At 34.3% G+C, this 72,089-nt stretch overlaps 3 protein-coding genes and 1 non-coding gene across 5 annotated transcripts; 3 read left to right on the top strand and 1 right to left on the bottom strand.

Moving 5' to 3' along the window:
- Positions 1 to 24,117: 24,117 nt before the first annotated feature.
- LOC145058363 (uncharacterized) lies at positions 24,118 to 26,462 on the bottom strand. Of its 2 annotated transcripts, XM_079006282.1 has the most exons (7): positions 25,566 to 26,461; positions 25,336 to 25,483; positions 25,199 to 25,252; positions 25,020 to 25,111; positions 24,708 to 24,943; positions 24,459 to 24,623; positions 24,118 to 24,368 (listed from the first exon to the last, which is right to left on the bottom strand). In XM_079006282.1, exons 1-7 carry the CDS (start codon positions 26,330 to 26,332, stop codon positions 24,271 to 24,273), a joined length of 1,560 nt encoding a protein of 519 aa, XP_078862408.1. In that variant the 5' UTR covers positions 26,333 to 26,461; the 3' UTR covers positions 24,118 to 24,270. The 2 variants fall into 2 exon arrangements, with proteins under 2 accessions (XP_078862408.1, XP_078862409.1); XM_079006283.1 differs by lacking the exon at positions 25,199 to 25,252 and having other exon boundaries at positions 25,566 to 26,462.
- Positions 26,463 to 26,771: 309 nt separating this feature from the next.
- Positions 26,772 to 26,844, top strand: TRNAR-UCU (transfer RNA arginine (anticodon UCU)). The gene has a single exon. It is a non-coding gene; the product is annotated as a tRNA-Arg (tRNA).
- An 11,168-nt stretch (positions 26,845 to 38,012) lies between these two features.
- LOC145059665 (uncharacterized) lies at positions 38,013 to 38,462 on the top strand. Its single transcript, XM_079007479.1, has one exon. The coding sequence runs from the start codon at positions 38,013 to 38,015 to the stop codon at positions 38,460 to 38,462; it is 450 nt and encodes a 149-aa protein (XP_078863605.1).
- Positions 38,463 to 40,410: 1,948 nt separating this feature from the next.
- Positions 40,411 to 41,900, top strand: LOC145058003 (F-box protein PP2-A15-like). The gene is made up of 3 exons (XM_079005923.1): positions 40,411 to 40,879; positions 41,020 to 41,138; positions 41,242 to 41,900. Exons 1-3 carry the CDS (start codon positions 40,568 to 40,570, stop codon positions 41,711 to 41,713), a joined length of 903 nt encoding a protein of 300 aa, XP_078862049.1. The 5' UTR covers positions 40,411 to 40,567; the 3' UTR covers positions 41,714 to 41,900.
- The last annotated feature ends 30,189 nt before the right edge of the window (positions 41,901 to 72,089 follow it).

Below are 72,089 nucleotides of genomic sequence, written 5' to 3'. Positions count from 1 at the left end.
ATATGTAGTTTTTATGTTTTTAAGTGTTTTTTATGCGTTCTTACGATCATGATCTTTTAAAGCTGAAAACGATCTTATACAATGTTTCAATCTTAACAACCTTACTATGAACATAAAAAAAAAAAAAGAATAAATAAAAGTACAAAACAAATGATGTTGACTTATCTTAGAAATGCTAAGACTTTACCTTGGTCAATTTTACAAATGGATAGATTATTTATATAGGAATATTCATTTATATTTTGTATACAAACTTAATTAATTATGCAATCTAGTTATTTTTGCATGCATGACATGATATTACCTTTTTTATAGTATTATAGATGATGGATTAAGAGATTAAAGAACATAAAATATCCAATAACACAAAAACACATTGAACTCTTAATTTACTCTCAATATATCGATTTTGACAAAATTTCTATCACATTGATCAACACACAAACTATAATATCTATCACATCAACACACCAACCTAAACAATATCCTTAATTCCTATGATCATATTACTAATTATCATACCATATCACGAGATTCCTATCTATCTCGAAAGAGAGATAGGTGTTATTAACCGCATATATGACTTGTTCTTCATTTCGGTTTGGTTTATCTCAGTTAGTTCTACCCTATTTCAGCATGTCGTTCTCAAAGTCTTTTCCAAGACGCCAATTCATGGATTTTCACCGCGTTCTTTATACCCAAAGCATGATCCTCAAGTAGACTACTCTTTCCCTTCTCAATCGCAATACCCATTAATCTACAATTAGAGTTTTCAATGAAAAACTTCATTACTTCATAAAATTGAACACATCAACTTAGTTCAAGCTTGGCCAAGCACTTAGTGTGTCATCACTAAATCATCGAGGGGCCCACAGATATCGCTTTTATCCCACATTGCATAAAAGGAACGGATAAACTTTGACTCATATGCTTGCTCAATTTACTCAACAAATCCCACACAACAATACGTTTTATAACACCAAGTAACTGGTGCGTTTACGTATCATCAATGCGCAACCGACTTGTAAACTACAACTCATATGTCTATGTTTCAAGAATATATGAAGTGATTAAATCAATGAAGTGATTTAGATGAGCGTGAGTTTAATCCAATACTCAAATCCTATTTCAAGAGTACTCATGAACACTGCAGCAAACTTGTGTTATGTCTAAAAACTTAGACAATCTACAGTCGGATTCATGACAGTCTTACCTCATTACTTACTTCCAAAGTATGATTGACTGTGGAAGTTTGAATAACCTAGTTATTCGGGAAGTGAAACATGCGAAATGAAACACAAGAATAATCTAATCAGCTATGGTTTCAAAACTCAATCGGATAACTGCCTAGCATATCTGGGTGTTGGCCTTCCCTTCGGTCTATTTCAATCGGATAACGGGGACTATTTCACCCCTATCACTACCACATAAGTACTAGTATATAAACATATACATATACTACCTAGCATATATGTGTGATGGTCTACCCCTTTGGCCCTATCGACCAGATGTGGGACTATTCCCTACTGTCACTATCACATAACATCATACCATGATAGCACATAAAACATAACATAACATGCCAGACAACTATCACAAAGACAATCATCCAATCAATCAACTCCTACTAGTGGGCCAACATTGTGGCCTTAGACCCACTTCTACTGGAAGGAGTTTAGGCTGGCATGACATTGAGCAATGTTAATGTCCTAGTTCTACTATTGAGCTAAATCAAATGAGTCATGTCCCATATGCTTCTGCTATGGGATCGATCATATATGCCATGACATGTACCAGATCTAATGACTCGTATGCCTTGAGCATGACAAGTTAGATTAGATCAATTTGGCAAGAATCAATGAATCAAGATCAAGAACATTCTTATGTGTCCTTGGAGGACATAATAGATGATATTGATAGTATGGAAGAGATCATTGTAAGAGTTACATTGATGCTAAGTTCCATACTAATAAAGGAAATTCTATTCGCAGTCGGAATTCGTGCTTTTTACTGAATGGTGATATATTAGCTTGAAAGAGGACCAAGTAATACACCATAGTGGATTTAACATACTTAGAGTATATTGCATTTGGTTAAATTGCAAAGAAGACAGTGTGACTAAAAGATATTCATTAGTGACATCTTTGTTGAAATTCAATCATTGATGGTCCTTATGAAGTTTCTTGTGACTTTGGGTGAACTTACCTTGAGTATGGATCCCAAATCACACAAGTTCACATGAAGCATACTCAGTAAGTACCAACACATTTGATAGTGAGTCAAATGTAAAGACATCATAGTCAATATGTCATATCGAAAGATAGTCTTGTCGATCCATTCCTAATCCGATTTCATTGGCCAAGTCTGACAGTCAGACAACAAGAGGCATTAGATTTGCAAGTGAATTGGCTTAAAACTCTTAGTTTGGTTTGTTTAAAAACCCGAGAACTTTAAGTGGTATAAGTTTTAATTTGATTTGGTGATTATTAAGTGGTGATCTTAATATATAATGGATTTCGGTCATTTCAATTAGCATATCACTGTGTTCTCACTTTTGCATGTTTGGAACCCACTTCCTGAGTATTAATTTACTCAAACGTACACAGTCGGTCATACTTTTGGAAGTAAGTAGTGATTCAAGACTATCATGAGTATTAGTGGATTGTCCATAATGTTTGGACATTACATATAGATTGCGCTAACACTCATGAGTTCTTAATAGAGATTACTTCATGGATTCAGTCACAAGTAATTCTAAGACGATAATGTCTTCTATTCTTCAAACCTAGATACATGTGGAGTTTTGCTCTATGATTCTCTTATACATTGGACTACACTAACGCTAACCGTGACTGGTAGTTATAAAGTGTTTGTCCATGTGTGACATGATGAAATAGACAAAAACTATGTAGTCGAAGCTCATTCGTTCCTTCTACTTTAATAAGAGAAGCAATATCTATGGGCCCCTCGATGATTTGGTGCTGACATCAAAAGTGCTTGGCCTAGCCCTAACTGGAATTGATGTCTTCAATTTAGTAGTCAGATGTAGTCATCACAAATCTATATCAGGAAACATAATCTTGAATTTTGAGACTGACCATTATCCATGTCTCGAATTCATACAGATATCTAGAATGAAGCGATAGTTGATCACTTATTTAAGGGTTGAATCTTGATTAAATTAAGAGTTCGGTAGTTGCATTGGATGGCTAACTCTCTGTTGATTATTGGAGAAATATTGGTCCTTGTATAGTTGATGACTTGTCCAAGTGGGAGACTGTTGGAATAGTGTCCAAGGTCATTAACTGTCGATAATATTTCTAATAATAGCAGGGTCCTTTTGGGTTGCCCTCAAGACCCAAATTGAGTAGAATAAATAAAGGAGAAATTGGTTTATTAATTATTATGGTTAATAATTAATTAGAAACTAATTGGTAATATATTTTGGAAATATATTATGGGAATTAATTAACAGGTTAATTAATTAAAATGGATGAATGTTCATTAATCGATAGTTGGTTAATTAGTAATGTTCCAGAACCTTTATGGGATTAGGTTTGGATGAAAATCACTCCATCCCACATGGGAAAGGAGTGAAATTTCGTGGTTATGCCTCCATCCCACATGGGAAGGAGTACTAAACCTAAGGAGGCATCCAATGCTATAAATAGGGTCTTAGGGATTTCATTTCTCCTTGCACTTTGGCTTGAAGTTTCGCCAACCCTTCTTCCTCCCCCTCGTAGGGACGATTTCTAACCCCTTTGGGTTTGTGAAATTGACCCTTCTCCTAGTTATTTTATTCCACTCTTTGGTGTCATTGGGTGTGATGTCATTAGAGGAATTCTAGTTTGGGTCCTTTCATCCAAGCAACTTCATGGAGGTTCAAGATCTCAAGCATGCACATCAATGGCTACATAAGAGGTATGTTTTCTTCTTTGTTTTTATGTTTTTTTAGGGTTGATGTACTTAGCATGTAGCCATAGATCCATAGGATGCATGTACACTTAGGTATATCGTTGTTTTAATTTTTCCGCTGCCTTGTTTTAGAGTGTATTTGATGCGTAGAAAACCCAACACCCCCGTTTACATAGCACCCGATCCTGCCCTCGGTTACCTCCATCGCCCCCGGTCCCACCCCTGTTCCCCCGGTTTATAGGTTTAAAATTCGATTTTTTTGCTAAACATCTACTTTGGTTTAGGCTAAAAAGACTATTTTTAATAACTTTAAAAGCTGGAAACCTAATCTTTTAGAAACTAAAAAATTAAAAATCCAACATTACGAATCCAACTTTACAAAACGACAATTCCAACAATCTTACAAATATAAAATACGATAAATCCAACATTACAAATATAAAATACTTACATGTCCAAAAATATATGATCAATTCACTACATCTTCAATACCCATTAATTGGAAACGGAAAAGTGAAACCTAACCTAAACATAAAATTAGAAAATCTATTTTTGTATATGTATTTTATATTAAATATATATTTTTTACATAAATACACAACCGGGGCCCCCACGGGAGTACGGGACGGAAATACCAACTCTCGATTCCGGTCCCAAAAATAAGCGGGGTTTAATTCTGCCCCTGCTCCCGCTCCCACTCCTATTTTTTTTTTAAATTTAGTCTCGTACGGTATCGAGATCCCACGGGGGTTTTTGACATCCCTAGGTATTTCATTGGAAGTTTCCAACACATTTCCAATCGAATATAAAGAAAATAAGAATTGCATTTGGGGAGATCATCCGGCAAATGGTTAAATGCCATTAATTTTTTTTATATTGGTCTCATTCTCATAACTATTATTATTAGATTTATAAATATATAAATTTATAATTATTAATATTAATTTTATTATTGTAATATATTACTTAAAATTATAATAACTGTTATTATTTTTATTATTATTTAAAATTAGTATTATTATTATTAAAACTATTAATATTATTATTAGTATATGTATATATGACGTATATGTACGTATACGTATATATGCCAAAGGGGCTTTAGCCTAGCCATAATGAGTGACTCTCTCAATTGAGATGTTATGGGTTCAAGTATCGTTAAAGACATAGGTGGTAATTTAGGTGTAGAATAGTTTTTCGTTTCAATATATATATATATATATATATATATATATATATATATATATATATACGTATATGTACGAACCTAAACCGTAAACCTTATACATACATACTATACACATACATACAAATACATACCATAAACCTATACTAAACCTTAAACCTTATACTCACATGCTTACACATACAAATGACTTTTCTCTCTTGACACCACATTCCCTAATAGCCAAAACAAGAATGGTTGAACTTGTGCTCGTAGGTGGAACAATGTTTTCTTTAGCTATCTCTAACATCCCATGAAGCTCCATAATACTCTACTCAAAACCATTCATGTAGTACTTCACAGTGAACTACTTGTATGCACTAGTCACAGAGTTAAGAAAGACATCAATAACCAACTTTTTAGTAAATGGGAAGCTAGGACAATCAATTTTGTCAAAGTACCTTTTTAGTTTTAGAACATAGCCCAACTAGTCATCGGACTGGAATGCCTCGGCCCACTCAGTCATCAGAATAGAATGCCAATATACAATAGGTCCAATTAGTCATTAGCCTGGTATACCCTCGGGTCTACAACTATCGGGCTAGATTACCCCCGACATGTTGACTCACACACATAGCAGTTATGTCTCAACCCAAAATCGTACTATGTCGACATATGCAACAAATAAACATATAACCAATCAATAGGCAAACAAACATACAGATCACTACCACATAGCAGCAACATCATATATACCAGGATACAGATCTAAGATATCTACAGAAGAATAACATCACATATATCAGGATACAAATCTAACAGATCACTATAGCGTAACATCATCCTATATACTAGGATACATAACCTAGTGGACCCGCATTGGTGTCTTCGCCCACAAGCACAGTGAGGAAAACTCACCTCACAGTCTGCCAAATAGTTGAACAACATGCTACTCCAAATACCAACTCTACAGGTCACATATGCAACAAATAGTGAACAATTCTCAAAACTCAACTTAAAATACCCAAAATACCCTTAACTTGGTCAAAATCCTAGTCAAGGTTAAAGGTAAAAAAGTCAACCAAGTCAACTCAAGTTGAGTACGGATGTGGTGAAACAGGGCATTTCAAGAGGGATTTCCCAAAAGCGAGGAATGTCGGAGGTGTGGGAAGAGTTTTAACGATAGGGCATGAGGAGGCCGTGAATGACCCTACCGTGGTTACCGGTAAGTTCCTCCTCAACAATTCATATGCATGCATACTTTTCGATAGTGGTGCGTAGGGAAGTTTCGTGATCTATAAATATTGGATTTTCTTGAAGGAGTATTGGGAAGTTAATGATGTGTATATAGTGCTAAAACCCTAAAAATTAGGGTTTGCACTTTGCCACGTATGGCCAGTGTACGAAACGCACACTCATCATACGCATCTAGGTGACATGTTCCATTTTAATGAACCATGGGACAAACTTTGCAATAAAATTCCATATAAAGGGTTAAAAATGTAAAATACCTTGAAATTGAGGTATTACACTGTTCCCGAATTTACTAATGAGGTATGCAAGTACCTCAACAAGTCGTTTCGGTTTTTAATTTTAGAAAAATCAGTTGTATTTTAGATGGTTTCTTAAAATGAATGGATCTTTTGCATAAGGTCTCCATTTTCGATGTTCTTTGTATCCATGAAGTCGTGAGAGTATGCCCAATCCAATTTTAATGTCAATTGTTAACAAGTATATGTAATGCTCAATTTTTTTATTGCATTAACTAATACTTATTTTGAAACATATAGTTTTGTTCTTTAGAATTGGAGATATAAGGAGCACTCCCTATTTGATTTTGAGTAATATAACATCAATTGCATTTAAAGTCATAAAATACAATAGATTAGGTCACACTACTTTTGTGTTTGTGGTGGTTTGACCGACGAACTTAAACCAAATTTGATCGTTTGTTACAATATACATACATACTCATGCACATAAACATACATAATAGACACCTAAATTCTAAACCTTAAATGATGAACCATTGACTCACACAAACATACTCATGCACATAAACATATATATGTCAAACCATAAACCCTAAACCTATATATACATTAAACCCTAAACCCTATACTCATATGCTTACACATATGTGTACATACAATAGACGGACATATATGTTACATGCATATATCAAGGCACATAGATATGCATATCGAACATTAAGTGATATACTCAGACGTTGAATACATATACATACATACATACAACTACACATACATACACAATAACAACAACAACAACAACATAATAATAATAATAATAATAATAATAATAATAATAATAATAATAATAATAATAATAATAATAATACCTAATATTAACATAAACATATATTTATATACTAAAAAATTAATTATAGTAAATACCCTACACTTGATTTTTGCTTGCCGCCAAGCAAAACTGAATTTTAACATACTAATACAACATAAGAAAATCCCAATCGAACCTAGTCATTATGCCAAGACCGCAGCGCATGCATTTTTGTCTAAAATTTTTCCTAATGACCCCCCTCAATTCTAAATACTGACAATCCTCATAAACTCGCGCCCACTTCTTTTGAACAACACTCATTTTATGCATCCCTTCGAATCCATCCCCAGAAAACTTTCTTAACCTCAAGGTATTTTTGGTCAAGAAATCCAAGCATACATAATCTAGAAAATTACAACTTTTCGATACCACTATGGAGCTATTGGAATTCTTCACTTCTTTGATATTTGATCTTTGATTACTTTGAATTCACCACCTTTTTTATTTTTGGTATCTTCAACTTTTGAACTTTGATCTTTTGATCTCCACTTGATTGCTCCAAAATTCTTCAAACTTTTCTTGTAATTCTCTTTTTTTTTTCCAGATGTATCTCACTTTTTTTCACTCAAAACCTTAAATGCTTAAGCAGGGGCATTCAACTTCAACCTTTATTGGTTAAAGTATTAGTCTTCCTGGATACATTAATGCTAAACTTATTACATCCTTCAAACTAAGTGAGGTTGTGATTTTGTCTCATGATTTCACTAGAATAAAGGGAGTCACAAATGCATTATAACGTATACTGGCTTAACTAAACATTTGGGTCTCCATGCAGTCATCAAACATAACACTAGCATGATTCCTAATTGCCTTACCAAATTTTCTAATTTAGCCCTATCAATGCAAAAAATTTAAAATTTAACTAATTTAACCAGCCCCTACCCCACACTTAATTTATACAATGTCCCCATTGCATGTTATGCATGATAAAGAAAAATAAAGAGGGAATTGGAACAAACTCTCCTGGGATAGTAGTGACGAGTTTGATCTTCTTCAATTTAGCTCCATCTTCAGCTGACTTTAGGCATGGGAACAACTCATCCACACCTTGGGTGTCAAAATCTCGTGAGCTTCTGGAAAACTTCAAAAATGGACTTCAAAAAAAAAATAGCCAATGCCCGCCTTGAATGGAATCAAATCAAAAACTTGAAAGAAAAATTGACTGAGCAACTCGCCGAGTTGTAAGTGAAGATTCTTTGAATTGGATCGCGACTCAGGCAGAAAACGTGAATTTCCTTTGGAACTCGTCGAGTTTAGATGTGCACTCGACGAGTTTAAGATGTTGAACGTGAATTTTCTTCTTTCTGCTTCAGTTCTGATTTTATGGTCAAAAAAGGTATTAAGGTAATACACCTCCTTATACTCTTCAGTGACGAGACTCATTTTTAACCATTATAAACACCGGACTCAACAAATCACTCAAATCTTCTAATCTTCTCGTAAACGACTCGAGCCCTCACTTTAGTTCCCTCACGCTTTAAGAAAAGCTCTAATATGATCCTAACTTCTACAAAGATCAAAGACAAAAACTACATGCTAACAGGAAAAATAAACATCTAATTAGCATTCCTAAATTACCCTAATAAACTAGAAGTGTAGAAACAAACCAAACTAAACACACAAAATAAAAAGAAAAAGAAAAAGAAAAGCAAACTCTAATGACGGGTTGCCTCCTGCAAGCGCTTCTTTTTGTGCGAGTCTTGAGCTGGACTCCCAACTTAATAAACTTTGAATAAACTCAATGCCAATCCATCCATTGCATTAAATATTTTCTTTGGACCAATTTGTAAAATTTGGCTCTTTGCTTCAAAAGTTGGCCAAACGTGTTTAAATTCATAAAACCCAAGAATCTTGACAAGTTGGAATAGTCACCCCATGCTTCGAAACACAAACCGGAAATATAGGGGGGCACGTCATGGTAATGGTCAAACCATAGATTGGTTCCTGCAATTCAGCTTGTTCTTGTTCTTTGTCTGACCCCTCTGCCAGCAACCTTTCCAGCTCCTCCAAGTCTCTTTCTGGATTAAATTCTTCATCTTGTAACTTTAGCTCTTGTAATTCAGATGTCCCTTGTGTGTTGGGAAAGATGTTATCTAACCATCTTCCAAATTTCTTCAAATCTTCATCTGAGTCATACTCCTCATCTTCTTGTTCAATTTCCTATACTACTTCATCAAGAAAAGCATCAAAATCATCGAGATTTGGAAAATACATAATAAATAAAAATTAAACTATATAAAAAATTAATCAATAAAATAAAAACGATGACAACTAGCAAATAAAATTAACTATTTGAACTGTTTCCCGACTACGGTGCCAAAAACTTGATGTGTGTGAAATGCACTAGTTTTACATACATACAACTACACATACATACACAATAATAATAATAATAATAATAATAATAATAATAATAATAATAATAATAATAATAATAACCTAATATTAACATAAACATATATTTATATACTAAAAAATTAATTATAATAAATCTAATGAGAAAATAATAACAATAATAGTCAAAATAAAAATAACAATTATTATTATATTTACATTAATAATATTATAAAATAATTACAGTTATATTTATACTATTAGTAATATGGTATTATAATTATTGTATTTATTATAATAATAACATAAAATAATAATAATAATAATAACAACAACAACAACAATAACTAGGGGTGTATCCCCATGCTACGCATGGGTTGGGGAGTTTCATAAAAGGGTGATTTGTGGGATGTTGAAATATAAATTGAATAGTTTAAGCAATTATATAAAATATAAAATATTATATTTACTATTTAATAGCTAAAAAATAGAAAAAAGATTGCCACATGAGCAATTCCAATTTTAGCCATATCAATATCAAACAATAGTTTTGTAACCCAATATTGTAAAGTACAATTCCGTTGTTAAAAAAACTTTAAGGATAACATAACAAATCTTGTAAATTTATAAAAAAAAATTGGATGAAAAAAATTGTAAAAAAGCACCATACATCTACCAAAACTTTTAGATATGGCATTAACGGATCGTCCGGATCTAACATAAAGAGCTTGTTGTAATTGATTCCCTAAAACCAACAATAAATTACATCAAATTTATATATTCAAAACATAAAATTTCAAATAATAGATATGTTACCTCCAGGAGAGTCGATCCGTCTAACTGATGGTTTATGTGATCTTCGCTCACATTGTTTTGGTTTGTGAATTTTAGGGTCTAATTTGCTGTAACATCCATAAATCTTACGCCAAATTTAAACTTTTTCAATCATAAATAAAAACCAAATAGCAATGTTTACAAAATGTTTTCAAATCATTTTCCATCAGTGTCCCAAAAATCATAACATAAGGATGAGGAGCGGTACGGTCACTAACATACCAATCCCTACGAATCATAAGAGCATAACATACTGTCTACCCCGATTCCGATCTAACAGATCATAACCACATGTAGCATACCATAACAATAACAACTAAAGGGTCGGCCTTGGTGCCGTAGACCCTATCGATATAATGAGGATAACTCACCTCACAGATGTCAACACAAAAGGTAAACTCCAACTCTCGGACCACTTGACACAGGCTCCACCACCTATTATCATAGTGCAACATACTCATAAGTCCTTAACCTTATAAGGTACTCCATAACCCACTAGTCAACCCCTGGTCAAAGTTAAAGTCCTCATTCAAGGTCAACAGTCCATGTTGACCTTAACTCGCCGAGTACCCTTGGCTACTCGCCGAGTTCCCTGAAGTACATTCCAACTCGCCGAGTCATCGGAGTGACTCGTCGAGTTCCTTTGATTCTCGATCAAACTTTAAGGCCACCCGTCGAGTTCCCTCCTTGCAACTCGACGGATACACACTCATACATATCCAAGAGAAAACTCATCCGACTCGCCGAGTTGTTCTTCAACTCGTCGAGTCTTATGACGATCTTCATCGGACTCGCCGAGTTGTTCATCAACTCGTCGAGTTCACGACCATCTTCATGTGACTCGTCGAGTCAACCTTGCGACTCACCGAGTCTATTCTGTCCTTTTTCCATTCAGACTTGTTTTGAGCCATGCAACGGTTCCAACTCATAGATCCAAGCTTCTATGGCATGCTTATCACGTAAAGTTGCAAACTTTACGTGCATGCATGGCTATAAACGCTCTAAATGCCTATTTTAAGTTCTTAATGGAACTTCATGCTCAAGAGGGACCTTAATCACAACCAAGACTGTGACTTTATGCTTCTAGAATTCAAGGAGGGTCCAGATCTGAAGTTACAACTTCAGATCTAGCCCATAGCTCATCATACCAACTTGAAAATCCATAAAAAGCCCTAGAAAATCAACAAAAGGGAAAAGGGGAAGTAAGGATGGCACTTTGATACCTCTAAAGGATGCTAGCTGAGGTAAATCCTGCTTCCCACTCCTTCCTTGCTTCAATTCCTTTGCACTCTTAGCTTTCTTCCTCCAAGATTCTCTTTTCCAAGATTTAAACACCACACCAAGGCACACACACACGAATTAGGGTTTTAAGGGGCTCTCAAAGACTGTAAAGATGCCAAAGGGGGCTAAGGCTCCTTTAAATAGAGGTGCAAACCCCGGGATTTAGGGTTTCCACTGCTATCTCCTACTCGCCGAGTCCCAACATGGACTCGTCGAGTAGGTCACTAAAAATGCGATCTCATCCAACTGCTACTCGACGAGTAGGTCAACCAACTCGTCGAGTAGTACTTAACCCAATAAATCTTATTTAAGCAATACCTGATAATCGGGGCGTTATATTTGCTACATGGAGGGAGCTCATAGTACATTGTCTGAATTGGTAGCCACTATAAAGTATGTTGGTACATAATGCAAGCAAACTTACACGATAGCCTTGAGTGAAGCATCCATGATAGTTTCTCTAATGGGTAATGTCGAAATGGTGCCTCTCTCTGTCACAGTAATTGCACCACAAGTATTTGCAAACTCAAAGCCTCTCTTAGCCTCTTCTCGTCCCGCAACAATGAGAAATCTTCAGTAACTTTTGATAAAACTCCAGCCACAAAAACATCCCCTGAACCCACATATACCTCTAAATCCTTCATTTTCCCACTAAACTCCTATAAAATTTAATCAAATTCACAAATAATTAAATCATTTTAATATTTATAACATGATTAAATAAAAAAGAATGAAAAGGGAAAGAGCATTTTTTTTTAATTCTTTTCATCATATGGATCTTCTGCATTTATGAAAAAACAATCTCCTCTTCACTTAGCTGGTTATTAACAATACTTTTATTTGTTCAGTACCATTAGTCAAAAGGGTAAAAGTGTCCAAGAAAAAGAGAATGAATTTAGTTTTATAGTTATAAGTTTTAAGTTTTTACCTTGACGATGCCACCATTATCTGAAATGCTCAACATTCATTCTTTTTCCCTCTCTGCAGATGGCCATAAAGGAAGCCTAAGATTGGGGTCATAAGGAAAAAGAACACTAGCAATATGGATGTTCGAATGCAATGGTATATTGGATATTTTCAATAAAAAAAATGAAAGTGGAATGGTATGTTAAAGTAGATACTGAAAAAATTATGAAACCAATGGTATATCAGAATAGTTGTAAGTTATACTACAACTTGTCATTCCATTTCATGATGGAAATACAAAAATTAAATATAAAGAAATAAAAGAAAAAGGAAGAACCGCCTTGATGCTTTCTGGAATTCGAATAAAAACGCATAAAAGTCAGGTGTTGAAATTCTACCCCCTTGTTCTTCACACTTTAGGAGGTATTCCCTAGTTTACAATTTGCCATTAAAAAAAATCTTAAGAAAACTAACATGGAAACCCAAAAATAATAAAAAGGAAAATAATAACCACAATTAACGGAAGTCATAATCAAACGATGTTTTGTAAGCATGATTAATAACAACTCACATGTGATTCATAGACATCAAGAAATATGTCCAAGTAGTTACAGAAAGATATGTACATTATGGTCGATAGTGGATTTGGGCATGTACCTGAGTCAAGATCCAACCCTATACAACAAACCAAAAACATAACAAAATTATTAAAGGGTATTTTAGGGATTTTATAATACAAACCCATATGTTTCAAGGAACTGCTTACGACGACCAATGTATCCTTCCAGAAATATGTATTTTAACTTAGATGGGTGCCCTCCGTGGTGAAACAACTGTCCATTGATGTCACATGAACAAAGTAATTGATCAGAAAAGGTAATAGCATTTGACAATGTTGTTAAAAATGTTTGATACAGAAAGAAATCAATATCAACTGCTTCAGAAATTGTGAAAACAACAACCAACTCTTGTAATTTGACAAAACATTAAGATAACTTAGACTCAAACTATAAAAGTCCAAAAAGATTGTTGAATCAGTATAAGAAGATACATATCACATGATTGTTATTGGCTTACCTGCATTATATTTCTGTAGCGACCATGTCCAGAGAGGCCAATACTAAATCCCATTTAGTAGCCCAACTTTTATTTGATTGTAGTCTTGATGGTTTATACATATTTGAATGTAATAGGAACAGTTGGCACTTTTCCATCTAATGGAAATGCGGAAATCATAAGCTTATATTAGCAAAAAGAAAAAAAAAACATATGGCAATTAAACAACAATATTGAAAACATGTGAAAATAACTTTCAAGGAGCTCCATACTTAGCAATTAAACATTTTTAACTTCAAGAAATATCCAAATAAAAGAATGGAACCTAGATAAATGTCGGTGAGATTTGTGAAGACTGAAATACCGTTGATCAAACCAAGCACGACTTCCACACCAAACATACTGTTAGGGAGATAAAGCTTTTTCAAAAGGGTACATCTGGAAATTATGTCAAACAGAGCAACACCTCCTTCAGAGCCAACCCTAGTTAAAGAACATACAAAATCCTCAAAAGGTTCATTTAGGCATTTCATAGAACACTTCATATGCATGTAAGATAGAAACTTGTTTGAAAGAATTGAACACATATTTGAACCCTCCCCCCCCCCCCCCCCCGGTCAGAAGCAATCATGTTTGAAAGTCGTTGTTGCACCTGTAATTTCACGAAAAGTAAAGGTTTAGTAGTAGCAATCAGACCATCATTCGAGACTCTTTTGATGAGAAATTAGGAATTACCGCCTCGAGCATCGATTCAGTAGAGAAGCAGGAGACGTTAACTGGTGGAGAGATGGAAATCGGAGTAGAACACAAAAGACTTGTATAGTTCAAAATCGACCCTGATTGTGTTTAATAAGGCTTCAAAGTAGGTAGGTGGTGTCGTCGTTGGTGTGGCGTCCATAGAGGTGGTGAATCGAATTCCTTCAACCTTTCCCGAGACACTCATATACATCGACTCCTGGTTTGTTCGATGTATTGAGACGGTGGATATATCTACCTAATGTAGATAGAAACAGAAAGAGTGGTGACCATGGTAATAGCCACAAAGGCAAAGTTGGTGGTGAGCGATCGCTTGTAGGGCGGTGGTGGAGAGACCCTTTTTGGGATTATTAGAGACGAAAAATCTAGAGGCGTTGTACTGAAAGAGAAGAAAAAGATAGTTGAAGCGGTGACCATGGTTGGATGACTAACCTAGGTAAAACCTCATGAACAACCCCGAGTCAGGTACTGTAACTAAGGTAGGATAATTTTATTATTATTATAATAATAATAATAATAATAATAATAATAAGGGGAAAAACAAAAGGAGGGAAAAACAAAAAGAAAAGGTGGGAAACAATTTCTAAATTGCAGCTATTACATTTCCTACGGAATTCCAACATAATTTTAATTTTAAATATTAATTAAGATTTCTTTGGTAATTGGTAGCAAACTTCCAATGTTTTTCCGACGGAATCTTAAGGATATCTTCTTTCGTAAGAAATTTGTAGGAATTATGTTAGAATCTACTTTCATCCTGAGTTTGTAGGAAATTCGAAGGATATTTCCTACAAAACACTTTCGTTGGAAATATTTTATAGCTAACATCTAGTAGTGGGTTATTTAATTCTATGCAGGCCAAATTACAGAGTTCAACCACATTCTGCATGCCTAACGCATGATCTTCAAGAAGATGACTAGTTCCTTTCTCGGTAGCCACCCCCATGAATTTGTAGTTAGGGTTTTCGATGAAACTTTTCATTGTTTCAGAAAAGGGATGACGCGTAGCCCTATGAATTTGATACAATAAACATCGTTTACCGACACAGAGTTGCAAAGTTGTTACATAAATCTTGTTGTTGTTAATAGGGTTTCGAGCCCATTGAAAATCCACTCCGACCACGATTCGGTTCAACCGAACTTGATTTAACTGTTCGATAGTTCGTATCCGCCTTCCGGCCGCCACCGCGTCGTGAGTCACGGTCACGTCAATTGTTTTGGCGCCAATGTTCACCACGTAGTTTCTGGCATCATTTAGCAGACCCAGGTAGCGTATCTTGTATTTCACCATTTTAGGGTTTCAAGAACTTCTTTTGGTTGTAGATGGAAAGATGAATCACAAAGAGATTTTGCGTTTTCAAGGCCGAATGTAAAACTAATGAACATAAGAAATTTGACTGCAAGAATATGATGAAAGCTAGCTCTAGAGTCTAGACCTAACTTTCAAAAAAGAGTGAAAAAAAGAAATATGATTGATCATCAGGTCATACTTAGATATTTATAGTAAACTATTTGAGTGTTGAGTTGGGAGTTAGTGGATACTTCTAGTTTTTTTTAGGGTTATTGCACCAATACAATTGGCATCAATTATCCCCGCATTTTCCACTTAATCCTATCCCTAATAATTATATTTTACTTTTTTTAAATAACTAATGATTATTTGATTATTATGTTTTTTTATTTTCTTTTAATATATACTGGTTTACTTTTTTTATTAATCTTTATTTATTTAATTTATTTATTTGTTTTTGTTTTTATGATTTAAAAATATTTTTTTTACATTTTGTTTGAAGATATTGTTTAACGTAAAAAAACATGTTTGACGTTTTGTTCTTTTATATTTTTTTGACATTTTGTTTGAATATTTTAATACTACTTTATATCCCTTTACGTTTAGGAATAGGTCATGTTTGGCTACTTCACAAATTGACCAAGTATGTTGTTGTTTCATATTTTTGGCACAATTGTTTCATTTTTTTAATCTTTAACGTTTTGATCAAATACATATTTTTAAGTTTTTTTTTGTTTGTATTTATTCCAAAATTTTATTTTTAAAACTTACTCTAGTTTCAAACGACGAATTAAAAGAAAATATATGATTTTTTGTTTAAAAAAAATATATGATATTTTGTTTGTTTGTATAACAAAAAAATCTTAAAACTTTTATTCTTTTTTATAGTTAAAAAAAAAATCTTTAATCTTTGTTGAACAACATATTTAAACGAAAAAAATGTTTGTTGTTTGAATATATTTTTAATGTTTTATTAGTTTTATATTTATGACATCGTTATAAAAAAATCTAAAAAATCTAAAATATTATATAATTTTTTAACTCTATTTAATAAAACATTTTATTAAAGTTATGTTATATAAAATATTATAAAGTATTTCTTATATTTTTTTGATGTTTTTATTCATTTATTTTATTTACATTTTGTTCCAATAACTTATTGTTATTATTTTTAGCTTTTTATTCAATTTTTAATCTTTTTTATAATGTGACTTTTTTAACTTTGAATTTATTCTAATAAAATACATAGTTATTGAAATCTTTAAAAAATCGGATGAATACTTTTGATAAAAAGTCATTTTTAATCGGATAGACATATCTTGAATTTTTTAAACTTATTTTTTTATGCATATGTATAACTCCAAAACAATATATATATATATATATATATATATATATATATATATATATATATATATATATATATATATATATATATATATATAAAGAAAACATTATTAGGTAACGGATTCAAACAAAATGTAAAAGAAAATGATACTTATTTATCTTTGTTTGTGTAATCTATAATATCTTTTTTTAAAGAGCGGATTTTTAAGAAAAAAAATGTTTGAAATTTTGTTTTAAAAAATGTTTGATGTTTTATAATAATAATAATAATAATAATAATAATAATAATAATAATAGTTATAACTATTATTATTATTATTGTTATTTATAGGTTATATAGAACGATTTGATTTACATTAACAAAAAAGGGTTTCAGCTCAATGGCAAAGTGCTCAAAACTAATGAGTAATGTTGCCCGGGGCTTCAGAGTTCGAATCTTCCTATTCGTGCTCGTATTTTTGAAGCTTTTCAGCTTACAGGTTATCCGAATTTCCGGCATTAATGAACCCAATAATCATAAACGGGTAAAAACCAAACACTTCTTGAAAACTTAAGGGTTTTATGGCATTAACCCAAAAAAATAATAATTGATTGTAGAATACTACGATCTAGGTTGTTGTTATCTAACTAAAAAGTAATAATTGCATGGGCAGGATTATAAATAACAAATGTTTATAAAAAAATACAATATAATAAATTTATATTAATAAATAATGAGATTTTATCAAATAATAATGAGTACATTTTATGTTTTTATATTAAGAAAACGATAATAAAGTAAAGTCATTTGAGTTTCATGAAAAGTTTAATGGGTTAAAAAGTGATGATATGACATTGAATGGAGTAAAAATGCATTGTAGAGAAAATTAAAATTCAAACACGATAATTAAAAATCCCAAAACGAATGAAATTGGAGAGAAAATGAATGGAATTGAAGAATGATAAAATGGAATGGGAGAATATACGATTTTTAATGGTAGAGAGGGGTATTGTTATTTATATTTGTAAAAAATAGATTGAATTTTTGATCAGTCAGAAAGAGAAAGAGAGTGAGCAAACATGTTAAGATATCTATTTTTCAGACTTAATACATCGAGGGTATTGCCCCTACCTGTTACGCCAAACTCATGACTTTGTCCATCATAAAAGGATATCCAATAATCTACCTATGATATGTTATTAAAATGTATATTTCTTAAATAATGTCATTAAATATTTAATAGATATTACCAGATAGTAGGAAATAATATATTCAAAATTAAATTTAATAATTTAATAAAATAAAATATAATTAATAGAGAAAAGAGTTATAAAACATAAAAATATATTGACTAATATATATATATATATATATATATATATATATATATATATATATATATTAAAACATTTTAGAAAAAAAAGGGTTTCTAATATAATATATGCCGATGGTTGATAGAAAACAAATACCAAAGAGTTATAAAATAAAATAAAGACAAATTTGCAAATTTGGTCTCTGTGGTATGTCAAAACTAGCAGGTTTGGTCCAAAATAGGTTTGACTCGCAAGGATGGTCCAATAGTTTCGTTTTGTTGCGAGTTTGGTCCAATGGCTTAAGATCTACTACCAAGCTCCCGTTAATTTACCCATGCCCCTCTCACTTGAAGGTATTTTAGTCCATTCATGTATTCCCCTATATTATTTTATTATTATTTAGTCCATAAAGAGACTACAACATCTCTATTCTCGTCTCTAGTGACAAGCCCTAACAATCATTCCCTCTATGGTTTCATTTTCTCCATCGATCACTCCCCTCTATGATTTCATATTCTCCATTGACAATGGAGATGTGCTTCTGCAGAAAGTGGGCCATAGTTCGAACATCATAGGCAGATAACAACCCAGGGCGCCGATTTTGGGGATGTCCTTGCCCGGTAAGTATGTTCCACTTTGTTTTTGACCATTAGTCCCTGATGATCTAATGTTTCTTTCTTCTTTATTTCAAGAATTCGTCATGTGGGTTTACTGGGTAGTATGATGAACCTAGTGTGCTCTCCAAAGTTTTAATACCAGAGCTGCTTAGGACAATAAAAAAGCTACGAAAAACAGTAGATGATATAAAAGAACAAGCAAGTAAGCATGAAAAAGCAGTTGAGAAGATCAAAGAACAAGCAACTATGTTGAAGTATTACCTAGTCTATAGCTGGATTTTTTTGCTGTTGTGTTGGTGTTCTTGTTGTAAGTCCACAAATGATATGGTTATCTTTTGTAAAAGGTTAGGGGTATATGCAAGGTAATGTAAGTTATTTGGGAAATGTATATGGTTTGGGTAGTTTTTTTTGCAAATGTAGAACATTGTTGTAATGCAAATTAATGGTAATGAAAATTTGGTATCTATTGACCAATTATGGATTTGTTTATACATAACCTTGTAAAGATAACATAGAATGCATCCATATGTAGTTAACACAAAAGCATACTAAAGACATAATACCTATTACCATCTTCAAAATACATGTCATAAGTTAATTGAAAACAAAGTTATTGCAACAAAAAACATCCAACATCTAGGAATCAAACCAACAAATACAAAGGTGTTCAAAATAACACACCAACATAGTCAAACCAAAAGATAAAACCAACATAGTCCGTCAAGTCCCACCCTGACCTTTGCATGTCCTGGAGTTGTTACCTTTGTTTCCACACTTATTACAAGTCACACTAACAAACTTTCTTGTTAGTTTCCCACCTCCATGTGGGCTATGACCATGAATCTTATTGGGACCAACATCTGACCTTTGACTCTGACTCTGACTCTTACTTTGACTTCTCTCCTCCATGGATTGCCTTCTCTTCATCTTAGGTCTCCCAAGTTGATTACAGTGTGGGGGAGGTCTGGTCTGCATTGGACACTCACTTCTAGGCCACAATGGTCGACCATTAATTGGTTCCACCTTGTACCCATATGCATTTTTCCAAGTTTGTAGCCAGTGCACCTTGTGGACATAAGTATGGAGCTCGTGTACACACTTACCATGATCTGCTTTGTTAAATAACACATAAATCACATGTATGCAAGGGATACCTGTTAATTACCATTTCATGCAACTGGATACCATTTCATGCATATCAACAACATGTTGATCATTCCATGGGCCTTTGACTTGGTATTTTTCATCACCACACCAGTCTGCAATGTACTAGGTAGTCGTTGCTTTGTTTTTCTCCATGATCTTTGTTTCTATTAGGGTGAGTGGGCCTACACACTTCTGTTGCACCTTGAGGACATTATATATCCTCTTCATCATATATTCCCTAATAAACTCCAAGCAACTAATAATTGGTTTGTCTCTCCTATCAACCGGTTTTCCATTAAACACTTCACAAAGATTGTTTAACAACATGTCTGTGGTTGCTCTCCCTGTATAGAAAAGGGTAAAAGTGTCATAATGTTGTGGTGGTCCTAAAAAGGTAGAAGTGTCTCCATTATGTTGTAAAGGGTAAAAGGGTAAAAGAGTCATAACATCTTACCTGTGAAATGGCTTTTTGCCCGATGTTGTGGTGGTATTGACTTCAACCATTCATATGCTGAGTTGTCATATAAACTCAATTGGTGCATGTAAATACTGACGGATCACATAAGGAGAGAGAATGGGGGATAGGCTCCCCTCATTTTTTTCCCTCACCCACGGTATTGTGTTCCAGGGTAGGGGAAGCTTTCCCTCAGCAAACTGTCCGACCTAAGGGGAGTGGTCACCACCAACTCATTAAAAAGTGTTGTCAACTCAACGTCATGTCAGCTACAATACATATTCACTACCAAACCACTAGACCTTGGAAATGATTACCACTCCATAATATTTATCTTTTTATTTATTTATTTTTTGACATTAGATTAAATTAAAAAATAATTAATAAACATAAATAAATATTTTACATTAGTTAAAACTTACATAACTTAATTAGATTTAAAAGAACATATGTAGAAAAGTCTCATTATTTTAGGAAATTTTTTAATAAAGTCCTAAAAGTTTTTTTTAACGGAAAGGTCTCGATTTTTTAACATTTTGCAAATTAACGAAAAATTCATTTTTTATATTTTAATAGGAAATTACAGATTATGTGATTTTCCCAAAATAATATGACTTTCCTGCTCTAAAAAAACTTTTAGAACTTTATCAAAAATTTTCCTAAAATAATGAGATTTTTCCGCATAAAACCTAATTTAAAAACTAAATTACTATAATTGCATAAAAATTTAAACCTAAATTACCAATAATAATAATAATAATAATAATAATAATAATAGGAATATAAATGTCTATGGTAGAATTTATAAATTTTAAAAACCTGTTTTAAGAAGGAAATTAGGGACGATATTTCTTATGCTTTGGCCCAAACTTAAGGGACCATAGTTGACAATTGTTAAAAATATATGTTGTCTCCTTCGAGATTAATCAGAAGCCTAGCTTTTATCTTCCTCACTTGAAGACATGCATATTTCGCATCTTCAAATTTTAAATGTGAAACTATTTTTTTTATTGCTTCCAAGGACTCTTAAAAATAAATAAATAAATAAACAAAAATTAAAAATAAAAAATAAAAGCCAATAGTAAGCTCTATCTTTATAAAGACTCCACAGCCAAACCACTGGACGTTGGGGTGTTGTTCAGTTGTTCAAAGTCAGCTTTTAAGCGTGAGTTTATACTCCAATCCGGATAGCCTTACCTCATTTATATATTTTATAAACAAATTTCAAATCATTAAAAATATTATAAAATATGCTAAGGTTCCTCCTCATCCCTTCCCCACCCACAATTCCTTGGACCGGTGTTACGTGGTGATACTCTTCATTCATTTGTTTCAACTAATATTTTAAATTTATCATACTTATCTTATATGCCCAAAACCTCGTAACTCATATTCTATGCTCGTGTCCAACTTTGATATTCTTAACTATTTTACAAAGGTTGACTTTTTAGATAAAGTTGAATGAATCTTTTGACATGCCTTTATTTTATTGGCACATAAATATATTCAGAACCCAGATACCAACTTAGCAAATACATAAATGTGTAGAAGGAGTAATTTGTTAAATAAATCAATAATGTGACGACGTAGAATAAGTTTTCGATGTGTAAAAGAAGTTTTCGTTACACATATATAGAGTTGGTGTAGCTATAGACGATTAATTAAGTCCCACCAGGCCACCACCCATGATTCTCAACTAATGGAAGGATGTTTCTTTGGGGCGCCGATGATCTAAAGAAGAAAGTCAATTGGGTTGCTTGGGAGTTGGTCACTAAACCTAAAAAGGAGGGTGGTCTTGGTGTAGGTTCTCTCGACTCAGCTGACTCTTCTTGCCAAATGGTGGTGGAGATTAAAATCGGAGATAATTCCTTTTAGTCTACATGTATTAAGTCTATCCATAAATTAAAACTTATTGATGACAAAGCTATCGCTAAGAATTCCATTAAAGGTGTGTGGCTAAGTATTTCTCTAATTGATGTTGACTTGCAAGATAAAAGGATTTTCCTCTCGGAGTTGTTTAAGACGGTCGTTGGAAATGGTTGTGACACCTTTTTCTGGAAAGATTCATGGTGTAGTGATATTCCCTTGAAAGACTTATTTCCTAATTTGTATGTTTTGGAGACAAGTAAAGATTGTCTTATTCTAGATAAACGTAGTTTTGATAGTGAAGCTAGTTCAAGGTGGATTTGGAGTTGGTCCAGGTTCGGAGAGGCAAAGAGGCTAATCAATTTTCGGATTTAATGGCTTTGATTGACAAATTTCAGTTTCTTAGTGGACCAGACATGTGACATTAGAATGGTGACAGGGCGGGTGATTTCTCTGTTAAAGTGCTTAGAGGATTGATTGATTGATAAACATGATTTCAATGAGGTGAATTCCTTCAAGTGGTTGAATTGGATTCCTTTAAAGATTAACTGTTTTGTTTGAGATTATTGAAAAACATGATCCCAATTTTTCATAACCTTTTGAAGCGTGTTATTAATGTTCCATCCTTTTTATGCCCTTTTTGTTGGATTTGTGAGGAGTCTCTCGATCATGTCTTCTTTGATTGTGATGTTGTGAAGAATATTTGGTTATGGATTGTAGAGTGGGATGCGGTTCTCAAAATCCTCCTGGTTCATGCTTGGATCTTCTGGGGATGTTGAATTCTAAGGCGAGGGACAAAAAAATTCAAAAGTTAAAGTTGGCGATTACTTATTCAACCTTATAGGTTATTTGGAAAGCACGTAATGATATTGTTTATCGAAATGTTCAAAGATGTGATGATTATGGCGGATGCCATTTGCATTAACACATTTAATAGGATTAAATACAGATCCAAGTTAGGTTGTCTTGATTGATCGATTTGGTGTATGTCTCCTATTACGAATATTCTCTTATACTCAATTTGACACTCAGTTCGACTCTGTGTATCTGGCTTAAGCTCCTTGCTTGAGTTTTTGTTTTGTGCTAATGTTATTGCTGGCCGTTCAAAAAAAACTAATGGACACTATTCAATTCCATTTTTCACATTTTTTGTATTATTTTCATATAACATATATTAAGTTCTCATGTTAATGATGAATATTTACAATTTTTATATTTACGTTCTTACGTGTATGATCACTATGTATAGAAAACTTACATTATCTAATTATTTCTCGTTGAATATTATGTTCATTCTCATGTGAAAGATGAATATATTGATCATGTGTCTAGTAAATTTATAATATCTAACGATTTCTTGTTTATACAAAATGCTAATTCTCATATAAGTAATGAACATTTATATGATGAATATGAATGATAATCCAATGTCACAAATGTGAACCTAATCAAAACAAATTATAAACCTAAACCTAAACAAAAAAAAACACAAATGTGGGCAAATTTGTCATCTCAACATTAAATTAGATTCTATTCTTTCATTGCATTCCCCAAAATGGTGACACAATGCTACAACAACACGCCATTTTAGGCCCCTCTACATCTAAGTAATTTACAAAACTACCACCACCTCTAATGAAACCAATATTTAACCAACTCTTCCATTTAAGTCAATTAACATACCAATATGTTCCCCACATAACGCTCTTGATATATTTCCAACCTCATCAAGATTAAACATCACAACTGCCACAAAAATAAAAACTCCCATTAAAAATAAATAAATAAATATTTAATAAACATAAAAGTCAAAAAGTCAAAAAAAAAAAAACCAACCAGGAATCCCATTCTCTTGACAAAATGTCACAGCCATCATGTCCATTAAAGCCACACCTCTAGAAGCAAACTCCCTAAAAGAAATGTGTTCATACTCACTCTCACCAATGGCACAATCGTAAATGCCATGTAAGCTACTACCTTTAATTACCACGTCAGCATGAACTACAAAAAAATAAAATAATTAATTAACTAACAATCTTTTTAAAAAAATGGATGAAGGATTTTAGGCGATTTTAAGCAAAGTACTTTCTGATGCTCGAAGAGCTGCAGCTGTGTCAGTAGAGAAAAGTGGATTCCCTGTTCCAGCACCAATCCCACCGAAAATTACAACTCTACCCTTTTCCAAATGTCGAATTGCTCTTTGTTTGTTGTAAGGTTCAGAAACTTCTGGCATACAAAATGATGATTGTACACGTGTCACAACGCCTAATTTTTCTAATGTTGATTGGAGTAGAATGGAGTTCATCACAGTTGCCATCATTCTGCTCACATATGAAAAGATAATTACCAAATTAACCCTTGTAGAATAAGAACAGATTGAAGGAAATAGCAACATACCCAATTTGATAAGCAGTAGTTCTATCAAGACCATTTGATGTTACCCATGTGTCACCACAAAAGAAATTTCGTCCACCAACAACTATTGCCACCTGGATTTAAGGCTTCAATGTTAAAAGGTAAGATCAGAAAGTGGAAATGTTAATTGGAGCGAGAGATTGTTTGGAATTGAAGAATACCTCAATACCAATATGGCAAGCTATTGATACTTCTCTAGCAATTAGCATTACTACCTATAGAGTACAAGAAACCAAAAACGAAAAACCCCACTGAAGTTTGGATATTATGGAAAGATAGAATTTTTCCTTTAATTTACCTTTGGATCAATGTTTTGAGAATCAGTTCCAGTGAAAGCAGAGCCACTGATTTTGAATACGACTCTTCGCCATCTTGGATTTGTGACTGATTTTGGCTCCATGTTAGTGATTTGATGATTATTTGGGCTAGAAGTTGCAGTTGTATATCTGTAGAAACAGAAAAAATTGATGTTTTTCTCTAAAATTGCAAACTGTTAGCTGCAATGAGAAAGGTGTATAGTGTATATACCTCTTGGATTGTCTAACTGAGCTGTTGATTACACCTATAGACTTGTCTTCATCCAATGCAGGCTTCAAGGGTAATGAATTTCCAACAATCTGTTCCATTTTCTGATACCAAGGCCAGTGGCTTGTGGTGTTTCCGCCATTGTTGTTCATAACTCGGTGTCTCTCCAGCTTATACCTCTTTTTCAAATTATCTACTTTGTTCTTGCACTGTTCTACGCTCTTCGATTGATTCTCGCACCTCTCGCTCACGACCGCAGCTACCTCTTCCCAATCCCGCACTCTCAAATTTCCACGGTTCAATTGCATAAACTTCTCCAGATAAGCATCTAAGAGGAACGCGATTGCAGTGTCACTCCACTCCTCTCTATCCTTTCTATACTCTCCGCCGTTGCCTGAAGAAGAACCGGCAACCTTCGATTTCTTATTATAACTAAACGGCGTTCCTCCGTCGCTGAGATCTTCACAGTCGCTACGTTTCTCGTTTCTTGCACCGCTAATCCCAGATCTGTTAGGATCGGATTCATTTTCGTAGGTAACCACCACCATAGGTTGTGAACCGAACGCGTGATCACTGTAACCCTCGCCACTGGCTTGTAGAACACCATCATGTGTTGCCTCTGGAGGTGGTAATGCGTTAAACGGAGGAGCCTTGGAAGCTAATAAATGCGCGGTGGTCGAGAGGTGGTGGTGGAAACGCTGGTTTGTTTGGTGGCTGTTGGTGGTGCTGTCGTCACCGATAAGTACGAATTCGTCGTCACACGACGCCATCGAAAGAACGTTAGGGTTAGGGTTAGAATCGGCAGTGAAAGTCGGAACAGCGTTATAGACGACGTTAACATTTTGTTATTGAGTTTGTAGATAAAAAAAATAAAATAAATTACTCATCAGTATTGAATGCATTTGCTTCATTTACAAAGAAAAAGAATTCATGTGTGTGTGAAATAAAATTTTAAATTCATTCTTTCTATATATTTGTTTGGTGGGTAGTCAAAGGTTTTGGATGATAATTACATTAGTACATTTGAGAAGTAGTTTTGTAATTAACTCTTTTATAACTGAGAGTTTTGTACGTATTAAAAAATATATATATAAAAAAAATAAAAATAAATAAAAGGTTAGAATAAGGTGTTAGAGGCTAAATTTGTAGGTAAGAACAATAATGTGGACTTATACAATTTATAATTATTATTTGAAGTAGAAAACAAAAGCGCCCATGGCCTAATGGATAAGGCGTCTGACTTCTAATCAGGCGATTGTGGGTTCGAGTCCCACTGGGCGTGAGCTTTTTAAAAAATAGTTTTGGCTTCATCCTTTTTGTCGGCAAACTCTCTCTCTCTCTCTCTCTCATCATAGTTTTCCTTGTTTATCGACCTCATCTTTATCTCATTTCATCATTTCTTTTTTCCGAAAGAAATTCTTGCCAAGACCATGATAGTATGCTACTTGTTACGTGGACAATAAATCTAAAAAAAATATAAAGACCAGTTTATTTGAATTTTAAAAAGTTAGTATTGCTTCGACAACATCCTTCATTAGATCAAACACTATCGATTAATACCTAAAACATATGGCAACTATAAGTGTGGAATCGAATGAATACGAGGAAAATGGAGATAATGAACACCGAAGGGGAGGAGAGTAGTGGGAGCTTTTATAGATGTAGGTAATCGAGGTATTAATGAAAACTCAACAACAAGAAAGGTGTTAAAAAACAATTGTAAGCGGAAAACCGAATCATTTACAAACGCTAACAATTTAGATGTGACTTTTGTTGAAAAAATCAATGATATTAGATATCTTGAGATGACTATTTTTCGAAAATGATGGTAGAGATTGCTTTTGCAAATGAGAAAAAAAAAATCTAAAATAATCACTTTCGTAAATGGTGGTCATTTTCTAAATGCTCAAAAGTTGAGTCATTTCTCTATATCGCTATCAATTTTATGAATATCCCTATAAAGACAAGTATGTCATAGATTTAATGTATCAAATTGTCACAAACAACTTAACCAAACAAACTCTTTTTTCAACAACAATTGCCATGACCCATGACAAAGTCAGACGACCATTAATATAATTGAATCAAAATCGCTTGATTACTTTTTTGTCAACAATAAATATAGTTTAATTAAGATAACAGTTACCGGATAATGGGCGAGAAGTACCAGTGAGTTATACGAAGAAACAAAACACCAAACATGAAGAATTGGAATTAAAACATAATACCAACAACTAAGCACCATTATGATCAATAGATCCATTCCAACAACAAAAGCAACAAGATATTGAGTTGTCAATTGGATTAGTTTTCAAAAAACACATATAGAAAGCACCGAAATATATCATCATATATTTGGCGACCACAACTCTACCACCAGATCGTGGTCCTCCCACAATTTACACAAACATTATAGAAAATGGACATTACTATGTACAAATCCATAAGAAGCTATTTGCCATAAAATAAAGGAAACAAAATAACAACAAATACAAACTTGGATAAATTCAAGGATGGTGTTTAAACATTTTCTGAAATCTGTAATTTGTCCATTTTGTCTGGGATATATGAATTCAGAATTGGATAATCCAAGAATAAACCAATCTGAATTACAAGCCTAATTCAGATTGAAAACACAAAATACCTTGTTTGATGTGTTCTTGAGACATAGAGAAGTTCTGATATAATTTCGAGTAAGGGTAACCGCGGTGCGGTTATTAGCCAAAACCTCACCACAAACCGTAAATGCGGTTAATCCATTTTCAAAACCGCTTGGTGCGGTTATTTTTACGGTGCGGTTAGACGGTTATTTTTGCGGTGCGGTTTTGTTTTTTCTGTGTTGCGGTTATTAACCGTATGGATTTAGTGCTGTTATTTTGTGTGATTTTTAACCACAGTTTAGAGTTCAAATGGTTTTAAGAGTTCGTACATATTACTTGTAATAATAATAAATAAATAAAACCATAAGGTATAAGACAATTAACTTAAATCACAAACAATTAATATCTTAAAAACATCAAATCAACAGTAATTAACAATAAAAATCTTAAAATTGTCTAATTTCATCAATTTTCAAAGTTAAACATAACAAAAAACCAACATTTTTTTCTTCTAGTATTTTATTTATCTTTTATTTATGAAACTTGTCTTATTTTTAATATTTAATATATTAATAATTAATTAAAAAAATTATATATAATATATGAGGTACGGTGCGATATTTTTTGCGGTTTTTGAAAACTAATAACCACACCGCACCACAAATTTGCGGTTTTTGTAAAACAGAAAACCTCACCATCGGTTTTTATTGCGGTTGCGGTTTTTGCGGCTAATTTTAGTTGCGGTGCGGTTTTTGCTCACCCCTAAATTTTCGAGTATATGAATGTTCAACCCTTTTTCTAGAACCAGAGAAAAGTTCTTATACTAGAGGGAAAAGTGGTTAAAATCGGTTAAACCAAAAATTGCGCCAAAACATGGTAGTTATTGGACACAACCGATACCTACATCATCATGATGTCATCAGTGAGGTTTTGGTGAGAAAATGCATGATTGGAGTCTCACTTGATACAAAATTCGTTTAGGTTTCGGGGCGCTACCCCCTAGCCCGCCTGGGGTGTTACCCCTTGGAACCCCGCTCGCTGACCGGTCTGCGGAACCATCACCAGGGGCTCTACCCCTTACACCCCAATAGGGGCGCTGCCCCTAGACCCCACCAAGGGGATTGGAACCCTAAACCCAGGGGTGCTGCCCCAGATCCCTGTATTCCCGAGTTCATATTTATCACACCGATTGTGCACCCCGCACCTTTAAACTCGGTTGGTAAATGGAGCTCGACATATCTCATTATTAATAATAATTACACCAAAATACGTTGATAACACTAAAATCACCAAAAATATCTCCTCACAAACATTATAAATACCTAAGCCATATAAGGTATCAACAAGTAATAATTCACTCCCAACTCTCAATATCGCTCTTATACACTCTTGAGTACACATCCCTAACTTAGGTGTCAAAGTGTAATCCCAGGACTTCCCTAAATTACAGTTGAGTCTAGTATATTCTTAGCGATCAATAGGTCTTTGAACATCCAACTCAAACAAGAAGACTCCAATCACTCTATACACCCATCATTAATCCTATCTATTTAGGACTTGGTTACATCACTATATTTTAATAGATGACGATTTCAATCAAGAGATTCATACAAATGATAATGGAGCAAATACGTTTACCAAGGATCTTTCCATTGGGAAATTCAAGCATTGCTTGAACACCATTTGCTTGCTCAAGTGTCGATGTCATCTAGGCATTTAGGGGAGAGATCGGTTTGGACATCTTGGATATTCAAGAATGCGTTGCACCCATTTACGTGTCACAAGTATTTAAAGAGTGAAACTCATTTGACTTGGTTTTTGTATAACTCATAACCTATTTCACTCAAATTAAAAGCTTAAGAGGATATTTCTTGTCACATCTGATGGGTTTTATACAAACAAACAATCCTATGTGTGCATGCAACCCCAGATTTGAGGATCTATGTTTTCACTATTAGACATACAAGCATTGAACACAAAAACTAGAAACCCTAGGAGACATATATAATTTTCGAAATTAACATATAATTAGGGTTAGGATACATACCTTGATTGTTATATTGTAATAACAATCAAATCCTTAAAGATCTTGAACTTTGGTAGCAAGCGCCACAAGTGTCGCACCTCTAATGGCTCACAAACAAACCTAGCAACCAAGGATTACTATGGAGAGAGAGAAGTAGAGTAGAATTTCGGCCCTTAGCCTTTCTTGGAGTGCCATCCACGAAATCCAACCCTTTAGGGTTTTATATAGGTGATAAGGAAGGTTTAGGATAAGGCAGGTGTATCTTAGATAACCCTAATCCCTTAACTTCTTCCCTAAGGCTTCCAAGGCACCCTTAGAGCCCAAGGAAACCGTAGGACACTCTAGATTTCGTTCCCCACCTCTAAGGGAGGTTCTAGAATGCTCAATGCACAACTTTTGAACATTTTCACCTTTAGTCCCTGTAGTTTCAATTAATTCCTCTAATCCCAAAATTAATTTCTGATTAAATATTAATTAAACAATATGATTTCTAATTAATATATTATATCCATAATACATTAATAAATCATTTATCTTGATTATTAATTTATTAACCAAGCAATAAATTAATAGATCATTCTTCTCTCTCTAACAATTATCCTATTCAATTGTCAGGTTTGAAGGCAACCCAAAAGGACATTGCAACTATCAATTCAAGTACATAAAAATTATAGTTATGGGCTTAGACACCTAATCCAACAGTCTCCCACTTGGATAAGTCTAATAACTATAATTGCAAGTATAACTTCAAAATTTGACAAGCAAATTTTAGCTACCAAAAGCTGTTGTCGAACTCTGACCTAGTCAGTGACGTGTCCTTAGATAAGGGATCATATATTCCTCCATTCTAGATATTGTATATACATAAGACATGGATCTTAATCATTCTCTCTGTCTATGTTCTGTTTCACGATTTCTGATTTATGATGACTGACTAATTGAACAAATCAAATCAGTCCCGGCTTGGCCAAGCACTTTATGGTGTCATCACTAAATCATCGAGGGGCCCACAAATATCGCTTTTATCCAACTTTGGGTAAAAGGAAAGGATAAACATCGACTCATATGCTTGCTCTATTTACTCATCAAATCACACACAACAATACGTTTTATAACACCAAGTTACTAGTGCGTTTACGTACTATCAATGTGCAACCAATTTGCAAACTATAACTCATATCTCTTTGTTTCAAGAATATAAGATATTATCGTCTCACAATCACTCGTGATAAAATCCATGAAGTGATTCAAGTGAGCGTGGGTTTAATCCAATACTCTAATCTTATTAAAGCACTCATGAACTCTGCAACAAACTTTTGCTATGTCTAAAAACTTTAGACAATCTACAGACGGACTCATGACAATCTTGCTTCATACTTACTCCCAATGTATGAGCGACTGTGGATGTTTGAATAACCTAGTTATTCTGGAAGTCAAAACATGCAAAGTGAAACGCAATAATAATATTAATCCTATATGACCCCAAAACTTTTGAGCGTAAATAAAAACACTTTTATTTAAACACCATATTGATTACTCATTATTCATTGCTTACTGTTTCAGAAAATCAACTTATTACTCGAATTATAACCACAATTGTCCCATGCTCCAAGAATGCACACTTTGGTTTCCTATGGTCCATACTTTGTGAAATAGATCAATTGAAAACTTTTCCAACGAAACTCATTTCACAATCCCCAATCCTTATTATTAAAATAAGAAAACCAAATTCTTGCCACTTTTAGAATATGTCAGATTCTAACATTTTATGCAATGATTCTTTCGTAATGTCATAGCACAAAAGTCACCAAGACCCGGCTAATGAAATTACAAGGTATTCTATCGGAAATTGTTACAAGACAATTCCATAGATGTGAAGTCTTACATTCAAAATACATTCCTTTGAACATCCTTCTCGCATAAAAGTTTCTAACCTAGACATATTTCTTAATATCCAACTCCCATTAATGGAAACATTTCCATATTTTCCATATGACAACTCATTCTTAATAGAATCTTATCTATTCATAATAATGTCAATATAGTCCATCCAATACTATACTTCCAACTACTTACAAGCGACAAATCCTCAGCGAACCTTAGATCGTCCTTTGATAGTTGTTTAATTATTTTAGTCAAAACCGATTCTAGTTCTTTTTCCCTCTTAATGCCCTAGGCATTTGGAAAATTTTAGAATGGTCAAATATTACAGCATATGCAATCGATCCTATACCCGAAGCGTATTGGACACGATGCATAATGTCTCATATAAAGACATGATACTTTATCAGTCTTTTGCCATAATATTTTGTTAGCCATGTTCTCACAATTCGAACTATGAAGAGGGATGCCGTAATCATAATCGAATTTTGAGAACGTGCTATGTATCCTTCACTAAATTTTATTAACATTTCTTGATCTAAGCTTTTAGATTTTGAAACGAAGTATAATATTCTCTCCCTTGATTATAGAAAAACAACTTTTCAACCCCTACAACTTTGCAAAGTTAATCTTTGTTTTCTATAATTAATATTGTTAACTTGCAATACTTGAAATAATAATCATGCTCCCACTAACACAATGATTATTTCTATACAAGCATAACACTTATGCTCCCACTGGCTTTGACATGTATTCAGAAAACACTTGAACTTCTAGAAAACAATGCTTATTGAATTCCTTAAGTTCATATTTCTAATACCTAATGCTTCGATAAGCCTTTATCTAAGCTTCTCAAAATCACACACCTTTCCTTAGACAGCTCACATGTGTGTCTAAACTAATTCAGAACTTATTTTACTAAGTCCTAAATGTTCAGACTAATTGCCAAATTTCACAATTCGAACTATGAAGAGGGATGCCGTAATCATAATCAAATTTGAGAATGCAATTTACATAATCGCTATCTTCTTAAAATCTCTCTTGGTGAAAGCGTTTCCTCACCTTCATTTTCATGAAGGAGAGAAACCTTATGACACTTAGATTTTATGGTGTATGTGTTCCTATCCATGTGAATTTGTCATAACCATAATCGAAAGATAATGTTTGTGACAAATTCAAACTCTTATGGATAGAACTTGTTCATTCTTAATTTCTTTCCATCAAGGGTCCCACCATTGCTTCCCAGTTATTTGGCAGCTCACCTATGCCAGTCAATGTACTTTCATTAATCAAGGTGTTTTCCCTTAAGCATTCAATTGAAAACTCGTAGAACTCATATGCATAATCACTCAACTAGATTGGCACAGAAATACAATTTTGTCAACACGATAGGTTATAATCCTCAAGTCGTGTGCTACTGTTTAATAGGTTTACTTCTTGATTTGTTCTTGAAATTTTTCAAGACAATTTAGACTCCCACTGACCTCTTGACATATATGATTCTCTTGTCAGGAACCTTTCCTAGACAAAACAAATATTCAAGAGTTAGTGTAGTTCTTATCAAGACAAAACACTTCACATAATTGCTCCTAGTTGGTCTTTGTCTTATCCAAGACAACACAACTTACCAATTTTCAAATGTGCAAGAATAAGAAAGCCTTTTCCAAACCCCACATTTGATGAGTGTTCTAAACCTACTTAAGACTTGTCACTCAATTCACAATCTTGGAATATAACTCTAAGACTTGATATTGGAACGAAGTATAATTGACTTCTTGATTTTAACCATTTCTACAATTCTAGATTCCTCTTCTTAGACATACATATGCACTAAGACTCACTTGGAGGATCAATTGAGATATGGTTCTTCATCATTAAGACTTATCATAAAACACAATAAAAGGTACTCTCCCTTCTTCTTAGAATAGACAAACTTTTATCTTTCTGCCTACTTGATTCTTCTTATTCGTTCTGCTATTGGTTGAAACTCTTTCAATCAACTCAGAATTATACTTAATCTTATAATTATAATCATATTTTACTAAACTTTAGTAAATCATGATGAATATCTTTATCACTCTTGTGGTGGACTTGATCAATGCACAACCTAGTGTACTCGATCTCCTAGTCCTTCTCTTGACACTTTGTCAAAGAATTAGTCTAATTTCCAAATATGAAGTTTCTCATTCATCACGCAACCAAGTTGCATGACTCCAAGTTCCTGTCCAACTGAAACTTGGGCGATGAGAATCTTCCCTTATTTGGCAAATTCTTGACATTTCGACAAATAACATAATTAAGAATCAAATCCATTATAACTAACAATAGAAACAATCAGACATCAATTTTTCATACACACCATTGCAAGGATAAATAAATAAGACAAAATCAAAATTTATTTTATTGCGGAAAAATATTGTCCTTACAATGCGATTACTAATGAAAACTATGTAAATATTACTTAGCAATCTATCCTAACTCTAAAGTAGTAGCTTAAATATTTGATCCTTGAATCATGCGATAGAAATCCATTTCTTCGTGATCAGACTCAGCTTGCTCCTTCCTTTAAGCTTCCTTTCCTTTTTTCGACCCTTCAAAACATCGAAATGTAATCTTATCACATCATGTATTAAGAATCTCCAAATAGGAAATTAATAGAGTTAGATAGTGGATTTTTACCTAAAGCAGAGTCATACATCTTGACTCTCCCATCTCTTAGATCTCTCAGGTAGTCAGGGCAGCTTCGTAACCAATGGCCCTTCTTTTTGGCAGTAGAAACTTATGGACTCTCTGGAATGGCACACAGGACTATCTCAGACTCAGTCTTTCTCTTGTGTAGAGAAAACTTTTCTGGACTTCCAATGTTACCATTGCCCATAGAGGGTTGGGATATTGATTTACCAGACAAATATGCTGACCAGTGCGCCTAATCATTTCTGATTCAGCAGTAATAAGCAAATAAGTCAAATCAATAAGGGTCATGTCGTGGTCCATCACATAGTACTCTCTAACGAACTTACCATATGATTCAAGAAGTGACTGAAGAACCAAGTCAACAGCCAACTTTCTTTAAATATCGACACCCAACAATCCTAATTAATCAACCTTTTATCCAAGATATGAGCACGTATAGACTTTCCATTTTCGTGTCTTTTGCCAATAGGGCTTAAGTGACCTTGAACTGTTCAAGTCTTCGAACATGTGGGTCATGGAGAATTATTGGAGGAGGCGGAGGAAATGAAGCATTATTTCTATTTTCATAATACAATCGTGGAAGATCATCTTCACGTGGAAAACTTTTTCCAACGGATTTAGGAAGACCATAGTTGTCAGACTTTGACATCTATAAAACGGGAGAAAATTCAAGTTAGTTGATTGAGTCCTTAATAAGACACCCAAATGAGATATTAAGGCTAGGATCCAACACAATATTCTACAATTTGGAAGAGGGATGTCGTAATCCAACTTGCAGAACATTTGAAGGTAAGTGAATGACGATTCACTAATTTTCCACCATGAAAAACGAAAAGGAGATTAAGTTTTATATGTATTGAAAACTCCTAGATCTTTTGAGATTCATTGAACTTTTCAATGGCATGTTTAAATCTCGATATGCCCCTCGATTTGTGACTGGGATGCCGAGGATTACAACACAGGGTGTGAATAACCATGCAAACTTACATGGTGCCCCCAATGTTATAGTCACCTATTCGATGTGCCGGTTAACCACACACGCTCCACCGAAGTATGACCAACATTGAGTCACCCTTTGCTGCCTTTGCTTAGAGCCATTTAGTGTGCCGGTTAACCACACACGCTCCACTAACGTCTTTTCAAGGGTACAAAGTGTAATTTCATGGAATTGCATCAAATTCACTTTTGCCTAAAGTAAATAAGATTGGGAATTTTGTATAAAACATTTAGTTACTTTATACTTCATTATACTTTTAATGGAAAGGGTTTGCCCTATCCTACCCGTTCGGCTAACGACCCTCCACCAATTAAGGAAGCGGTGGGTGAGAGTGGACACCCATTAAACGGCCATTTTATAGGCCATAACCTTATACCCCCTTATAGACCGACTTCGTGAATGGGCCTACTAACGGTAAGACTAGCAGTTTAAGTTATACATATATAATATTAGACTTTTAATGTTATATATAGTATAAGGGTGTATTTTACACTTTTAAAATACTAGGTGGTCTAATTTAATAAATTAGACTTTTAGTTTAATTAAATGTAAACCATATCACTATGGATTTATTAACTATCTTTTAATTATACACTTAATTAATTTAATAAAACCATAAGGGTGCAGTTTGAACTATTTTGATTTAATAATTATTCAAAAATTAAACAATTAATTAAATTATTAAATAAAATAAGGATTACCAATTTAAATTAAATATATTAACTTAATTTAATCCTATATCCATGGATTTCGAAATTTAGGCAGGGATATCTTTAATTATCCAATTAAACAATTAACAAGATAATTACCAAAAATAACAACCTACTAACAGATTCCTTAGATTTCGAAATCTTCTGCTTGGAGTGGAAAGCAAGGCTTTCAAACTTGCCTAAAAATCAAAAACCCTAGGCTTAGGAAACCCTAGATTTCGACTCCAATGTGGCCAAAGGAAAGGATTTTAAAACCCTTAGGGATTTTCGAAAAATAGGGTTCTTAAACCCTAATTTGCGAAAAATTAAAGGCCTTAGGGTTTAATAGCCATAAACCCTAATTTTGTCTAGTTCAATCAATTGTACCAAATCTAATTGAACACAAAAACCATACTCTCTGATACCACTGATGGGTTTTATACAAACAAACAATCCTATGTGTGCATGCAACCCCAGATTTGAGGATCTATGTTTTCACTATTAGACATACAAGCATTGAACACAAAAACTAGAAACCCTAGGAGACATATATAATTTTCGAAATTAACATATAATTAGGGTTAGGATACATACCTTGATTGTTATATTGTAATAACAATCAAATCCTTGAAGATCTTGAACTTTGGTAGCAAGCGCCACAAGTGTCGCGCCTCTAATGGCTCACAAACAAACCTAGCAACCAAGGATTACTATGGAGAGAGAGAAGTAGAGTAGAATTTCGGCCCTTAGCCTTTCTTGGAGTGCCATCCACGAAATCCAACCCTTTAGGGGTTTATATAGGTGATAAGGAAGGTTTAGGATAAGGCAGGTGTATCTTAGATAATTCTAATCCCTTAACTTCCTCCCTAAGGCTTCCAAGGCACCCTTAGAGCCCAAGGAAACCGTAGGACACTCTAGATTTTGTTCCCCACCTCTAAGGGAGGTTCTAGAATGCTCAATGCACAACTTTTGAACATTGTCACCTTTAGTCCCTGTAGTTTCAATTAATTCCTTTAATCCCAAAATTAATTCCAAATTAATTTCTGATTAAATATTAATTAAACAATATGATTTCTAATTAATATATTATATCCATAATACATTAATAAATCATTTATCTTGATTATTAATTTATTAACCAAGCAATAAATTAATAGATCATTCTTCTCTCTCTAACAATTATCCTATTCAATTGTCAGGTTTGAAGGCAACCCAAAAGGACATTGCTACTATCAATTCAAGTACATAACAATTATAGTTATGAGCTTAGACACCTAATCCAACAATATCCACTCCATTGCAACGAATGTTACCTTATAAAATAAACATCGACTTGGTAAATTTGTATTTGAACTTTATATTAACGAAATATATTTGTTGTAAATATATGTAGTATCTCTCTATTAGTTTAGCTTGATCATTTTCCCAAAATAACTCTCTTTTTATTACCCATTCCTTCAATGAAAAGGGTCATCAAATTCTATAACATTGTACATGGTATCAGAGTGCCTTTAGCTCTTGCTCTATTTCTTCCTTCTGATTTCCTTTTCTCGTCTCATCACGATGAGTGACAAAGACGGAAACACAACATGCAAAACCAATTCTCTTCATCCTGTCTACACGGTGACTAATATACAGAACAAAATCAGAGTGCTTGATCGTACGAATGTGAATTACTCATCTTGGGTAAAACTATTCCAACTTCATGCACGTGGATACAAAGTTCTCTCATACATCGATGGCACAAAATCCCCAATCAAGACCAAACCTCTGTATGAATCTTGGGTAGAGATTGATGTCATTTTCCGTCAATGGATATATGGAACTATATCAGATGATCTCCTGGTCAAAGTTCTTGTAACTGAATCCACAGCTCTTGAAGCATGGACTCGTATCAAAAACAACTTTCTTAACAACAAAGGCTCCCGAGCAGCCGCCTTGGAGCAAGAATTCATGAACTTGACTCTCAAAGCCATGCCCTCTCTTGAAGCCTACTGTCATCGGCTCAAATAACTTGCAGATTAGTTGACAGATGTTGAAAGTTTGGTGAGTGCAAGGCCAATCCAAACGGGGGGCAACCCGGGCGACCGCCCAAGGTCCACGTCTCTGAGGGGCCTAAAATTTCTAGGATATGTAGTGTATATATAAAAAAAATTATTACCTAAATGATTTTTAGGGCCTGAAGTTGGTTCAAACTCAAACTAACTCAAAAAATAAACAATTTGGCTAGCTTGTTGTTGCAAATTGAATCAGTCTATAGTGAAGAATAAATGATATCTTTTTGAATCTTTATTATATTTGTCTTTGTGGGGCCTTTTTTTTCTTTTCGCCCCGGGCCCGATATATATTTGGACCGGCCCTGGGTGAGTGAAAACAACCTTGTGTTACAACTTCGTGGTCTACCTACCGAGTATGATACTGTTGCCTCCTTCATTAATCAAAGCCTTCCCTCATGGGATACGACTTATAGCATGCTCCATCTGGAACATCACCGTCAATCAGCTTGGGAATCGCTTGCCTCTCCACCAATTGTTGCTGCCGTCTCCGCCTCAGAATAGACCTGACAACCCTAACCGTGGTCCTCCTTGCAACTATAATCAATGCCGATTCGGTAACCCACATAACCAGAACCATCGTGGTTAAACAAGCAATCAAAGACGCCCTTCGTGGTTAGTGAACAATTCCAATCCACCATAGTGGGCTCTTTGGTGGATGATGCCTCCACCATGCCTATATCTAACACAACCTGGATGGATCGCCAACCTATGGAACAACATCCCGCGTCAACCAACACTGCATCAGGCCACAACTAGGACTCCACAACAATAACAACCCAACACTAACAGTGAAGGTCAACATCACCAAGCTCATATGACTGATTATGATGCCTTGGAACCCACTGAACCCGGTGAAGCCTTTCAAGCCATGACCATGGAACCCGGTGATAACCAATGGTACATGGATACAGGTGCATCTTCCCATCTCACAGCTGATCAAGGTAAAATCATTCAACTTTCTCAGTTTTGCCGCGTTACCTCTATAATTCTTGATAATGGAAATCGTGTGCCAATTCTTGGATCGGGCAACACCATTCTCACACAGTCTCCCAAAAACCTTCACCTCAAAATTATTCTTTATACACCACATATTATCAAAAACTTAATATCTGTTAGACAATTCACAATTGATAACAACTTTTTTGTTGAATTTGATCCATTTGGCTTTAATGTGAAGGATTTTCCAGTGAGAAGCTCCCGAGTCGACAAAACATCACAAACAACCTCTACCCCTTCATAATAGCACCATCAACCTCTACCCCTTCACCAATGTCGCTCGCACATCAACCTTCTTGGCTTCTTCAACAACCGATTTTTGGCATGACCGTCTCGGCCACCCCAGTCTCCCCGTTAGGGATTTTCTTGTTTCAAAGTCTTTGATTACATCTTATTAATCATAACCACATGTAAACATCAAAAGATTCATCGGTTATAAAGATAAATATCCCGTGAATATCACGTTTTTCTATCCTAGTATCTTTTATACAAAAAAACGAAATTGAGGTGTCCACTTTAAAAAAGTATATTGACAATAATATCATGGTCGGTGGCGTTCACCATTCAATCCATGTCTTTTGCATTCAAAAGTATTAAAACGTCCGCCACAATAAATTGGCAAATTATCTTCCACTACAATAAACACAAAACAAGTTTTTTGATCGAAAAAACTTTTTTTTTTTCAAAATCCGAATTATATGATCTGTTGTAAACAATTATACTAAACATTTTCGAAGATAAGGTAATTTTAGAGAAAATTAATCATAAATGATCTTTGAAGGAAAAGGTTATTACACAATGATTAGTAGTTGATGATTTTATTTCTGGAAAAAGTCCGACAATTCTATTCGAAAACAAATCTTTGTCTTGGTACGACGTATTAAAATAAACACAAAACTCCACAACAGCCGAGGGGGAAGGCTGTCATCGACACACAAACAGCTTTCCCTCAAATAAAAATCTCCCTTCCACCACACTCCTCCACCGGCGACCACCACCACCACCACCTACTGTCACATCCTCACTTCACAAAATCCCCAAAAATTGGGGCTAAAGGTTGATTACATGGGAGCGTCGTTGTCTAATTTGACAGAAGGAGGGTCGACAGCCGGCAACGGAACCGGACTCGGCGATATACCGGAGAGCTGCATCGCCGGTGTTTTTACCTATCTTACCCCGCCGGAGATATGTAACCTAGCACGACTCAACCGTTCGTTCCGTGGCGCTGCTTCATCGGACACCGTTTGGGAATCAAAGCTTCCACCTAACTACCAAGATCTGCTCGACCTAATTCCACCTGAGAGGTACCAAAATCTCTGTAAAAAGGACATCTTTTCTCTCCTCTCTCGCCCTGTTCCCTTCGACGATGGCAACAAGGCAAGCTTCTGAATCCCTTTTCCCTTTCGTCTCGTATTGATCTCTATTCTTTTGTTGATTTACATGTTTTTGTTTTCAATTGGAGTCGGATCATATGTTTTACTTCAAAATCTGAACTTGATTTTGATCGAATCTTGTAGGAAGTATGGTTGGATAAGGTTACTGGAAGAGTATGCGTGTCAATCTCCGCAAAGGCAATGGCAATTACAGGGATAGAAGATCGAAGATACTGGAATTGGGTGCATACTGAAGAATCAAGGTTTATAACTTCATCATTTCATGATTTCGTATCAACAAAAAAGATGGATTAATTGTGTTATGTGTACTGATTGTCTGATTCTGATTCTGTTGCTATATCACAGGTTTAACATTGCAGCATATTTGCATCAAATATGGTGGTTTGAAGTAGATGGGGTGTTGAAATTCCCATTTCCAGCTGATGTATACACGTTATCATTTAGGATACATTTAGGAAGATTTTCAAAACGATTGGGGAGACGTGTATGCAGCTTTGATCAAACTCATGGGTGGGACATAAAGCCTGTAAGATTTGAATTATCAACTTCAGATGCTCAAGAATCATCATCTACTGAATCTTTTTTAGATGATTGTGATAAATATGATGAGACAAATGGAAATCATAAACGTGGTTGTTGGATTGAGTATAAAGTAGGGGAGTTCATTGTAACTTCATCTGATCCTGCTACTGAAGTAAGGTTTTCAATGAAGCAGATAGATTGCACACATTCTAAAGGTGGGATTTATGTAGATAATGTGTCTATAATCCCCAGTGATCTTAAATTGGGTAGAAGAAGAAGAAGGATGTTGAAATAAAATGGGGGAAATCTTGATTGCTTTTGTGGAGATAGTTAAGTGTCCATGTATAATTGTTACCACTATGTTTATGATCCAATTTTGATTGGCCTTCTGTTGATGCTAATGTGATTTAGTGGGATGTTGCATTTGGTTTCTTTGTGTTGTATGATTACAAAATTATTAAGTAGAAACTTGTTTTTTGTAATGTTTTTGCATGTTTTTTTTATTGACTTTATTACAAGGCAAAACATGACACATCAAATCTCAATTATGTGAGCAACAAGAACAAGTAGTTAACTCATTGTAACCACCTATAAATAGCAATTGAGATGGAACCATTGTTTGCATAAAGCAAGAGAACACTCTAAAAAAGGATATCAATTTGGAAGTATGAAGCCGATGTTAAAGTAAAGCTAATCAATAAGCAAGTATGATGAATATGTTAAGCAGTATAAATGACTTATGCATGGAGTACTTATATGATATATTGGTATGTTTTCCTTGGCTAATATGATGTTATGTTTATATAGTAAACATATGTTTTATGGCATTTTATGAAATTAGCATGTGTGTTACATATGATGCATGAAGATTTGTATGCATGTTATGTATGACAACATGACATCGAATATCTGACCTCATATGGAAAGAACAGATGTTGTGCTAACGGATTTTATTGGGCTGCCCTTATGTGGACCCGTGGCTGAGCTAACCCAAGACAAGTTTTTGACATAAATGGATGTCAAAAACTTGGCATCTCGAAGGATATTTTATGATGATGATGAAGGGCATATTACTAAACATGGGTATGTGTTATGAGAATTGTTTATTCATGAAACCATGACTATTTACTAAACTTAAAAGCTTTATATATATATATATATATATATATATATATATATATATATATATATATATATATATATATATATATATATATATATATATATATATATATATATATATGAGAGAGAGTTATGTTCCAATGAGAACATTTTTCCCGTGAGAACATTTGATAACATTTTTTAGTCTATGAGTTCAAAAAACACGCGTGTTTGTTATTCAAATACAAATTACCCACCTAACTTCCCCCACCATATTATGTCATTCTCTCTCAACTCATATGGATCTAAATTGACAGTACTGGACCACCACCGGAAACCGTCGGGAACCACTAGACCACCGCCAAACCATCGACTCCATATTTGCTCGTTCACGACCTCCCCAACCTCTAATCCTCCCACAATCGGAAGCCAACTCCTCATATGGAAAACGGAGGTCGCTATGATGAAAATATGTATACAATAATTTGGAATCTGAGAAGTTGCTTAGCTGGAAAGGTAATCAATGCATGTATCACTGGAGATGGGAGTTCCTTTTTAGATATTATCATCAACTTCATATCGCAGGAGATGGTAGTTATATAAGAAAAGAAAGCACGACGGCCACCACAATTAGTCATCAAACTATTTGGTTTGCAAGCTAATGTGCGTTGAACTGTTGATCATTGTTGGATGAGTAAATAGAGGAAATGATGTGGAATCCATCAACAGAAAAAAAAAAGCCACCATCAGGTGGAGAAACTGACACTACACATTTGAAATAGGTACATTTTCTTGACTATTTGACTTTATAATTAGGTTAATATCCAATTGGAAGCCGCTCCTTCTCTTATCCTCTCCGATCTCGTTTAACTGGTCACCAAATTTGTGTGTTGGAATGAAAATGGGATAATTATACACTGATACTTCACATGGAGGTGGAGTTTTTTGTGTTGCACACCAGCTGTTTGATGAAAGTCATTTTAGAAATTTTTAGTAAGTAGGGACTGATTTGATGATGACAAAAAGCTTTGCAAGGAACTGTTTAGAAAAGTGCTTAATTTTGGATGAGTTACATTTTGATTGCCAAAGAGTGGTCAGTGGCATTACAAATCTATGTAGGTATCTTTTATTCTTTTTGTTATTCGTTTTGCATCAACTAGACTTGAACCAATGCTACTTTCTCTAAAACAATATTTGGTGATGGATCAATACTAGAAGAAAAAAATATATCGTTTTTTTGTTGGTCCATCTTACAGAAGTTTCTCTAATTGCTATGGAGGAGGAACTAATCTACTAAATAGCTTCTGTTCACAAAACAAAGAATGTCTATAAATATGCATGCATTAAGGCCCTTAAGTTAAATTGAATTTCACATTTCAATAGCCTAATAATTAACCAACAATCATATAAAAAGTGATAAACTTTAGGCTTAACCATTACGTCCTTAATAGAACACCAAAAGTGATTTAAAAGCTATTATGATGAATTTTTCCAAATCTGTTCTCCAAATTCAAAAATTCGTGCAAGTCAATAAGAACACCTAAAAATCATGAGACTTATTTTTCTGGAAATCTTAGTGTGTCTGGTTTCTTCAAACTTTGAATCACATTTCAGAATTCCAAAACCTTAAGGGGTAAAATTGGCAATGTTCTCAGGTTGGTCCATGTTGTCACAGATTTCATGCATTGTCTTCAAAAAATCATAATAAATTCATTAGAACTCCAAATGCAAAAATTCCAAATCCTATAGTTAATGGATCTATAGTTTCCTACATATAAACAGACTGATGTAATTCTTAGTAGATTGGTACAATTTATTCCAAAAGTGTTGAGTGGTACAGAAAGTGACAACTTAAAGTTCCTAACTTGTAAATTTAATATAAAATCAACCAAAAATCATTAGAACGAGATATTTATATTTCTGAAAAGATAAAAGGGGAAACTTACCAATATTATTTTATAGAAATTTAAGAATGGGTTGAAAGGTAAGAAAACAGATCCCAAAAATAGCACTACAATCAAAGAGAAAATAAGAAAATATATACATAAGTTTTATAAGAGTAATACAACAAAGCATAAGCTAAATAATGTTATAATTGTTGTGTAGGTTCTTGAAAAGGAAAGGATACATCTTGCTCACACTATCTGATTTTAAATTCAAGGAGGTGAGTTACACAAAGTCTCCTATTACGTGTACGTAATCACATATAATTTATGTGGCTAAGATTCATTTTCGCATTATCGATTCAATACTTGTTTTTTTTCCACTTTAATGATATGTGATTAAATACATTTAATCAGACGTGATTATATTTTTCTAATTACATATGATTTTATTTGGAAAAAACGAATCTTGTCTATATAAATCATATGTGATTAGATACATACAATCACATGTGATTATATACAAGATAACATATATTGAACAATGAAAACGAAAACAAATCTTTATCCAAATTAATCATATGTGATTAGAAACATCTAATCATATGTGATTGTATGAATCTAATCACATATGATTTATGTGGACACAATTCATTTTCGCTTTGTCGATTCAATAGTTTTTTTCATGTATTTTATCATATGTGATTATATATATAATCGTATGTGATTAAGTACATGAGCACGACTATTGAATCAAGAAGGCAAAAATGAATCTTGTCCACCTCAAATCTTATGTGATTATATACACCTCAATAGCCTAATAATTAACCAAAGATCATATAAAAAGTGATAAACTTTAGGATTAACCATTAAGTATTTAATAGAACACCAAAAGTGAATTAAAAGCAATTATGATAAATTTTTCCAAATCTGTACTCCAAATTCAAAAATTCGTGCAAGTCAATAAGAACATCTAAAAATCATGAGACTTATTTTTCTGGAAATCTTTGTGTGTCTAGTTTCTTCAAACTTTGAATCACATTTCGGAATTCCAAAACCTTAAGGGGTAAAATTGGCAATCTTCTCAGGTTGGTCCATACTGTCACAAATTTCATGCATTGTCTTCAAAAAATCATAATAAATTCATTAGAACTCCAAATGCAAAAATTTTAAATCCTATAGTTAGATACGGATCTATAGTTTCCTACATATAAAGAGACTGATGTAATTCTTAGTAGAATGGTACAATTTATTCCAAAAGTGTTGAGTGGTCTAGAAAGTTACAGCTTAAAGTTACTAACTTGTAAATTTAGTATAAAATCAACCAAAAATCATTAGAACGACAAATTTATATTTCTGAAAAGATAAAAGGGGGAACTTTACCAATAATATTTTATAGAAATTTAAGAATGGGTTGAAAGGTAAGAAAACAGATCATTAAAAGAGCACTATAATCAAAGAGAAAATAAGAAAATATATGCCTAAGTTTTATAAGAGTAATACAACAAAGCACAAGCTAAATAATGTTATAATTGTTGAGTAGGTTCTTGAAAAGGAAAAGATCCATCTTGCTCACAATAGTTGATTTTCAAGTTCAAGGAGGTGAGTTACACAAAGTCTCCTATTATGTGTACGCAATCACATATGATTTATGTGGCTAAGATTCATTTTCGCATTATCGATTCAATACTTGTTTTTTTTTTCCACTTTAATGATATGTGATTTAATACATTTAATCAGATGTGATTATATTTTTCTAATTACATATGATTTTATTTGGAAAAAACGAATCTTGTCTATATAAATCATATGTGATTAGATACATACAATCACATGTGATTATATACACGATAACAGATATTGAACAATGAACACGAAAACAAATCTTTATCCTAATTAATAATATGTGATTAGAAACATCTAATCACATGTGATTGTATGAATCTAATCACATATGATTTATGTGGACACAATTCATTTTCGCTTTGTCGATTCAATAGTTGTTTTCATGTATTTTATCACATGTGATTATATGTATAATCATATGTGAATAAGTACACGAGCACAACTATTGAATCGAAAAGGCAAAAATGAATCTTGTCCACCTCAAATCACATGTGATTATATACACCTCAATAGCCTAATAATTAACCAAAGATCATATAAAAAGTGATAAACTTTAGGCTTAACCATTAAGTCTTTAATAGCACACCAAAAGTGATTTAAAAGCTATTATGATCAATTTTTCCAAATCTGTCCTCCAACTTCAAAAAGTCGTGCAAGTCAATAAGAACACCAAAAAATGATGAGACTTATTTTTATGGAAATATTAGTGTGTATAGTTTCTTCATACTTTGAATCACATTTCGGAATTCCAAAACCTTAAGGGGTCAAATTGGCAATCTTATCAGGTAGGTCCATGCTATCACAGATTTCATGCATTGTCGTCAAAAAATCATAATAAATTCATTAGAACTCCAAATGCAAAAATTCCAAATCCTATAGTTAGATATGGATCTATAGTTTCCTAAATATAAAGAGACTGATGTAATTCTTAGTAGATTGGTACTATTGTTTCCAAAAGTGTTGAGTGGTCCAGAAAGTGACAGCTTAAAGTTACTAAATTGTAAATTTAATATAAAACCAACCAAAAATCATTAGAACAAGATATTTATATTTATAAAAAGATAAAAGGGGGAAATTTACCAATATTATTTTACAGAAATTTAAAAATGGGTTGAAAGGTAAGAAAACAGATCCCAAAAAGAGCACTACAATCAAAGAGAAAATAAGAAAATATATACATAAGCTTTATAAGAGTAATACAACAAAGCACAAGCTAAATAATGTTATAATTGTTGTGTAGGTTCTTGAAAAGGAAAGGATACATCTTGCTCAGACTATCTGATTTTCAAGTTCACGGAGGTGAGTTACACAAAGTCTCCTATTATGTGTACGTAATCACATATGATTTATGTGGCTAAGATTCATTTTCGCATTACCGATTCATTACTTGTTTTTTTTTTCCACTTTAATAATATGTGATTAAATACATTTAATCAGATGTGATTATATTTTTCTAATTACATATGATTTTATTTGGGAAAAACGAATCTTGTCTATATAAATAATATGTGATTAGATACATACAATCGCATGTGATTATATACACGATAACTGATATTGAACCAAGAACACGAAAACAAATCTTTATCCTAATTAATCATATGTGATTAGAAACATCTAATCAAATGTGATTGTATGAATCTAATCACATATGATTTATGTGGACACAATTCATTTTTGCTTTGTCGATTCAATAGTTGTTTTCATGTATTTTTATCACATGTGATTATACATATATAATCGTATGTGATTAAGTACATGAGCACATCTATTGAATCGAGAAGGAAAAAATGAATCTTGTCCACCTCAAATTATATGTGATTATATACACCTTACTAGCCTGATAATTAACCAAAGATCATATAAAAAGTGATAAAATTTAGGCTTAACCATTAAGTCTTTAATAGCACACCAAAAGTGATTTAAAAGCTATTATGATCATTTTTTCTAAATCTGTCCTCCAACTTCACAAATTCGTGCAAGTCAATAAGAACACCTAAAAATCATGAGACTTATTTTTCTGGAAATATTAGTGTGTATAGTTTCTTCACACTTTGAATCACATTTCGGAATTCCAAAACCTTAAGGGGTCAAATTAGCAATCTTCTCAGGTTGGTCCATCCTATAGTTAGATATGGATCTATAGTTTCCGACATATAAAGAGACTGATGTAATTATTAGTAGATTGGTACAATTTATTCCAAAAGTCTTGAGTTGTCCAGCAAGTGACAAATTAAAGTTACTAACTTGTAAATTTAATATAAAATCAACCGAAAATCATTAGAACGAGATATTCATATTTCTGAAAAGATAAAAGAGGGAACTTTACCAATAATATTTTATAGAAATTTAAGAATGTGTTGAAAGGTAAAAAAACAGATCATAAAAAGAGCACTACAATCAAAGAGAAAATAAGAAAATATATGCATAAGTTTTATAAGAGTAATACAACAAAGCACAAGCTAAATAATGTTATGATTGTTGTGTAGGTTCTTGAAAAGGAAAGGATCCATCTTGCTCACACTATTTGATTTTCAAGTTCAAGGAGGTGAGTTACACAAAGTCTCCTATTATGTGTACGTAATCACAAATGATTTATGTGGCTAACATTCATTTTCGCATTATCGATTCAATAATTGTTTTTTTTTTCACTTTAATGATATGTGATTAAATACATTTAATCAGATGTGATTATATTTTTCTAATTACATATGATTTTATTTGGAAAAAACGAATCTTGTCTATATAAATCATATGTGATTAGATACATACAATCACATGTGATTATATACACGATAACAGATATTGAACAATGAACACGAAAACAAATCTTTATCCTAATTAATAATATGTGATTAGAAACATCTAATCACATGTGATTGTATGAATCTAATCACATATGATTTATGTGGACACAATTCATTTTCGCTTTGTCGATTCAATAGTTGTTTTCATGTATTTTATCACATGTGATTATATGTATAATCATATGTGAATAAGTACATGAGCACAACTATTGAATCGAGAAGGCAAAAATGAATCTTGTCCACCTCAAATCATATGTGATTATATACACCTCAATAGCCTAATAATTAAACAAAGATCATATAAAAAGTGATAAACTTTAGGCATAACCATTAAGTCTTTAATAGAACACCAAAAGTGATTTAAAAGATATTATGATCAATTTTTCCAAATCTGTCCTCCAACTTCAAAAATTCGTGCAAGTCAATAAGAACACCTAAAAATCATGAGACTTATTTTTCTGGAAATATTAGTGTGTATAGTTTCTTCACACTTTGAATCACATTTTGGAATTCCAAAACCTTAAGGGGTCAAATTGGCAATCTTCTCAGGTTGGTCCATGCTATCACATATTTCATGCATTGTCGTCAAAAAATCATAATAAATTCATTAGAACTCGAAATGCAAAAATTCCAAATCCTATAGTTAGATATGGATCTATAGTTTCCGACATCTAAAGAGACTGATGTAATTATTAGTAGATTGGTACAATTTATTCCAAAAGTCTTGAGTGGTCCAGTAAGTGACAACTTAAAGTTACTAACTTGTAAATTTAATATAAAATCAATCAAAAATCGTTAGAACGAGATATTTATATTTCTGAAAAGATAAACGGTGGAACTTTACCAATAATATTTTATAGAAATTTAAGAACGGGTTGAAAGGTAAGAAAATAGATCTCAAAAAGAGCACTACAATCAAAGAGAAAATAAGAAAATATATGCATAAGTTTTATAAGAGTAATACAACAAAGCACAAGCTAAAGAATGTTATAACTGTTGTGTAGGTTCTTGAAAAGGAAAGGATTCATCTTGCTCACACTAGCTGATTTTCAAGTTCAATTAGGTGAGTTACACTAAGTCTCCGATTATGTGTACGTAATCACGTATGATTTATGTGGCTAAGATTCATTTTCGCATTATCGATTCAATAATTGTGTTTTTTTCCACTTTAATGATATGTGATTAAATACATTTAATCAGATGTGATTATAATTTTCTAATTACATATGATTTTATTTGGAAAAAACAAATCTTGTCTATATAAATCATATGTGATTAGATACATACAATCACATGTGATTATATAGACAATAACAGTTATTGAACCTAGAACACGAAAACAAATCTTTATTCTAATTCATTTTCGCTTTGTCGATTCAATAGTTGTTTTCATGTATTTTATTACATGTGATTATATGTATAATCGTATGTGATTAAGTACATGAGCATGACTATTGAATCGAGAAGACAAAAATGAATCTTGTCCACCTCAAATCATATTTCATTATATACACCTCAATAGCCTACTAATTAACCAACAATCATATAAAAAGTGATTAACTTTAGGCTTAACCATTAAGTCCTTAATAGAGTACCAAAAGTGATTTAAAAGATATTATGATCAATTTTTCCAAATCTGTCCTCCATCTTCAAAAATTCGTGCAAGTCAATAAGAACACCTAAAAATCATGAGACTTATTTTTCTGGAAATATTAGTGTGTCTAGTTTCTTCAAACTTTGAATCACATTTCGGAATTCCAAAACCTTAAGGGGTAAAATTGGCAATCTTCTCAGGTTAGTCCATGCTATCATAGATTTCAGGCGTTGTTTTAAAAAAAATCATAATAAATTCATTAGAACACCAAATGCAAAAATTCAAAATCCTATTGTTAGATATGGATCTATAGTCCCCTAGATATAAAGAGACTGATGTAATTCTTAGTAGGTTGGTACAATTTATTCCAAAAGTGTTGAGTGGTCCAGAAAGTGACAACTTAAAGTTACTAACTTGTAAATTTAATATAAAATCAACCAAAAATCATTAGAACGAGATATTTATATTACTGAAAAGATAAAAGGGGAAAATTTACCAATATTATTTTATAGAAATTTAAGAATGGGTTGAAAGGTATGAAAACAGATCCCAAAATGAGCACTACAATCAAAGAGATTTCACCATAAAGGTCCAATCTTGGGACCCCAAATGATTCCAAAACTTCACCATAGAAGATCTAAGCACTTAAGAGACAAGCTCAAGACTTTTTACCTCAACATAGTCTGGAATGAAGAAATAACCCCAGATCTATGAGCTCCAGCTTCCGAAGTCCTTCCTTCTTCTTTTCTTTTTCCAAGCTTACACCACTAAATGAGCTTCATATGGAGAAAATCACTCAAGAATGAAGGGATGGGGGCGTTTTAGGGTTTTCTGAGGGTAAGGGAACAGATAAGGAGGCTAGTGTTAGGACCAATATGTTCTATATATAGTGGCACACCCTAAAATTAGGGTTTCTGGTAATTGGATGTACGTTGGGCGTACATCCTGTACGCCAGACGTACGTTTGAAGGCACCCGCGACCATTCCTTTCATACGCTGGGCGTAACCCAGGTTATGTTGGGCATACCCACACGCCTCCTACTTTGCATGCATGGCCCCCTTCTATGCCAACTTTTCCACCAGGGGCCATTTATGTCAAAAATTTCAAAGTGCCATGTTTTCCTCACCCGATGTCCGTTTACAACAAACTTTATATCCACGAAAAGGTAACGAGAAGCTCTACACTTGTATCAACTTTATTTCCCATAAGCCCACTCGAACTCAGATCTAAAATTCATGAAAAGTCCTAACCGACACCTATAGATACCCTTGGGACCTAAGGCACAACCCGAACCCATTTATCACACAATACACCCTATCCATATCCAAGAAGGCCTAAACATTTCTCCTTCAAAATTTTGAAACCTTCTCATATTCAGATTACGGCCCACGAGTCTTGAATCGCAAACAATCTGAAACATGATGTTACAGGTCAACTACCCGGAGCAAACCCTCGTGATGGATCTAGGAAAAATCCTTTTCCAAGGCTCTCCTTGTCGATGCCTTGACGCCAACTACTCACTTTATTTTCTCATACGCGTTTCCAACGCTTCTTTCCCCGCCACCAGATCTCGCACTTGCTTGGAAAAACGCTCCACTTTCCCATCCAAGCTAGTTACCTGGTCTTCACCAGCAGAATTCTCTCCAGCTATAACAACGTAATGCTCCCCGAACTTGTGTCTATCATGCTCAAGGAGGCACAAATTCTCTCTAAGATCATCACGCTCTATCTTGACAATAGCCAACTCCGTCAGGTCGGCACCCAAATAGCGAAAATGACCGGTTGCCGCTACCAAATATGGAGCAACCTGGGCCACAAGATATTGGAGATCAGTTGCCGTATGGGAATGAGAAAGAAGCTCCAATAACTCCAAAGTGGCCGGAGGAAACTCATGACTACACAATTCATGAGTATTAGAAGGTTACGTCAGAAGAGACCCATGAGTGAGATTCCACTCCGGGCGATACACACCATCACTTCCCAGTTGTGTAGACACAACACTAGAGATGGCACCGCCGGGAGGTGGAACCGAATAGGAAATGGAGAGAACTCTAAAACAAATCAGGCACATCAGCCACGATGCAAGAAATCAATATTACGTTTCTTGCATAATCGGACCAATCGTGCTGGACCCAACATCAGCCACGAGCGCGAAGTCTACCCAAGCTATGCGCTGCTTAACGGTGGCCCGACTACCACCAAGGGACTCTCCCTTCACCGTTTGTTCCCCGACAAAACAAAACGAAGGATCACCATGAGAACCACCGTCTACACCTATACCCAACGGACCAAAGTCGAATTGAGCGCCAGGCCGTTCGTGCGCAGCAACGGAAGGAACGTTCAGAACAAGCGCACAATTAGCGCCAGTGGGTGGTGGGAGAACCTCCACCAAAGGGACTTCATGATACTTAAGGACACCCTTAAACTTCCCACGCAACACTCTCTCGAGGGTCAAAACCCTCTCAGCACCTACAAATGAAACAACCATCGTCAAATTAAAAACTTCCTCCCCAAGGAAAGCTCCTTAAAGAGAAAAAAATAATGGGGGTGGGAAACGACAATTACTGTTTTTCTTCATGTAAAATTGAGGCATCATCCCCCGGGATCGCCAAGCAGCACTCATTCTTGTCGCTGCCGGGATGCAGTCTTGCCAATCTTCCCTGTTGAAGCAAATCCTCTTCAATGCTTAAACTATAGGCAAACTACTGCCCGAAAGCTGAGGTGCCTAATCTGAAGAGATGGTCACATGAGGATAGCCAGGACCAATCAGGTCGTTGTTAACCCATAACCATCGTTCCTGCCATTTCATTCGAGGAGCCCTCTAGTTAACAATAAACATGTGAGTATTGCGCTGGTCAGAGAAAGTATGTATGCCAGACTGGGTGGACGAGTTAAAGAAAATCTGGAAGGCCCGGAGCTGAGGAAGTACACCCAAGGCTCAACGGGCCAACTCAAGCCTAATAATCTTATTAACGACTTTAGGAGTGAGGTCGTCTATGAAGAAATCATACGCACGCATAACCTCATCAAAGAATCTATCCTTCCCCGCCTCGGAAATCAACACAGGGAGTCCAACCTTCCCTACCGACGGCTGGTAGAAAATAGCCCCTTCCTTCAGAAATTGCACTCCGTGTCCAAGCATGAACCCAAACCGGAATTGAAGAGACTCGAACTCTTTTGGTGTCCAGTCACTCCTAGATCTCATGGGCGTCATCATAGACCTCGAACAGAAAACGGTAAGGAAAGAATATCCCAAAGAAGAAGACTAAGACTGTCGGAGCGTATGAGATACAAAGAACAAAACCACCCCTAAAAAAGGGGACTTTTAAATACAAAGCGGGAGAATCGAACGGTTACCACGGTAAAAATTGTTTGTGCAGAACGGCTCTGTTGCATCAATGAACATCAGAGCCATCCCCACAGAACGCGTGTCCTGATCAAGGCTAGAATAACTCAGCTACGTCACCCCCAACACAGAAGTCTACTAACCTAAGGGGACTTGTTAACGTATCCCACCAGAAATACGTCAAAGGCAACAAAGTGGTTATCTACAGGACGACCTAGCTAATGGTCGTCGCGACCTCGCTTAGAGCCAACGCTCTAGCGCAAAGGTCTAACTCAATACAAGAGGCTCCGGTCTATAACAAGCCAAAACAATACAAATCACTCCTTAGAAACGACAAGCGTAGCGCTTAGAGCACTGCTCTTCGATAATTCTGAACCAATAGCAAATAACCGCTAGTTGTGCATGAACAACCAATGGGACGTCTCCACGACTCGCCAGTCCTGAAAAGACAGAAGGTATTGTCGGGGACATGCTCCCTCGACGATAGGTATAAAAGAGATCCTTCTTCTCCAAAAGAAGGGATCATCTCTTTCTCTATCTCTAATAACATTCTAATTCCCTCATACAACTTCTAACTAGACCATCGGAGTCTCGTTCTGGGACCCCCTCCTGGACGACGACAAACGTCGGCTCTTTCTTTTCTATGATTCTTAGGCTTAACCAGACGACGCAATCTACAAATTGCGTTATGTGACAACCCGATATTTCGACCTTATGTAATGACCTAAAAGGTCAAGTATTGTAGCTACCTTTGAAATAATGAAATTTACTTCGAAAATGAATTATGTAAAAAGTCTTTATAAGAATATTTATTATGTTAGATATTGTGTCAAGGGTTACAGAAATATTGAGAACACTAAAATCTGAGTTATAACGAAGAAGTTATGACCATTCTAAGATTCCGACAAAACCGGCAACACCGATTAAACGAAAAATGCGAAGTTTCAATACAATAGCATTTAGCCTTAAGTATCTAAATGAAAGTTATATATAACATTAAACCGTGAGCATACACAAAAAGAACGTCCAAATCTGACTTCGTATGAGGAAGTTATGATTTTTCCAAGATCCGAATATAGCAGTAGACAGCTAAAAACTCGAAATAGAGCTCGAGAGACTTTTGACCAAAACAACCTAAATGAAAATCTAAGGTCTCAACATTAGTAGCGCAACGGCGAAAAGGCTGACGAAAACGGACATCGGATGAAGAAGTTATGGATTTTATACGGACTTTTCGTGTCCCGGCCCGTTAAAAATAAATAATTAAAAGTAAAGTCAAAATTTGCCGATGAAGTCTAAACGAGAGTTGTAGATCATATTTTTAGCTACGCGTGCATATAAAGAACGTCGAAAACGGAGCTCGTACGCGAAAGTTATGGATTTTACAAGTTCGGGGTCCAAAATCCGAGGCTGTCAGGCCTCCCCACGACCCGGTAAGTGACTGAGGGCTTCCAATCAATGGAAGAGGATAGAATTGCTCCCCACGACGTGGCCAACCCTAGCCACGACGTGGCACTCAAAAATACCCCCTATAAATAGAACTCTTGGGGTGCCGGGTTTAGGTACTCCATTCTTCCCTCTCTCGTGCTGAAACTCTGTGGTTAAGCTCCCGAAGCCACGGTTTTCACACTCAAGTTCCGAAGGAAGGTTCTACTCTCCCGAGATTCCCGAGAATCCTGAGAAAATCGACTTTCACAAGCCGAAGTTCTGCTCGATTTTCATCCCGTTTTCCCCAATCAATCAAATGAGTTCATACCCCTATAAACTACACTTTCAAATGTTTATCACTGCTTTTTATTCAATTTTAAAGGGGGGAAATACAAGTAAACACACAGTTATTATCGTGTGTAACATAAAGTTTCAATATATACTCTTTACTATCAAGTGAATCATATGTGATTCATAACTACTACATGGGAACTTTTGTATGCAATATATATTCACGACAACATCTTCTCTTTTGGAAATAAAACATGTTTATATATATTTATATATATGCAAATCAAACCCTTTATTTATACTTAAGTATATGTGATCAATTATGTCACTTTAGATGTTATACTTTACATAACAAGTGAGCATTATACTTGGATTTACTATACGAATGAAACACACACTTTGCATAACTATAATAGGTATAGTTACGAGGAAATCATGAACATTTACATACTAGAAATACTATATCAAAGAGATATTTTCATATTCAAGAACAAATGGACATTTTCATACGTAAATCTGTTTTATACTAAGTTTTGTGAGACATTTCACGTACCTTGGAGTATGCATTTTAAGTCCTGTATTATATACCATAATCCCTTGTAGGGGGAGCGTGATACTTGTGTATAGATCTATACGGGATTGACAATCTCGCACCTAAGCTGTTAGCTACAGCTAGGCCCACAAGCCTGGGGTGACAAATGTCATAACATTTCAACGCCTGAAGAACGTTGTTACAAGCAGTCTAGGTCATTAGTATGGTTATAAAACTCACATGGAGTATTAAGAACTTGTTGATTTACCGGGTTATCAAATGCCTTAGTGCTTTTATACTTACACAAATTTACTACTCTAGGTATGAAAAACATGATTGCATTTCAGTGTTGGAACTTTTAAACTACCACACACTTATGAACGGATATTGGATTTATAAAAGAAAACCTTCAAAACAGTCGAGTCTTTGTAGAAGACTACTTTTATACTATTAGGAAATATTGGATTTCCTAGGAGTCTTTTGAAACATCTGTAAAAAAATATCATTTGATTTTATTCAAACATTGTCACTAAATACTTATGAACTCGCCAGCTTAAATGCTGACCTACTCTTTGATTTTATACAGGTAAACTACTGCTTTTGAAGAAGGGACGCTGCGGTGTTAGTTTAATTTCATTTTGACAACATATTGTAATTGATATTTTGGAACTTGTAATATCTACAAACGATGTAACTTTTTCAATTATATATATTTTCGTTGTGTTTACTTTCTTTACTATGTATTCAACTGTTTCGATACTACATGAAGTCATCCACCCTCGAACGATTCCGCCGTTCTGGTTTGGGGGTGTGACACGTTAAGCTCGAAGACATATCACAACTATATATATATATATATATATATATATATATATATATATATATATATAGAGAGAGAGAGAGAGAGAGAGAGCTAGGTTCAGGTGTTTAAACTAATTATTGTGTTATTGTATGCATAAATATGGGCCAATCAAAATTAAATAAAAAAATTAAATAATTAAATAAATAAATAAGGGTAATTTAGTCATTTGTTTAATAACTTCCAAAAATAATCCTTATAATCATGGTATCTCTCTAATTTAAATCTCGTTCCTTTCTTTATCTAAAAACAGATTATGAAAACCCTAAGTTGAACAAATCGACACCAGCGACCCTTTGTGGGGTTGACCTTCATCGTCACTTTCAAAACTCCTCGTTCCACCGATTCCACCGTATAGAAACATCGACCCACAAAATTTACCAGACGACCACCACCATATTCCTGTTTTTCCGGTTGATGAGCACCACCATCATCTTTATCGCCGATAACTACACCATTATCTTAATGGAAATTTAGTTACCATCCCTACAAAACCTTTGTTCACCCCTATACCCTTATTTCACCGTATTCATCATCGCATTAATACCATCGGGGTTCCTTTTTCTCAATTTCATTCGATCATTGATTAGTAGTAGTAGTAATATCAATGGAGGTCGCTGGCGTTGTACTCCGTCAGTCTCTGAGCTTCTCTTCGAGCGGTGGTAATGCCTTCAACTCCCTGCACGTGTACTCTTTTCCGAAGATGAAACCGGCCAAATCTTTCTGTCTTCAACAATCATTCAATGTGAAGTCCCTTGCTGCATCCGTGGGTTTTGATGGGTTTTCCGACAAGAGCCACCAAACACATGCTCGATTCCGAGACCCATCTTATAGCGAATCAAGATCTAACCTTTGATTTCGGATTTGAGGTATGTCTGAAGAAATAGGACACGAAGAGGGTAAGTTTGAAGAAATAATTAAGGTTAGAATTCCGAATCGGGGTTCCTTTTTCTCAATTTCATTCGATCATTGATTAATGTATGTATCGATCTGTTGATTTGATTTCATGTTGCAGGTGAGGGATGTTATGAAGAACTTGAAATAATTAAGGTTAGAATTCAGAATCGGGGTTCCTTTTTCTCAATTTCATTCGATCATTGATTAATGTATGTATTGATCTGTTGATTTGATTTCATGTTTCAGGTGATCTTAGGCGTACACTCAAAGCTATCAAAGAGGGGATCTTTAAACTTACTGTTGGTGAAATGTGCAACAGGTAACATTGATCTTTAATAACTTTGAATTTGTGAAAAAGAGGATGAAATCTATGTTTTAGAACTTGAAAATTGGATCTTTTTTTGATAAAGATTAGAAAGGCTGTTAAAGCAATGAAGAAGATGGAGGCTCCTCTATCCCCTGTTCAGTTCTTGCCTGTAATCGATGAAGACAACAAGTTGATAGGTATTGTCACACTACATGGATTGGTGTCATTTGGGCTTTGAAGGTTATATATATATATATATATATATATATATATATATATATATATATATATATGCATTACTTCTTCATTTGTATCATGTAGCTATTGAGGAATGCCTATAATCGTATATCTTTAGAGATGTATGTGTTTCTAAGTAGATCAATCATGTTGAGGGTTACAAAAAATTTCCCACCATGGTTTTAGATGATTTAAAGGTTTTGGGTTTGACTGGTTGAACACAAATCATGGTTATTTTGGTTGCTTATTTGATAGATGAATGCTTCAACTGAATTGAAAGTTGTTTTCATGCACACCAAGTGCTCGCTAAAATGTTTCAACTGAATGATATTTTTTAGTTTATAGCATTCTATCAGAAAAGAATGTTTTTATGATAATCATGAACATATTCTGTTAGAATTCCCCGATTGAATATAACTATTGGTAAATGAATTCCAATTCTATCATAATGAAATCACAAATTTCAATTATATTGGAATGGAGTATGAATATTTTTCTCACTAATTTATTCATTGTATTTGTTTCTACAAAAGCCGACGCTTGAAGAACGAACCACAAAATTTGAACGACGCCTCTTAGCAACATTATTCTTTTAGAATGTATTAGTGTTTTTGTTAGATTTTGATGTTTTTTAGTTTTATTCTTTAAAAATAAATGTAATTCTTAGCAATTGTTACATGTATTCTATAAGAATTAATGTAATTTTTGTTTTAATTCTTCAATTGATGGTTTGAGAATTTTGTTATTCTACAAGAAATTTTGTTATTTTTGAACATACTCAAACATATTCTGTTAGAATGTCCGAACTAAAAACCTTATAATTTGTAAAATCGGATTTTTAAAATTAAAAGAATTTTTGATCCCTTAAAATATGCAACTTTCCTTTATTAAATATATGTTAACTGACTAAAATACCCTTCTAGTTAAATTAGATGGTATTTTTCAATTATATTTAATTAAATAATATGTATTAATCACTTTCTTAAAATAAGTAAAATGATTGGCCCACATTTATGCATACAATAATACAATAATTACTTTGAATAGAATAACCTAAGCCTATATATATATATATATATATATATATATATATATATATATATATATATATATATATATCGTATATACTTATAAAGCTAGCATTTTTTCTTGAATCTTATGCATTTGAAACCCTTTTTTTAACTTCCTTTCACCTCATTCATTTGAAACTCCCATGACTTTTCAATTTCTTTATAATAATATTATAAATAAGTTAAATAATGTTCTATAAACAAGAAAGAGTGTTTTATTACAATGTTTTCATTCCACATCGATGGTGAGAGTAAACAAGAGAATGTTTCCTCTTCTATAAATAGGAAAAGTTGTGAAATGTTTCAAAGAGACCAAACCATGAGAACTTCCTCATGCCTACCTTTGTAGGATTTTGAAGGTATTATTTGGTGAGATTGTCTATATTGGCAAGTGTGCAGTTAACTTTTAGAATTCCAAAATTGTTTTTGAACCGAATTTTTTTAGGTTTAAACCGTGTTTCAGTTAGAAAAAAATTATGTAGTTGGGTATATTGAGTTGAACCGGAGCTGGATCAATTTGGACCGATAAAGGAATCATTTTCCTTTCACAACAAACATTTGAAACTCCCATGATTTTTCAAATTATTTCTAATAATATTATAAATAAGTTACATAATTTTATATAAATATAAAAAAGCATCTACCTAAACCTACAATTATAATTGTTTGAAAAATCACTTTGATTTAAAAGCACGAAATATATACAAACCGGGTTTCACTAGAAAAAAAAAATATGTAGTTTGGTATGTTTAGTTGAATCGGTCCAAGTTTGATCTATTTGGACCATAAAAGAAGCATTTTCCTTTCACTACATACATTTGAAACTCCCATGATTTTTCAAATTGTTTCCAATGATATTTTAAAAAAGTTACATAATGTTATATAAATATAAAAAAACATCTACCTAAAAATAAAATTATAATTGTTTGAAAATTCGATTTGATCAAAAGCATGAAATATATACGCATATTATACTTTATAAATGGATTCTTTTTATAATGAACTTTTGAATCTTGAAAATACATATAAACAAGCTTTCTATATTAAGTACCTAACTGAATTTATGATTTTAGAATTGAACAAAAAGTTATTCAATAAGAACTTACTTTTTTGGATAGCAACTTACGAGATTAAAGAAAAATGGAACTATTGAACAATAAAGAAAGGGTATACAAGAGAAAGAGTGTTTTACTAAATAAGTTGAATAATGTTTTATTAGCAAGAAAGCGTGTTTTCTTACAATGTCTTCATCCCACATCGATGGTGAAAGTAAACAAGAGAACGTTTTCTCTTCTATAAATAGGAAAGGTTATGAAATGTTTCAAAGGGACCAAACCATGAGAACTTCCTTATGCCTACCTTTTTAGGATGTTGAGGGTATTCTTTGGTGAGATTGCCTTTATTAGCAACTATCCATTTAAGTTTTAGAATCCCGAAAATGGTTTTGAACATGATTTTTTTAGGTTCAAACAGAGTTTCAGTTGAAAAACCGTTATGTAGTTTGGTATATTGAGTTGAATCGGTCTGAGTTTGATCAATTTGGACCGATAAAGGAAGCATTTTCCTTTCAGCACATACATTTGAAACTCCCATGATTTTTCAAATTGTTTCTAATAATATTATAAATAAGTTACCTAAACATAAAATTATAGTTGTTTGAATAATAAATTTGATTCAAAACACAAAATATATACAACCCGGGTTTCAATAGAAAAAACGTTATGTAGTTTGGTATATTAAGCTGAATCGGTCCGAATTTTATCAATTTGGACCGATAAATGAAGCATTTTCCTTTTACCACATACATTTGACACTCCCATGATTATTCAAATTGTTTATAATAATATTATAAGTTACATAATGTTATATAAATATAAAAAAAATCTACCTAAACATAAAATTATAATTGTTTGAAAAATCATTTTGATTCAAAAGCACGAAATATATACTCAATTATATTTTATAAATGAATTCATTTTATAATGACATTTTGAATCATGAAAATACATATAAACAAACTTTCTATATTAAGTATCTAACTGAATTTATGATTTTAGGATTTAACAAAAAGTTATTCAATAAAAACTTGATTTTTTATAGCAACTTACGAGATTACTGAAAAATGGAACTATTGAACAATAAATTTTTTGGACATCGTTTTATTTTTATTATTTAATATTTTATTTAAAAAAATGAAAGTATTGGCAAATAAAGAAATGAGTTTAATTAAAATGTCATCATCCCACATTGATTGTGAGAGTAAACAAGAGAATGTATTCTCTTCTATAAATAGGAAAGATTTTGAAATAATGTAAAGGGACTAAGCCATGAGATCTTCCTTGCATCTAACTTTGTAGGACGTTGAGTGTATTTTTTGGTGAGATTGTCTTTGTCGACAAGTAACCAATTAAATTTCAGAATTTCGAAAATGATTTTGGACCGTATCTTTTAGATTTGGATCGAGTTTGATAAGGATCCGAGTGTCCTCTGGCTGAGTTAGGCAAACTCACTTCCATTGGAGGTCGAGTTTAAGTAACATGCCGAGTATTTGGTTGTGTTAGCCAAGTTTTACAACCCTGTAATACAATTTAAAGTTTTAACCTTATAAAAGACGTTACTGTTATCATATGTTCTACATAATTATGGTAATATTTATGATACAAAACATTTTTTTTTACTGTTTAAGATAAAAAGTTGTCTCTATTATCATATGTTGTACACAATGATAAAATTTAAGATAGATAAAAAGATGTCTCTATTATCATATTTTCTACATAATGATAATATTTAATATAAACGTTTTAATTTAATATGAAATTATTATTTAATAGATAACAATAACGATTTATTTATTTTTTAAAATTATTTATTTTTCTATTTTAATCATATAACTTTGTATATGCAAAACAACTTCAAGTTCCAACCTTATCTCTTATAATATAGTTCAACATAATAACAATACTAAGTATCATTTTTTTATATTTTTTATGAAATTATTATTTAATTGTTAATAACAATGATTTAGTTATTTTTAATATAAAATATTTTTTTTATATCCCATGCAACGCGCGGGCATTCGCCTAGTATATATATATATATATATATATATATATATATATATATATATATATATATATATATATATATATAGAGAGAGAGAGAGCTAGGTTCAAATGTTTTTAGCAACTATTGTATTCCTAAATGCACTAATCACAAATTAGCAAATAATTAAACATTTAATTAAATCAAAAAGGGTATTTCTGGTTTTTTGCACTTGTAATTAAGGAAACAGAATAAACAGACCTAATTTCTCTTCTTTATAACCATCGACATACTGTATCCCTCATCTTTAAACCTAAAGAAACATCGACCCACATGTATCTTGTATTCATCGTCGACGACCACCACCATCTTCTTGTCCTTCCGGTTGCTGACCACCACTATCATCATCTTAATGACTATCTTCATAGAACAATAACAACTCCATTCTTAGACCCCCAACATTACAACTTGTACCATCATCACCGCCAAGATTAACAACCTCCTAGAAAAGTCTTGATCTCGTTTTCTACCAACCTGTAATTCTGTGTATCAAAGGTAAATGAGAAAGAATGCAATTAAAGGAAAAGTGAGCATGTAAGTTTTTACCAATGATCTGTATATTTTCGAGTTTGATTAAAATCTGCTATAGAAAAAGTATACAAAAACTCTTGTGTGTGTATATGTTTAATTAGAGCTTTATAATTTATTTATAGTCGGGACTAAATGAATGGTCAACTTTTTTCTGATTAATCTTTCCTGTTGCGTTTTTGTACTGATAAATACACAAATACGGTAACATACATACTTGATTGATTTTTTATACAAGGGAATTGACTTATACACACACATAAATACATACATTCATAAACATGATTGATTTTTATTTTTAATTTTTTTTCTATTGGTACATATGTATAAAAGAGACATGTATTTTTAGTTCAGTTTTTTTTTTAAATAAATTTTTATCCAATGTTCTTCTTTTGAGAAAATTGGTGCTCGCTTAGTTCTCCAGAAATTTGTAGGTTTTTCTTGCTTGCCAAGTGTTTGCTAATATTACCAAATGAATTGTGCTAATCTTGTGTTTTTATATTGATATTCTTGATTAGGACATTAGCTTGTATTTTCTTAGAATAAAGATGAGATATTTTTTGCATTTCCATTTCCAAGATTTATTAATGTCGCTAAAATTTGAAGCTATAACATTTTTTTTGCAAATTAGCAAAAATGATAGATAGTATGCAACGAAATTATTTGGTATATTATTACCCGATAATTCTTTTCTATCCAACAGAAAACAAAAGCTTTGATCATGTAAGTAATATTTGGATAGGTAAATTGTGGTATGCACTCTGTCATATTCTATGTATTCTATCAGAATATATAAAGTGATAGTTAATTGCAAGTAACATGTTTTTAACCATTATTAGTTTATGTTGTATTTCTTTCAATTTCATTACAGCCCACAAACTACTATTGGAATTGCTATGGTTCTATGCCACCGTTTTTAACTACAGTGGTATATTCTTGATAATACAAATTCTTTAAGAGTATTCAAAACCATTCTGCAAGAATAGTTTATTCTGTAAGAATATTATTGCTGTATTCTGATAGAATTGCAGTTAATTATTTGTATGTTTAATGTGCAATTGTTACAAGTGTGTCACTACAAATTATTTGACAATGAATTTCTAATAGAAATGGCTTGAATAATGGTTTGAAGACCTGATGGGAAAGACTTGAAGAATGAATTAAAGAATGATCACACTCACTGTTTAAGAATCTTGTTATTTTTTAAAATTCTACTTGTTATTCATTCAGAATGTTTGTTATTATTCAATGAATCACAATCATACAATGTAATTATTTGCTATATTATTAGTTCAAAAATTGATTTTGTGTATTCTTTCAGAATGTATTTACTAGTTTATGAGTGACATTCTGTTATTCTGAAAGAATAAAATCGAAAAATATATTTACTAGTTTATGGTTGACATTCTATCATTCTGACAGAATAAAATCAGATTTTTAAATTTGAATTAATTAAAAATATTCAGATTTTTAAAAATAAAGGAATTAATTATCCCTAAAATTCCAAAATTTTCCTTTTTTACTATAGATTAATTGACTAAAATGTCCTTATGCTGAAATTTGTGTGATTATATGGTACATGTTATCCTATTCTAATATCATAGACTCTCAGATCATTACATTTGATTATATTCCATCTGACGGTCCAGATCTGTGCATTCTGGCACACAATAGTTAGTATATATATATATATATATATATATATATATATATATATATATATATATATATATATATATATATATATATATATATATATATGCAAGATGTAAACATCGATTTTATTACATAATTTATTTTACTAAAGATGAAATTGTACGGTAGATATTTCCTCTTACATTTCTACCTATGATATCTATAAATAAAAAATTATAAAAAGAATTCCAAACAAGAATCTATATTTCATCGCCGTGTTTGTCTCGTTGCCTACACAAATCCACATTTTAGATACAAAATTTACATTCCAAAATATACGATTTATCAAAATTTATACTACTTGGTTTGCAGAAGATACCATCTATCTGCAACGAAGATACTACGGGCTTAGGTGTTGTAGTGCAGACTAAACAAAATTACAAAAATATCCCTAAACTCGACGGTTGGTTTAAATCCACAGTACGAAATAGATTCAACAGAGGTTCTCTTGTGAACTTCTTAGTTATCTTTAATTTTTTTTTCTTTTGTCATTTTTTGCACCAAAATGTGTTTCTTAGTTATATTTAGAAAATTCTTTGTCATTAAAAATATGTGTATTCTTTTTAAAGAAACCTCTTTTTAAGCTCTTTAAGCAAGTAATTAAAACTCCCTTCATAACAAATCTTTAAGACCTCTATCCATTACTATGTAAGCCTCTCTATCCCTACCTAATTTTATAAAACTAAAAGACTTAATGTAGGGTAGTCCATAGCCTACTAAGGTACAACTTCGAATTCATATGCTACAAGCCACTATATTTTAAAGTGTTTTCTTGTTTTTACCATAGAGAATTTACCCTTCTCATTGGTGTTTCAGGATCAGATTCTCTCTCTCTCTCTCTCTCTCTCTCTCACACACACACACACACACGACACACACATTACTACGGGAGATAGAGATGAACAGGTGGTGGGGTTTGAAGCTTAATGAATGTAGACTATTATAGATGCAAAATCTGTATTGAACCTGGAATATTAGGGTGATGATATTAAAATCTAGTACTTTTGCCTATTTAAGTTGTTAAATAGAGCAATAAATTCTGCAGTACATTACTAAGGAACAGTCGGCGCAGCCTACATCATCATCATCTTCATCATAATAATCATCATTTTTCAATACGCTTTTAATTATCTTGAACTCTATTTTTATATCATTATGGAGTTGTAGTCACCACCAAGTAAATAGCCCCATTACGACAAATGCATATGCTGCTGACACTTTATGATCAAAGCTACATCTCATGGACCACTTGCTGTTTCTTCAGTAAACTGTCCCTCTTGTCTTTTTTGTAGCAGAAACAAGATTGCTTCCCGATAACTATCATGGTAAACCCCCCTTTCCAGCATTAATTCATGGGTTCCTGTTCCTTTGATTCATGTCTCGTCAATTGGTTGACAATTTGGGCCACACATTCTTTGCCCAGAAAGCTTTATGAAAAGTTGCTAGCTTTATGATTCTATATTGTTTATGTTTTTGGATGAAGATTGTGAATTGTGGCAATAAATTTGGTGAAGTAACGTTTTGGGGATGGATTACTAGATTCAGCTAGGTATTAATTATGTAATTCATTACAAACTTGTTCATATATGTGCTGAACAGTACAATAGTCTTGTCCCATGGTCTGACGTATTGTTTTTTTAGGGTCAAATGATACAATTAACTAATTAAGGTGTCTATTTGGTAAAATAAGATGTCTTTTTAATCATTTCCTTTATCTGGAATGGAAGTTGTATATTAATTTATGGCCATTTATTCTATTGAAAAAGAGGGGGCTAAAAGTAAAGATTTGCCTCGTGATAAGAGTTTAGCCAGTTGGGTGGTGGACTTCTATAGTTAAGGTTCGCCACTGTGATCGTGCACACCACCTCGTGTGTATCATGATGGTTGCAATGTGGTTGATTGTGGTCATGAAGGGGTCATGTGTAACACCGAAAATTTCAAAACAATTTTTCATTTAAAAATAATCGTTTAATTCTTATAAACACTTTGCTTAAAATCTCATTCATAATCGAATTACAAAACATAACTCCATTTTCACTTGCATAATAAACCAGGATCCTCAAAACATGACTCTTTCTCTGGTGTGTACAATCGAGCCGGTGCCGTCCCGTGATCCTGAGAGAAACCTGAAACACATAACACAAAACACTGTAAGCACGAAGCTTAGTGAGTTCCCCAAAATACCACACATAACACATATTAGCCACTCGAGGCTATAACTCTGTGGGTCCGTGGACCCTACTCTGTGAACCTTCCGGTTCTAACTCTGTGAACCTTCCGATTCTAACTCTGGGAACCTTCTGGTTCTAACTCTGTAAACATGCACATCATAAATCACATAGAAATAATGCAGTACAACACATAACATACACAACGTACAAATACTCTGTCACATAACTCTGGTTACCTACTCAAGGTAAAGTATAGTGAGAAGACTCACCTGGCAATCAGAAAACAACTATCTGCACATGCGAACCTCGGACTCGCCACCGCCTAACACATAAGGCAAATATCTCTAATTAATACTCAAAGTCCCAAATCTAATTAACCGACGATTACTCTTTCCCTCTCTAGTCAGGTAATGGGTAAAAGACCATTTTACCCCTCCCTGACCTCTATTACCTCTGTTGACCAAAATCCCCAAAGTCAACATAAGACAACTCAAGTCAACGGTCAACACTGACCAGACTCGGCGAGTACACAAGAGTGACTCGGCGAGTCCATGCGGGTTCTCTAAATCCTTTCTAAACCTCTTAGACACGACGAGTTCCCTCTCCACTCGTCGAGTTACTCGGCAACGAAACGCAGGGCAACCCCGACTCGACTCATCGAGTCTGCCTATGGACTCGGCGAGTTGCTCCCATGACAACCCTCATCTGACCTTCTGAGGTCAGATCTGCTTCACCAAACCATAGATCTAACTCCCTCAAAGCCAATAACCACGAAGAGGTCGAACCTTGGGCACTCATGCAAGGTTCTACAAGCTCATTTGGGTGAAACCCTTCATTACATAACAACCCTAGCTCAAAACTCCAAATAGAATGCATAAAGCAGGATGGAAGGGACTCTCTGGACCCCTCTGGGTCCAGATCTATGGCTTCACACTCAATGGGACACTATACTCCACAATCAAGCCATAAAAGAAGCTAGAAAACCCTAAAATCACCAATCTTACCCAAAACAGAAAAAGGAGAACGATTGATACCTCTATGGTGAAGATGCAAGCTCAGAAGCTCTGAATCGACACCCCCTTGACCTCCCTTTGCTGGAAATGACTACTCCATTGCACAACCACCTCAAGAATGCTCCAAAATGGCTCTTCTTCACTCTCCCAGCACTCTGGTTCGATAGGAGTCCCTCAAAGGTGTAGGTGGCCGCCGCTGAAGGCCATAAGGGCCTTTAAATAGGTCCCAAACCTGGACAATTAGGGTTTTCCCTTGACAGCGCCGACTCAGCAAGTCCAAATACCCGACTCGCCGAGTCCCTTCATTAAACTGGTCCCCAAAACGTGATCCTACTCGACGAGTTGAGGCGTCAACTCGTCGAGTCTCCTCATTCCCCAATATGAAATACTCAAATTCCCATACCTGGATATCCGGGTGTTACAATTCTCCCCCACTAGAATCAGACTTCGCCCTCGAAGTCTCATTCTGGAAACAACTCCGGATGCTGCTCACGCATCTCGCGCTCCGGCTCCAAGTAAGCTTTGACCCCTTCCGGTGTTGCCACTGGACCTGCACCTGAGGCACCTCTTTGTTCCTCAGAACCTTGATCTTTTGATCCCGAATAGCTACCGATCCCTCAACGTAGTTCAGGCCCACATCCACCTGAATATCCTTTAATGGCACTACTGCCGACTCCTCGGCTATACACTTTCGCAGCTGCGACACATGGAAAGTGCCATGGATATGACCTAGCTCTGCCGGTAGCTCCAACCAGTAGGGTACCCTGCCTACCCTCGTGATCACCCGACTTGCCCCTCTTCCTAAATCAGATCACTCCTTTCCAAGGAGAGACCTTCAGGAGTACAAAGTCACCAACCAAAAATTCGAGCTCGGAACGGCACCTGCCGCATAACTCTTCTGGCGACTCTGAGCGGTCAACACCCTCTGCCTGACCTGTTGTATCTGCTATGATGTCTGAAGCACGATCTCTATACTTCCCATCACACGTTGCTCTACCTCTCCCTAGCAAATGGGGTCCGATACCCCCTTCTCTACAACAGCTCAAAGGGTGGCATACTGATGCACTAATGATGGCTGTTGTTGTAGAAAAACTCTGCCAAGGGCAAATACGGGCCATAATTTACCCCCGAAATCTAATACACATGCCTGAAACATAACCCCGAGCGTCTGAATCGTTAGCTCGCTCTGAAGTGTCCACAGACATCACCATGGTAAACTCTAGCTCATTTCTCATATTCATCTTCGATACCGAGCACTAGGTCAGCTTTTGGCCCCATAGCTGAACCCCCAAAGGTCACACATAACATGATCCAAAATATCTCACTAACTTCCTCCCCTTGGCCACTATCACGGCCCAGTGACACGCAAGTTACGAAATTCCCTTTTCCTCATAAAAAAATACAATCCAATCGAAGATCGACTCAGCTCTATCCTCTGGTGTCTGCTGCGCATATTCTCCCGCGCGCCTCGCTGACCCTCCCGACAGAGACAGAGACCCCAGTCTCGCCCCGGTTTAACCACTAGGATCCAAAACTCAACACTAGGGCTACTCAAGCCTAAAACTTTTCTGCATCATGCACTTATCGGAGAACACCCCATCATCACACTCTCTTGCCGTCTAGTGGGTACTATAGCTTCCCGCAACATTACAACAGCCTCTGACTAGTGAGTACTACGGCTCCTCGTAGTATCACAACACCAACTAACTAGTGAGTACTATGGCTCCCCATAGTACCACGACTCCCTCCCTCTGACTTGTGAGTACTACGGCTCCCCGTAGCTTCACAACACCCTCTGACTGGTGAATACTGCGGCTCCCCGTAGCATCACGACTCTCTCTCTCTCTGACTTGTGAGTACTATAGCTCCCCGTAGCATCACAACACCCTCTGACTGGTGAATACTACGGCTCCCCGTAGCATCACGACTCTCTCTCTCTCTCTGACTTGTGAGTACTACAGCTCCCCGTAGCATCACAACACCCTCTGACTGGTGAATACTACAGCTCCCCGTAGCATCACGACTTTCTCTCTCTTTCTCTCTCATTACAACGCCACACTATGCTCACTAACTCATGCACCAAAGACTATCTTAGATAGTTACACACACTTTCCTCGATATGCATTACAGACTCTGGCGGCAACCGCCATAACACAGAACCTACCTCTGCGGAGATCCACTTCCTTAAATAATCCCTCTTGATGACAATTCACGAATGGCTCCTACTGGAATCGTGGATACATGATACATCACTAGTCATCTTAAACCCAAGACTCTAAATAACTCCGAAATCGGGACGCTATACGCGGAAACCACGGAACACCCTAACAGAGCATCACAATGTCCTGCCTCTACCACTGATTCCCTTACTCCCAGCACCATACACATACAACAATACATTTCCTCTGAATCCCATAATAATTTCCTATTCAACTCAATGCGCAACTTCAGTGCATCCAACACTTAATTGGAATACAAGGAAGGCGCTAACTCTTCAGAACACACTGATGATCCTCCGAAACCCTTTCCACTACTGCTCAAAATCCAAGAAAGAATACACATCCCAACCCGGGAGTTGGCTACTCGACTATCTTCTACCCATATTTCAATCCAGAAGTTCTCAACTGCCCATACCATCATTACGAGTCTTCCACTTGAAACGACTCTGACCACCACCAGATTCCTGACCAATGACCACCCGCCGTGGAGACACCCATCCTTCTTTCATACATATACCACATGCATTATCTTGCCCTGCACCTTTCCTTGATCACCAATGACCCTGATCTCATGAATTCAAGTCGCAGGTTTCTGTATCCAGCCCCTAACCGCTCTTGCACAAATCTCTGGTTCTCTCAATAAACCACCCGGTTCTCCCCCACTTAGGGTTCGAACCATCACTATCTGACATATCAACAACCTCACAAACTATTTTCACCAGCAATAACGCACCTGCCCCTGGAAAGTGCTATGCAACGCCCGATAATCCCCTTTAAGGAAATCAATCGATCTCATAACTCTGAACCTCAGATGAAATCCTCAAGAACTTCTCGTCACGACTGCCTCTAGTCGTTCCAAGTCTCGTACCAATCCAATACCAACAACTCAACTGTCCAATAACATCACTGACTCATAGACTGGACCACGAAATCATCATACTCCCCCACCTTGACTCATCAACCGACGTTCCAACACATGGATCATCCCAAGAATAGGGACCCACTCCCATTTTCAATACCCAATATAGATAGAAAAACCACTGCACTGATTAACTCGATTGGACTCCCCACTGATACCTCTACAATACGCCCTACTATACTCAAATAGGGGTAACGTGGTCCTCGACTATCTCAGTCCCAACTGACTATCCGCCCATGGTAAATCACTGCCTCGCGGCACACATGCTATCTGATACTTTGATGGAAAATCATCATCAATGACAACCTGCAGGGTTTACCCCCAACCCAAAACTTAAACATCATGCCTCTCATGTTCTGCACACGAACATAAATAGCACCACCTAGGTCATAGAAGGTGACATCTCCTCTATCGACTGATTGCTCAACTCAGACCGAAATTCTCCCCTCCGTCTGACTCCTTACCATAATACTCTGAAAGGCTCTTGACCTCCCTCTCAAGGAACGCCTCTTCGAACTCAATCATGGCCCACAGGCCTAAAACCCATAACGTCCAATCTCTACCTCATCAATCGTGACCGGATAACCGGAGAACCACAAGCATCATTCACTACGAACCATGTGTTGGATTAGTGTCTAAGTCCATAACTATTTTGGTATGTACTTGACCCGATGGTGCATGGTCCTTTTGGGTTGCCTTCACCAAAGCAACTTGATTGGAGAAATAAATAGAGAGAGAGGTTATTATGATTTATTAATATGTTATAAGAATAATATATTAAAGGAGAAATCATATTTGTTTAATTAATATTGGTCAATAATTAATTAAGAATTAATTTTGTGATCAAGTGTAATTAATTAAACTAGAGGGGCTGAATTGTAATTATGTGATAGTTACAAAATAAGGTAAGGATTATCTTATATATATGGTGAACGAATTTGAGGTGTAAATCCCTTAGAATTTGACTAGGATAAGGGTTTCTAAGACTTATCTTATGGTTGCTTGGTGGACAAGCAACTAGATAAGGATAAGGACTAAAACCCTA

Source organism: Lactuca serriola, chromosome 6 (genome assembly GCF_051521515.1).
Source record: "Lactuca serriola cultivar US96UC23 chromosome 6, Lser_US96UC23_V15, whole genome shotgun sequence".
Lineage (NCBI taxonomy): Eukaryota > Viridiplantae > Streptophyta > Magnoliopsida > Asterales > Asteraceae > Lactuca > Lactuca serriola.
This window is presented reverse-complemented; position numbering and strand designations above follow the sequence as displayed.

Coding starts and splice junctions, on each gene's coding strand:
- LOC145058363 (XM_079006282.1), bottom strand. CDS start 26,332: ATGGCGTCGTGTGACGACGAATTCGTACTTATCGGTGACGACAGCACC. Junction 25,484..25,565: donor TCAGTTAGACAATCCAAGAG/GTATATACACTA, acceptor CTGTTTCTACAG/ATATACAACTGCAACTTCTA. Junction 25,253..25,335: donor CTCAAAACATTGATCCAAAG/GTAAATTAAAGG, acceptor TGTACTCTATAG/GTAGTAATGCTAATTGCTAG.
- LOC145059665 (XM_079007479.1), top strand. CDS start 38,013: ATGAGTGACAAAGACGGAAACACAACATGCAAAACCAATTCTCTTCAT.
- LOC145058003 (XM_079005923.1), top strand. CDS start 40,568: ATGGGAGCGTCGTTGTCTAATTTGACAGAAGGAGGGTCGACAGCCGGC. Junction 40,880..41,019: donor CCTTCGACGATGGCAACAAG/GCAAGCTTCTGA, acceptor CGAATCTTGTAG/GAAGTATGGTTGGATAAGGT. Junction 41,139..41,241: donor GTGCATACTGAAGAATCAAG/GTTTATAACTTC, acceptor GCTATATCACAG/GTTTAACATTGCAGCATATT.